Source organism: Clinocottus analis, unplaced genomic scaffold (genome assembly GCF_023055335.1).
Source record: "Clinocottus analis isolate CAN_PGR_092001 unplaced genomic scaffold, fCliAna1.0.p SCAF_12, whole genome shotgun sequence".
In the NCBI taxonomy this organism is placed as follows: domain Eukaryota; kingdom Metazoa; phylum Chordata; class Actinopteri; order Perciformes; family Cottidae; genus Clinocottus; species Clinocottus analis.
Window position 1 is genome coordinate 19,548,296 of NW_027175843.1, and position 69,884 is coordinate 19,618,179.

Here is a 69,884-nt window from a genome sequence, read left to right on the forward strand (position 1 = left end):
GAGGAAACCTACGAAGAAATCTGAGACAGCGAGAGAGAGGAGGAGGAGGTTGGTGGATGTGTGGAGCTGCCTGAAGAGAAAAGAGAACAACATGCTGATCATTATTAGTAGCATCAGTTTAAAAAAAAAAAAGATATTAGCAATGACTGAAGAACAAAAACACATTTCCCATGACAGTTTAAATCTGATATTTAGTTTTGTTGCATTACCCATTTCTTTTCTGTACAGATTTTTTACACTTTTAAACCATATGAATACCTGAAGTGGGAGATGGAGATGATGACCAGCAGGTTGAGAGTCACAGTGAGCAGACAGATGGAGGACAGTATGATGTAAGTGAGTATAGATACAGAGTGAGGACGCGTGATCTTCCTGCAGGAGGAGTTGAGGAGTTCTGGAAAGCAAAGTTCAGCTTCTTCAAGAGTTTTCATTCTCTAGATGAAGAGACAAGATGCTACTGAGCTCGTCATACAACTGATGAATCTCTTTTCTTCTTCCACGTCCCTCCTCTTTTTACTTTGGTGACAACTTTGTTTTTGTGGGAGTGACTGAACTTTCCCCCTGACTGTTTCATTAATCTTCAAAGGGAATTTCCCTGTTTTTCACCTCCTCATTTAAAAAAAAAAAAAAATCTCAACAACAGGGAACAGCAAGGCCCATCACAACACAGCCAAAGTTACCTTTTTAGGACAGTTATGACCAAGACAAGAAGGAGAGAGGATACAGCTTCTGGTTACTATTATGCCATGAACCTGGATAAGCCATAGATATACGCATAAAGAAGTTGCACTAAATATGAGTCGTTATGAGTTCTGTCATGTGTTGTTGAACTTTAGACCCTGCAGTTGTCACCATTTCCCTGCTGGCCCACCTCAATAGTTTTCTCTGATCACTAGTCAGAAAAACCCTTTCAATGTTTCTGATCTCCAGTTGGCCAGGTGCTGTGACCTCCACACTCAGCTACCTCTGCCAGGCGGCCCGTGCATGTGCTTTGTGGACTTGGAGAAGGCTGGTCATCATCTCTATCTCCCACTTCAGGCAGAGATTACTCCTCAGCATGCTGGACTCCAAAATACACGCATTGATGTTACTAACAAGTTAATATTATTATTAATTACATCATTTCTCTCCAGGCAGCTGCACAGCCCCACCAACCTCCTCATCCTCTCTCTGGCTGTCTCAGATTAGGTGCAAAATTCCTCCTATTTTTATTGCTAAGATATCCTGCTCATCTCAGAAAGCTTTAAGTGCTTTATAGGCGCATTCACACCAAAACAACGCTTTTTCACCTGACTTTACTCACTTTTGGTGAAAACACGGCACAACTGATTTGTCTGACAGAATTTGTTCTTGAGTTATGTGTTTCCTCTAGTTTATACACATTAAGTGTTCAATGTTTCATTATTTAAATAATGACATTTCACAGTGAGACAGAGCTGCTAATCCCTTAAAATACAAGACTGACAAGTTAAATTAACTCCATACAATGTTTTCAGTTGGTTTTGTAAACCTATGAAAAGGCATTGATATAATTTCAATTATAATTTGGTGTTACATATGTGGTTTTAAACATTTTTATACCTTACACTGTCACGTTGACTTCATTTTTGCACAAGTATAGCTTCAGCTTATATATGATGCCAACGGACATACTTTATAGTTGATTAGAGAACGTGATATACAAAAAGACAGTTGAAATAAGGTAATACATAACTCTATTCATCCCAAGGGAAGTTATGGAACAGCAGTTGCAGTTCAACCAAATACTTTAGAGTGAGGTATTTTCTATTTAAAATACTCAAAATACTTTTCCACAAATTAAAAAACAGTTCACTTATCAAGCTCCTTTTTGTTTGATTCAACACAACCCTCCCCTCTTCAGCTCTGATGTTAATGTCAATGCGCTGCTGGTTTCACTGTATGACTGCCATGCCTAATATTAATAATAATTACAACAATAAAAATTTCGGGGAAAAAATAATTAGAAAACTTATAATGCTTGATGCCGTACTTTGCCCACCTCTGGGTTAGTGGTTGGGTCTCAAGAACCAAAATGAAAGGATCACTGTGTCGTAAAGATGTCAGTGTGAACATGTCTGAGCCACTAAACACTGATATAGAACTGTGTGGCCGACCATGCCACTGGCCAATGTCAGAGAGCAAGAAGTAGGTCTGGGAAAAAACCTTCTAGGATGTAATTTCTCTTTTTTCATGATGCAAAGTATTGCTTTATTTCTATTATAACAATAGCAGTAATTCATTTAGTGCACATTTCGTGTACCGGAGGTTTAGGTCCCTAACTTTCTTCCTGGACCTTGGACGCCTCTGGTTCCACAACAGAAGGGCTCTGCTCAAGCAGACATTTTGCTCAATGCAATCATTTTGTTGATGTTTATGTTGTGTTTGAAACAGATTTTTATGAAATGTAAACAAAAAGATTATTTTTTATACCCGTTGACAATAAAGACAAGTGACAGAAAAAAGCGACAAACAATCATTTCAGATTGAAGTTTGAATCATTCATTGCAACATTTAACTAGATTCTCATCTATTACAGATTGGCAAGTAATTTATGCTAATTTATGCAGACTAACATGGTTTTAAAACCTCTTGTCATCAATTGTTTTGCTCTTGTCGAATCATTAAAGCATTTAGTTCACAGGGAAATGACCCCAAAGCCCTCTTCTAATGTCAGTTGTTGGACCTGTGTATATTTATGTGTGTAAAACCAGCATTAAAGAGCTTTGAGCTTATTGTTTATCCAAGAGAATAAAATGCAGAAACAGCTTTTCAGTGAGAAGCACAATAACTTATTTAACAATATCTGCATATTACATTTAGATCATATTATCAAGATGCTAGTAATTATTCTTATAATGCATAACTTATTAAGGCAATCAGTACGTTTTAGTTCTCTCCTGATTTCAGAAGTGAAAAGGATTTAAAAACTTGCATTTTAGGTAAACATTACGATTGTTTGCTGAAAAGAAAACACTGCAGGCCTCCAGTTAAATGCGTTTACCATCATCCGGTGGCCAAAGTATTTCAATCTAATATTCGTATAGTTTAACTGTTAACCTGTGAAGCAGGTTTTTTTTAACCTTATTAAACCTGCCTATTATTTCCTCACATTGAGACCTTTCATATAACAGATGAACCATTAGACTCGTACCTTTAAATAACATAAATCTAAGTCAGCCACTTCAATCTTTACACTGTTCCAGGTTTGACTGAGTCATATTGCAGAAGATCCAAAATGTTAAATATTTAGTTTGTTATTTTCAGTGTCAAGGTACATTAGAGTGATTTTGTCAACTTGTTTAAGAGAGAGAACATATTTTAATCCACCTCACACTGTGTGGACTAACCAAGCAGATGAGAACCAAGACTTTTACATCTGGTAATTAATTCTCACCAGCCTGACTCAGCACTTTTTTTGGTCTATTTTTAGCCTCCATGCAGCGTCTCTCTACAGCAAGGTGGTCTGACATGAGCCAGGCTGCAGTATCTTAAGAGTAACAATGATTTTAATAGATTTTCTAAACCAGGGGTAAAACAATGCATAGATCACAGGGTTAAGACAGGAGTTGAAATAAAACAGAAATGATATGAAGTAGGTAGATGTGAGACCAAGCAAGTTGTCCTGGCCTGCGAGCAAAACACAATAATATGGGCAGATGCACAAAATAAATACAACAATAACAACACCAAGAGCTCTGGCTGCTTTCATTTCAGATCTTTTAGCAGTTACAGTCACTGAACAGTTGAGAGAGAAAGCTGCAACATGAGACCGCATGGCACGAGCCTGAGACACAGCCACCACAAACACTCTCATGTACAGAACTATGATGACAGCGACAGGACCAATGAAGGTGAAAAAAAGATCTGCAACTCCAGCAATGTAGTAAATGACAATGACACACTCTCCAAAGCAGGAATTATACCTGCCTGGTTGTTCCAGATTGTTCTTCAGCAGCAGAATGTGAAGAAAAGCAGAACATATCCAACACAGACAAACACTGAGTTGAACTCTTTTTTGTGTAACTTTGTTGGGATAATGTAGAGGCTGACAAATAGCCACATATCTGTCAACTGATATGAGCACCATGGTTCCTATTGAGGTAGAGGTGATAATATAGTCCACAACAGTACGGAGAATACAAATGAGGTCACCAAACAACCAGCAGCCGTCTAAGAGCAAAATTAGAAACAACATGAGGAAACCTACGAAGAAATCTGAGATAGCAAGAGAGAGGAGGAGGAGGTTGGTGGATGTGTGGAGCTGCCTGAAGAGAAAAGAGAACAACATGCTGATCAGTATTAGTAGCATCAGTTTAAAAAAAAAAGATATTAGCAATGACTAAAGAACAAAAACACATTTTCCCATCACAGTACAATTCTGATATTTAGTTTTGTTCCATTATCTATTTCTTTTCTGTACAGATTTTATACAATTTTGAATACCTGAAGTGGGAGATGGAGATGATGACCAGCAGGTTGAGAGTCACAGTGAGCAGACAGATGGTGGACAGTATAATGTAAGTGAGTATAGATACAGAGTGAGGACGCGTGATCTTCCTGCAGGAGGAGTTGAGGAGTTGTGGAAAGCAAAGTTCAGTTTCTTCAAGAGTTTTCATTCTCTAGATGAAGAGACAAGAAGCTGCTGAGCTCGTCATACAACTGATGAATCTCTTTTCTTCTTCCACGTCCCTCATTCTTTTACTTTGGTGACAACTTTGTTTTTGTGGGAGTGACTGAACTTCCCCCTGACTGTTTCATCTATCTTCATTGGGCTTTCCCCTGTATTTCACCTCCTCCTGCTCTATTAAAAAAAAAGGGAACAGCAAGGCCCATCACAACACAGCCAAAGTTACCTTTTTAGGACAGTTATGACTAAGACAAGAAGGAGAGAGGATACAGCTTCTGGTTACTATTATGCCATGAACCTGGATAAGCCATAGATATACGCATAAAGAAGTTGCACTAGATATACGAGTCGTTATGAGTTCTGTCATGTGTTGTTGAACTTTAGACCCTGCAGTTGTCACCATTTCCCTGCTGGCCCACCTCAATAGTTTTCTCTGATCACTAGTCAGAAAAACCCTTTCAATGTTTCTGATCTCCAGTTGGCCAGGTGCTGTGACCTCCACACTCAGCTACCTCTGCCAGGCGGCCCGTGCAGCTCCAGACCCCCAATTGGTCTGAGAGCCAGGTGGATCTTCAGCAGGTCGCTTGTCATAGTCTCCAGCTGGATGTCCGGTGTTTCCTCTTGTTAATCTGCCAATTAGCTTTTCTATTAGACTCCAAAGTGTCCCACTCTCCCTCCAACACATTATCAATCCCAACTCTTCAGGTACAGATGATCGGTCAATGGTGCTACAAACGAGGACCCTTTACAACAAAAACTACCCAGAAGGTCTGGCCGTTAAAATGACGCTCTTTGACAAGGTACCTTTCCAGGGTCATTTTTTGGAGAGTCAAGGACAGTGATAGTTTCCTGCATAGGGTTTTTTTCAAACTCGCTTGTCACATGCATAGAGTCTATTTTCAAAATAAATTGTAAATGTTGGGTTACTTAGGTTAGCAAAAGTGCTTTATTCCGCAATAGGTCATAAGTTACTCAAGAAAAGTATTGCAAAATAAGTCTATGTGGACTTGGTTTCACGCAAAACATAGTCAGCAGTGTTCTAGGTGAAAGGCCAGTGTTTGTTTGACCATTCCAACTTCAGCAACTTTAAATCATCGCGGTTATTCGACTTAACGCCTGACCAGAATGACCTGACATGGCTGAAGCCATGCCCGAACTTGTATGTTCACATATTAGCCTGTTTTGAACGCCTTTTTACTTTGTGGATTAGTCACGTGTTATGTGTTATGTTTATTCAAGTGGACATCCACCATTCAAGGTTCAACAACTACTTTGGTTTGTGTAGCAAAAGCAACAATTACAAAGTTCCTTTTGTTACAGGTGACCACTTTGTCAGGTTTCTAATGACCCGTTACTCAGACTCATTGGTTTAAATCAGAACTTTTTATTGCCACGTATGTTCGACATACAAGTAATTTACATTTAAATGTACGATAGAATACAGGATAATATAACATACAAATAAAGTGCACAGATAATAGTAGTTTACACAAGTGTACTGTAAGTGTATGTGAAAGTGTAATGAAGAAGTTGAGTGTATGATGTATGAAGGGATGTGCAGGGGAGTGACCGGTGGGAAAATGTTGAGAGGATGACTGAATCAGTAACTAACAACCAGTTCAGATATTCAGCTCGCTGGACATACAGTGCACCCAGAAAGTATTCACAGCGCTTCACTTTTTCCACATTTTGTTATGTCACAGCCTTATTCCAAAATGGATTGAATTCCTCAACATTCGACACATGTCCATAATGACAAAGTGAAAAAAGTTTTCACTGAGGAAATCTTTGCAAATCTATTGAAAATAAAGAACGAAAATATAACATGTACAAACAGTAAGTATTCACAGCCTTTGCCATGACACTCTTAATTCCACTGTTCATCCTTGAGATGTTTCTTTAACTTTATTGGAGTCCACTTGTGTTAAATCCAGTTGATAGGACATGATTTCAAAAGGCACACACCTGTCTATATGAGGCCCCCCAGTTGACTGAAGCCACTATTATGTAAAAAAAAAAAACACATGACAGCCCGCCTGGAATTTGCCAGGACTCTCAGATCATGAGAAATAAAATGTTCTGGTCTGATTAAACAATGAACTAATGAATCAACTATCATCCCTACAGTGAAGCATGCTGTGCGGATGTTTTTCAGCAGGAGGAAATCGGAGACTAGTCATTACATATTTTGACTTGTGTATCCAGCTATGAAACATTAAATACATTTCCATCTTCATAGAAGGTTTTAGGAATGTTGCTGACCAGTTTGTCTCTAAAATATTGTCATATCACAAGAGTCAGGCTGAAGTATCTTAAACGTTACTATGAGTTTCATCGATTTTCTAAACCAGGGGTAAAAAAAGGCATAAATGAGTGGGTTCAGACAGGAGTTACTGTAGTAAAGCCAGGTTTCAAAGATACTAGATGTGCTTTGGACCGTAAAAGCTGAAACATATAATGGACAAAGGCAGATCAGAAACACAACCACAACAACACCAAGAGTCCCGGCTGCTTTCATCTCAGATTTCTTAGCAGTTATACCCACTGGACGTTGTTGTGTGACCGATGCAATGTGGGTCCGCGTGGCTCGAGCCTGAGACACAGCCACCACAAATATTCTCATATACAGAATTATGATGATAAGAATGGGGGCTATAATGGTGATGACAAGGTCAACAGATCCTGTAATCCAGTGAAAAACGATTACACACTCTCCGTAGCAGGAATTCTGTAAATGAGGGTTTATCAGAGAATCCATCAAGATGAAAATACTGTAGAGAACAGAGAAAATCCAAAACAGACACACACAGATTTTCGTTTTGTCCAGAGTAACTATGTTGTTATAATGTAGAGGGTCGCAAATAGCCAAATAACGATCAATTGATATGAGCACCATATTTCCACTTGAAGAAGTCGTAATGATATAATCTAAAACACGGTACAGAGAACACATGAGGTCACCCAGGAACCAGCAAGTCTCTGTTAAAAGGATTTCAACCGGCATCAGCAGGAGGCCGACGAGGAAATCTGAGACAGCCAGAGAGAGGATGAGGAGGTTTGTGGGGCTGTGCAGCTGCCTGGAGAGAAAGAAAACATCACTTTTGAATGTTTACAATAGTAAATGGTTAAATCACATAAATGAGTGCAACATTGTATTTGACGACATCAAGTCAGGATTTTTAAAATACAGATATATTATGTATATTCACATTAAATGGAAGACATGCAAATCATTTTCATTTTCATTGTGTATATATGCATCAGTTCATTCATTAGTTTTAGAGTGAATCTCTGCCTGAAGTGGGAGATAGAGATGATGATCAGCAGGTTGAGAGCTGCAGTGAGCAGAGAGATGAAATTCAGCAGAATGATAACAAGCATGCCATCGGACTGAGGTTTCCTGCAGGAACTGTTGAGGAGCTGTGGAAAGCAGAGTTCAACGCCTTCAGTCATCTCCATATTGAGAGGAAGGAGGTGCGAGGAGGCCGAGCTCTGGCAGCTTTTGACCTCAAGCTCTCTGTTACACAACAGATTTATCTCTTTTCCTGTCTCGTCATTTCTCTCGTGCTCAGTTTTTTTGTCCAATAGAGACTGACGTCCCTCCCTTTCCCTTTTCTTTCTCTGTTCAAATTTACACTTATGTTGGTCACATCACCTATTTTGAAATACATACATGAAATTTGGTCTCTGCATTTAACCCATTTTCAAGAAGGGGGACCGAAAAAAGGCTTCAAGCTATCGTGGTGTCACACTGCTCAGCCTCCGGGGAAAAGCTTATGCCATGTGCTGGATAGGAGGCTCCGACCACTTGTCGAACCTCAGATTCAAGAAGAGCAGTGCCGAGTCCATCCTGGCCGTAAAAAAAATGGACCAAACCACCCTTGAAAGGCTACTTGAGGGTTCCTGGGAGTTTGCCCAACCAGTCTATAGATGCTTTGTGGACTTGGAGAAGGCTTTTGACCAGGTCCCTCTGAGGATTTTGTGGGGGGTGCTGCGGGAGTATGGGGTGCCAGACCCGTTGACACGGGCTAGCCGGTCTTTGTATGTCAGACACGTTCCCGGTGGGTGTTGGCCTCCACCAGGGCTGCCCTGTATCACCGGTCCTGTTCGTGACTTTCATGGACAGGATATCAAGCGCAGCCGAGAGGGGGTGGGGGAGGAGGAAAACCGGTTCGGGGGCCTCGGGATCGCCTCTGTGCTATTTGCGGATGATGTGGTCCTGTTTGCCTTCTCGGACCGTAACCTCCAGCATTCTCTGGGGCGTCTATTGCCTATAGGCCTCTATTGTGGACGTGGCCACTAGGAGCTGTGGTCGGAAAGTCATTGGTGCCTGTCGTGGTGGCAACCCGAGAACCCGTTGGTGGACACTGGGGGCGAGGGAAGCCGTCAAGCTGAAGAAAGGAGGCCTTTCAGGCCTGGTTGACCCAGAGGTCTCCTGAAGCAGCTGACGGGTACCGGCAGGCCAGAAGGGCTGCAGCTGCGGTGGTCGCAAATGCTAAAACTGGGGCATGGGAGGAGTTTGGGTAGGCCATGTAGAAGGACTTTCAGTTGGCCTCAAGGAGGTTCTGGCAAACTATCCGACGACTCAGGAAGGGAAAGCCAACATGTCCCCTTTAGAGTGGGCAGCACCAGAAGACTTTGGGGTGGGTGCACCCATATCCCTGGCAGAGGGCACTAATGTAGTTAAAATGCCTGTTGGTGGTAAGGCACTGGGTGTGGATGAGATCCGCCCTGAGATGCTGACAGCGCTGGACATTGTTGGGCTGCCTTGTTGACATGCTTTTTCAGTGTCGCATGGGGGTCGGGAACAGTGCCAATGAATTTGGAGACCGAGGTGGTGGTTCCCTTCTTCAAGAAGGGGGACCGGAGAGTGTCCTCAAACTATCGTGGTATCACACTGCTCAGCCTCACGGGGGAAAGCTTATGCCAAGGGACTCGAGAGGAGGCTCAGACCGCTTGTCGAACCTCAGATTCAAGAAGCGCTGTGCAGATATCCTCCCAGTCGTGAAACAGTGGACCAGATCTTTACCCTCGCAAAACTACTGGTGGTCCTGGGAGTTTGCCCAACCAGTCTACATGTGCTGTTTGGACTTGGGGAAGGCTTTGGACCGGGTCATTTTCTGTGGGGGGTGCTGCAGGAGTATGAGGTGCAGGACCCGTTGACACGTGCTATCAGGTCCCTGTATGCCTGCAGTAGGAGCTGTGTTCATATCCTCGGTAATCTGTCATACACGTTCCTGTTGGGTGTTGGCCTCCGCCGCCTTTTATCGCCGGTCCTGTTCGTGACTTTTGTGGCCGGGCTCAGCCTTAGAGATAGGATAAGGAGTTCGGACATCAGGAGGGAGCTTGGAGTTGCGCCGCTACTCCTTTGTGTCAAAAAGAGTCAGCTGAGGTGGTCCGGGCGTCTAATTCGGATGCCTCCTCGACGCCTCCCATTAGAGGTTTTCCAAGCACGTCCAACTGGTAGGAGACCCCGGGGAAGCCCCAGGACATGCCGGAGGGATTATATCTCCCGGCTGGCATGGGAACGCTTTAGGGTCCCCCAGATTGAGCTAGAAAATGTTGCGGGTGAGAGGGAAGCCTGGGTCGTCCTGCTGTGCCTGCTGCCGCCGAGACCCGACCTCAGATAAGCGGCTAAAAAATGGATTAATGGATGGATTTCCATGTTCACAGTACAATTTTCTGCTTGTCACGTGCACATTTTTTTTTCAAAATAAACTTTAAATGTTAGGTTACCTAGTTGTTAGGTTTATTACACAACAAAATCATTTGGTCAAATTTGAGCAACAAAAGTGCTTGTTTTGCCATGCAATCAGAACTTACTCAAGAAAAGTATTATAAAATAAGTCAATGTGGACTTGGTTTCACGCAAAATTCCACCTTGATTAATGTTTTCAGTTTGTTTTGTAAACCTATGAAAAGGCATTGATATCATGTACACTACAATTCGGTGTTTCATAAGTGGTGTTAACCATTCTGTTATTCCTACAATGCTCTGTAAAATGCATTAAAATAAATATATAAACTTTTCCTGTTCCAAATATAATAATCATATTAATGTGACATCATTTTTAAACCTTGTACTGTCAGTTTGGCTTTATTTGTCCGTAAGTATAGCTTAAAACTGATATGATGGCAACCGACACACTTCATTGAGGATTTTGAGAACATGATTCACGAAGACTACAGAAGAAATAAGATTATACAGAACTTTATTCATCCCAAGGAGAATTATCGAACATCAGTTGCAGTACAAAGTAGAAAATAGTGTGATTACATGGAGTAGATATGTATAGAAATATGAAAAGTAATAAAATTACCATATACGAACATCACTGTCTTCAGTCAATACATATTTTTACTGTACTTAAGTGTATCAAGCTATACAACAGCAAATACATTTCCATCTTCATAGAAGGTTTTAGGGATGTTGCTGACCAGTTTGTCTCTAAAGTATTGTCATATCACAAGAGTCAGGCTGAAGTATCTTAAACGTTACTATGAGTTTCATCGATTTTCTAAACCAGGGGTAAAAAAAGGCATAAATGAGTGGGTTCAGACAGGAGTTACTGTAGTAAAGCCAGGTTTCTAAGATCCTGGATGTGCTTTGGACCGTAAAAGCTGAAACATATAATGGACAAAGGCAGATCAGAAACACAACCACAACAACACCAAGAGTCCCGGCTGCTTTCATCTCAGATTTCTTAGCAGTTATACCCACTGGATGCTGTTGTGTGACCGATGCAATGTGGGTCCGCGTGGCTCGAGCCTGAGACACAGCCACCACAAATATTCTCATATACAGAATTATGATGATAAGAATGGGGGCTATAATGGTGATGACAAGGTCAACAGATCCTGCAATCCAGTGAAAAACGATTACACACTCTCCGTAGCAGGAATTCTGTAAATGAGGGTTTATCAGAGAATCCATTAAGATGAAAATACTGTAGAGAACAGAGAAAATCCAAAACAGACACACACAGATTTTTGTGTTGTCCAGAGTAACTATGTTGTTATAGTGAAGAGGGTCACAAATAACCAAATAACGATCAATTGATATGAGCACCATATTTCCACTTGAAGAAGTCGTAATGATACAATCTAAAACACGGTACAGAGAACACATGAGGTCACCCAGGAACCAGCAAGTCTCTGTTAAGAGGCTTTCAACCGGCATCAGCAGGAGGCCCACGAGGAAATCTGAGACAGCCAGAGAGAGGATGAGGAGGTTTGTGGGGCTGTGCAGCTGCCTGGAGAGAAAGAAAACATCACTTTTTACAAAATTAGACGGTGAAATCACATAAATGAGAGCAACAGTATATTTGAATACATCATATTTCATAGTCAAGATTTTTAAAATACAGATATGTTTTGTATATTCACATTAAATGAAAGACATGTAAATCATTTTCATTGCGTATATATGCATCAGTCCATTAGTTTTAAAGTGAATCTCTGCCTGAAGTGGGAGATAGAGATGATGATCAGCAGGTTGAGAGCTGCAGTGAGCAGAGAGATGAAATTCAGCAGAATCATAACAAGCATGCCATCGGACTGAGGTTTCCTGCAGGAACTGTTGAGCAGCTGTGGAAAGCAGAGTTCAACGCCTTCAGTCATCTCCATATTGAGAGGAAGGAGGTGCGAGGAGGCTGAGTTTTGACAGCTTCTGAACTAAAACGCTCTGTTACACAACAGATTTATCTCTTTTCCTGTCTCGTCATTTCTCTCGTGCTCAGTTTTTTTGTCCAACAGAGACTGAAGTCCCTCCCCTTTGCTTTCTCCATTCAAATTTACACTTCATTATGTTCGTCATATCACATATTTGAAATACATACATGAAATGTGACCTCTGCATTTAACCCATCCTTAGCAATTTAGGAGTAGAGGGCTGCTGTTGCCCCTCGCCTATGGCCATGACCTGTGGGTAAAGTCCTAAAAATTAGATTGCAGATTACAAGCGGCTGAAATGGGCTTTCTTTCGGAGGGTGAAGAAGCTCAGACATCCAGAGGGAGCTCGCAGTAGAACTGGATCGAATGTAATCTTTTGTGACGTGTTGTAGTTCTCTTAAAAAATGTCAGCTATTGTTTTGTCCTCCGTTTGAGGCTGGCTGGAGACACATGTCCTTTGCATCTGTCTATTTTCTAACTGGGGTAAAACTCAGCCGTGACAGCACTCACAATACAGCTGTCAAACTCCTTCATACACTGTTGCATTCCGAACACATCTCTCTTGATTTGATCGTCACAGTTGAGCTTTTGAATGCTTTTCTTTTGTCTTGTGAACCTTTTTAAACCAACTACACGTCAAACCAGTTAGACACCTCAAACATGCAATGTGTCCTTCAAAACTAAATATAGACATGGGACATACTTGTTATTTTAAACCAAGGAAACACATTTGACCGTAAACCCAAAAATGAATATGTTGGCATGAAATCACTCTCGCTTAGAGCATTATCTCTGCTCCATTATGTATGTTTTGCCATTTTCATTCAGTGCATAGCTCTTCAAGTCGGCCACGTCACTCCAAAAGTAAAAGTACATACTTTCCTCTCACCTGGAGTACTATTTATCATTCAAGATTGTTTTAGTGGAAGATGCCTCGCGTTGGAAATATTGGCTGTAGAGATGTCTGTCTTCAATCGAATGTCGAGGGGCATATGTCACTCCGCTTGGGGAGCTCAAAACACCAAAAACACAATGTCAAGCACATCTTTTTTCAAGAAATCAAGGCTCAAGGTAACCCACAGAACTGGTTTAGAGGTGCATGAACATAAATCTGAACCACCACAGGTAAGAGGAAAAATGTATATTTTGTATTTTTTCGGGTAAACCGTCCATTTAATTTGCACTTACTCCTGATGAGTTACAATAAAACAGCATCATATTCTAACAGACGCTGACTTTGCCGATGATGTTGATGCTCCTTCAGTCTCGCAGTGACAGTATCGAGGCATTGCTGCGTCCGGTGTCTAACATTGCCGGGTTGTTTTCACACAACGCATCTTTATCTCTCAGCTAATCACAGAGGATTTGAAAACTGGAATGTTTCGTGACAGAAACCAGTTTGAGCGGGACATCGGGTCACAACAATGGGAATGTCTGGCGGTGGAGTCGATTGTAGTCGATGTTTATAAATAGACGGAGAGGTTGCCGCGTCCTTTTCACAAAGAGGCAGGCCGTCTGAGCGCTGAAGCATCTGAGAGAAACTTCACCTTAAAAACACAGGGTAAGGAAACATGGAAACTACACCATTTTTTGTATAATTCATCTCAGGGTAGCGAAGTTTAATTTAAAAAAAACTAAACATTTTGGGGTAATTCCTTTTAACAAAAATACAAGGATGACCATTCATAGAACATCTACTAAAAATACAAATTGTACACTCAGAAAGGACAATAAGCTTGCGAGAGTGTCTTTGTCACATTATGATTCATACATTTTATTATGTTTTATATTCTGTCATCATTTCTGTGGACCCGGGGGAAGATTAGCGACCGCTAAACTAAACTCTTCCACATCTCCAGTCACTAGTAAGGAAGGGGAGGGTCTTTACAGGTCAGGGGAAAAGTACATTTTGTATGTCCTGCCGTGGCTCTATGGGTATGGAAATGTCTGTTATTTTTTATTTTTGAAATTTAGCTTCAAGAGCACGTCTTGGTGTATTTAGTCACATTATTATGTTAAGTACAAAGAGTAGGTGAATTCAAAAGATTCTTGTTTGAATATCGCTTACATTTGCATGAGAATACTTTGACCATTCTTTGAACGTCTCGGTTTACATTTTGTCCACTGCAGCCGTGTTTCAGGTCCGCGTGAGAGGACCGGCAACATGTTCAGCTTCCTCCTTTACCTGGCTGCCCTCAGCCTGCTTAAAGGTAAGACGTCTTCACAACTCAAACGCAGCCTCGCTGACTGAATTCACTTTGTAGGATTGCAAGGTAACAAGTATGGACTGTTAATAGTCTATCTTACATTCTTCATAAAGTGAGCTGCTAGTTTCCCCCTTCTTTACAGTCTTTATGCTATGCTAACTAACTGCTGCCACCAGGTCAGTTGCTTTTTATGTCCAAGAAGCATGACTGCCTGCTTGGCTTACGTTCGTGCATAGTTTGACAGTCTTGACAATGTGTCTCCATATCTTCAGGCACCGCTGCAACAAACCAGACATTTACCAGTTCTGGGGAGATGAACATTACCTCCTGCCCCATCACCTATTACGGGCAGAAGTATGACAGAGTCTACGTAAGTGATGTATAAAGGCTGTGTGTCATCGTGATGCCTCTTCTCTGTGTTCATTTTTTGTGTGTTTCTGGCTATTGTCTATCACTTTGTCGTTGTTTTTCATGTCACTTTGTAATCGTTTGGGACTTTTTGTATTTTTTTTTTGGCTGGAGGTTGTTTTGCTCCTTTTTGTAGATGTTTTGAGTCTCTTTGTGGTAATTTCATGTCTTTTTGTAGTTTTGGGGTCTTTTTGTGGTCATTTTGTTGGTGAAAAGCCAGGGGCGGGACCCTCATACTTTAGTGCCCATGGGCTTTCGCCCCTAGGACCAATTTGGTAACGTACCCATGGTTACCTGTGGTATTTCTTTACAGGTGGCCTTTGATGCAAACAAATTTGCAGTTTGCTTTAACGGCTTATACAAGCCTGGAATAAAAAATGACTGTATTTTGATGTCTGGAGGGACGGCTGACAGAGGTAACCTGGCAGTACTGACTCGAGACATACCCACTGGATCTGGGGTTCACAAACTTCTGCCAAACCTCAGGAATGCTGGGAAATGTGTCAACGTAATACCTTTAAAAGACGGTCAACAATCGGAAGTGAGCGTTTTTCCGTTTCATTATTGACCAAACTGTTGTGATAAACAAATAAAGCATAAAAGAAGAAGCAATATTTCCAACCACAGCATTTTCTTAGAAGTCTGTTTCTTTGTGTCCACTTTCTGGTGTCAGATTGAACAAATTGAACTTGGCAACTTTGGGACACAAGCAATTTTGGCAATCAAGACTCATTCTGGGTACCAGCAACTTAATGTTGTAAGTATAAGAATAACATTTAGAGAAATTTTAATGATTTGACGGATGTATTTTTGAAGTGAGTCAGTGGCTCAATCAGTATCTCACACTGACAAAAACTCACTATAGTTTTAAATGTTTTTTCTGGCTCTTTCCAGGAGGCAGATGCGCAAGTCAATGGCCTTACAGTTTCTAAACAGAAATTCCCGACAGCTGATACAAACAAGGGCGTAATCACAGATGTCAGTGGATGCAGACTCTCGGGTAAGTAAATGTACTTGTTCCTAAAGTGCCATTTTAGACTTCAAAAACCTATTATTATTATTAAATACAATAGCAACAGCTAGTAAAGTTCTACATTTTAAACTCCCTACATGTATTTTTCTCCACTCCTAGGTTTTGGTTATAAGACAAATACGACAGTGAGGAACTTAAACATATGCTCTACTGTAACCTGTGATGCGAGTGGTGTCGCCACTGCCGTCAGCGATTGTGGACCCCTGGAGCATTGCCAAGGCAATGGAAGGTAATTATTTTGAAAAACAAAAAGTCAGTCCTCTTTCTAAGCTCGTGGTGTAGTGTAGTGTTTTTACATGGGACTTAATCTTAATCACTCAAAGAGTAAAAGTATAGAAAAGCTATCAGCTAACAGGAGGCGAGCCAGTTTGACCTCTGAATTATTTGTGTTTAATTGAGTTACTCATATGCCTTAACGAAGGCAATTCTTACCTCCATGTAGATGCTCTACCGGCACTGTTACCTCAACCATGGCCGAAAAATCCCCTATTGCTTCTTTTCATTTCTCAACACATGGGAAAACCCTAGCCAATTCAGGAAGGTTATCTAATGGTCATTATGGAGGCACCAGATTTCTCAAGCACATCATGGTTTTCGCCCGAAGACACACTTCCACAAATGGACGGTGCAATCCTCTGCCTCTCTGATATGGGCCAGCTACCTGCTCAATGGGAGCGATTGGAAGAGATAGGGCTCCTTTGTACAGTGTTGTGCACTATTTAAGGCGCTAAAGCCCCTTCTACTCCAGCGTATTACAAGGGTAGATGCTCCTTTTTTCAGTGCTAGTGTGTGGATAGGGCTCAGATTCCACGTTGTTGTCCTTGCATATCGTGTTAACCTACCTTCAAACTTGTGATACTATCAACAGTGAAAGCTTATTCTGACGCCATCTTATCCGGTTCTAAAGGCTATTGAGGGAGATAGTTTTTACAATATGTAACTAACGCTCTAACGCCGAAACCTCTCACCATTTTATCTCTTCAATGCTCCAAACATCAATTTGTACTGTGCCATCTTAACGGACATAATTCATATACATTTCCATGCCACCCAATGATTTGTCTTGTATTTTATGTGTGCTTCCAGTGTTTTCGTCTTTACTAAACGCTGACATTGTTATTCTATCTCTCCCCTTCTCCTGCAGATGCGTGTTGAAGGCCATGTGCTCTGTGACCGGCTCTACTGTCATTGATTTCGTTGGCAGAGTTCACTCCGTCCCGGACCGATGTGGTTACAATCTGTTGGGGTCCTCATCGGTCCCGGGATTGCGTGTGCTGGGGGTTTTCCAGGAAAGACGCCGTAAAGATGTTAGTTTTTTGGATCGTGTGATACTACAGCTGAAGGGAGCCGGTGTTCAGGTTTCCCTGGAACAAGGTGGCAGGGTTCAGGTATGTTACCCACTACCACAACTGCTAGATTAATACGTTTTAGATCTGGTGAAATCTAAAAGATTTCTTCCATTCAACCATTAGATGGGAGACGAAAGCACTTTATGACGTGAAGCCCCTTTTGTGGCAAACAATATGAAGACGGCTTTGTGTCTTTGTGATGTCTGAGCAAGTGTCTCTTTTTTCACTTTGCTCACCCAACACAATAAAGCTGGATGACAAAGTGCTGACGCTCAACGCCACAGCTCAGGTGGTCCATGGTGTGGAGCTCTCCAGGGACCAGACAGGAGTCACCGCTAAGATATCAACCTCAAACTACACTGTTTCCGTCCACTTTGATGGCTACACCACACACATCCACATGACAGGTACACATCAATGAAAACCTAACGGCTTTGATAAAATGGTGGGTCTTTTCATATGCCCTTTTTTGTATATATAACTAGTTTGTGATGAAGTGATTATTAGAAAGCATCAACGAAAGTTGATAAGCTGTGGAGCCACACACATTTAAGATGGTATCATCTGCATAAAAATGGATTAAAAAGAATAATAATATCTATGTGTAGTAATGGACCAAATGTATTATACTATTATTACATGTGATTAATAAACTATCATATAAAAGGACAGTGACATATCTTTAAGTATGAAGGTACATTATGATAGCTCCTTCTCAGTACATTTTCATTACAACTATATTTCCAAACAATAAGTCTTCTATCTATATTTCTTTTATTTACTTAATTACAATCATGTCAAAATACAAAACTGTGCTTTTAATGTTAGTGATAATTATCTAAACTCATGAGGTAATGTGAGAGAAATCCATTATTATTTAATCCTTTTGGTATTACTTACAGTGTATGGATGCCAATATCAATAACCCAAACAGGATCTGTCGCTACTACTTTAGGTATTGATCACCCTGTAGGCCTAATCTCGAGTTAAAACCAGTGGATACCAGCTGTCTTTAGTGTGCGGCAGTCCTCGTCAACTGTAAAAGTTAATTGTTCACTTGTTTCACATGTTCTCCTCTGAAACCGACCAGGACCAAGTGGGGCAGTCGTGAATGGTTTATGTGGCGATTCCACGACCTCTTTGAATAAAGAGAGGGTTACTGGACCCTGGTCTACTGGGTAAGACCTCCAAACACATTATGTAACTGTCTCCTTCTCTCTTGAATGAAAGGTAAAGATATACTGGAGTTTAGGTACAAGTCTTATTCTGTTTCTTGTCCCACAGCTGTGAGATGCAGCATGCTGACGCTGCTGACAGTACAATCAACTGCAACACCACAACTAAATGGTAAACACAGATTAAACTCTCATTTGTTTTTGTTGCACGAAAGGGTCTTTGACACTTTTCTTATTGTATTCTCGTATGTGCCTCGTTGGCGTCCTTTATGACTGAACTTCCATGCCCCATTTTCACTGGAACAGGTGTAATAAGCTGAAGCAGGCTCCCTTCACTGCTTGCAATAAGCACATCGATCCAGAGCCCTTCATAACTGCCTGCACAAACACTTTGTGCAAATATCCTGCAGTGGATGGTCTCAAGTGCCAGTTCCTGGAGGCCTACGCCAGGGCCTGCCGCCACCACAGCAATGTCACGATGGAGAGCTGGAGGACAACGACCAGCTGCCGTAAGGCTGTCTTTCATTATCTTTGATTGTGTTTCAAGATGACCTGAATGAACAAATCAACAAATGAATACATCGTTTTAAGCACCTTGTGCACCATATTACATTGTGTGGCTCTTCAGGGTGGTATTGAGTTTTCACGCAAATTGCAGGGAATAATGTGTGCATAAAAAAGTGCCAGATTTCAGTCAGTTTCATGAATTAATCACAATAAAACTGGAAGACATTGTTTTCTTGATGTGTATTTGCAGCTGCTGTTCCTCGGGCCTTCTGTAAGGACAGGTTCTGCAGTGCTCATGAGTTCTGTGGGGAGCTCAACGTTGGGGAACCCAGATGCCTCTGTCGGGCCATTTTCGCCTCCAAGTACAGATCAACGGGCACTTTTGGTGAGTCAGCTATACGACGCAAAAAAGTCACAGTCGTCTGAAGTGCCACTTCATTAGAGGCTTGAGGGATTTCTCAAAGAGAGAGCCGTTTCAGATGTAAAGAGTTTTATGAAAGATTTAGGATAATTTGTGTTTATTGCTGCCTTATGCTTAGCAATACAACGATTTGTAAAGCTTTATTAGTATAATAATTTGCATTATTCTTTGCTGTGTATAATAACATTCAAATTTAGTGATAGAGACAACTTAACTAATCGCCAAAGACCTAAAATATGTTTTTCAAAGTAGCATTCATGATTGCCTCTTCCTGAATTGTGCTGATGTATGCTGTTTGTAAAACGCTAAATTAATGTAATGTTTTGAACGGGTGTTCAGGTGAGCCAACCGACTGCCAGAAGAGTTCTTCTTCGGTAGTTCTGGCCAATTGTCTCTTGGAGGAGAAGAGCGTCGATTACTCGGTCTTACACCTCAACGACGAGTCCTGCAAAGCGGAAATGGACAACCTGACCCACATGGTGACGTTCAACTTCAATAGCAACAACACTTGTGGTACAGTCATCATGGTGGGTACCTTCTATTTTATTTTTATTTAAAGTAGCATTGACCTGTGATCCTATTCATTTAATAAAGTTGGTGATCTAAGAAAATGTGTCTATTGTTGCATTTAATACCTGCTGCAGCCTAAAACGTTCATATTCATAAAGTATAATCTAAAAGTGCTGTGACTGCAGGTGCCCCAGAAGGTGCATTGACAGTGTCTGTCTCCATGTGACCTTCAGGCAAACGACAGTCAAATTATCTACAAGAACACCATCATGAGACGGAATATCTCCACATTTGGCCTGATCAACCGCCACAGCCAAGTGCACATTGACTTCTCCTGTTATTACAGTCAACCCGCTGTCAAGACCTTTTCCATCAAAGTCAAAGACAGGTGTGTGATGGGAGTACAGTATGTAGCTCCAGAGTTGGGATCTACCAAGTAAAGGCTGAATGAGCTTCTTTTTAACTGCACCTGGTAATCGAGATTCTGGGTAAAGTTAAAGAATTAAGGAAAATGTGGTTGCTATCAATGTGAGCCTACTATTTAAAATTGTCCAGTTGGTGTAGGATGTCGCTAAGGGACAAATCGAGTAATGATTCTCTCTGACCAATCAGTGGTCTGCAAATCCACCATCGAGTTTTAGCTCAGCTCACCTGGAACCTCGACCGAGGTGGTACTAAAAATAGTACCAGGTACCGTCCACAACTTTTGCTCATGACAAATATGAACATAACCATCCTATTGTTTAACAAACTGAACTGGAACGCTTGGAGGAAACAAGGCTTTAATGTGTAAATCGAAGCCGAGTACATTTACAAAGTATCTTTGCTTTTCCAGCTCTGTGGCCCAGCAGATTACTTCTGGAGCATGGGATTACAATCTGACCTTGATTTCCTACACCGACGCTGACCGCATGAACGCCATCCAGGGGAACACCGACATTGAACTGAACCAGAAAATCTGGATGGAGATTAAGACGAATGGGCTGAATGAAAAAATGGTCCTCCTCGTGACCGATTCCTGCTGGGCAACCGATAAGCCGTCACCGAATGGAAGCCTGAGATATGACCTCATCGTCAAAGGGTCAGATACAGACATGCTCTTTCTGATTAAACCTCTTATGTTTGTTGTTAGCCAGTCCCTGACATGCTTTCTTTGTTTTTGATCAGCTGCCCTAACCCTGCTGACCAGACAGTGAAGGTGGTGGGCAATGGACTCGGAACGTCCAACTACTTCTCTTTCGACACGTTCCACTTTTTTGGCGAGACTGGAGAAGTCTACTTGCATTGCCGAATAGAGCTGTGTGTCAAGAAGGATGGTGGCTGTGCCCCGGTATGCCCAGTCCGTGAATATGTTCACGTTAATGCACAAATGGGCGTACTTTCGGCAGCATACTAAACTCTCTGTCTTTTAACTGCTTCATAGCTGTGCGGCGGGGTCAATAGAAGGCGTAGATCTGTCATGTCAAACGATGAAGAAGAACAAAACCCCGCCTTCATCAGCATGGCCTGGACTTATTAAGTAAGTCCCGACTCACCACACCTTTTAAGAAAATGCAGGACCTCTTATGACGGTCTGTTAGATCGAAAACTAAAATACAGCGTACCAGGCAGTGAGCATTAGTGCAGTTCAGAGTCGTCCACATACAGTGGACCATTGTTTGCATTTGGATGTACGGTTGTGAACAGTGTTTCTAATTCATTGATTTTTTTTTAACACAACTGGGGGAACAAATAATTAGACTGAATTCCTCACAAACATCTGTTCTTTCAATTAGGACAAACCAGAAAGGTTTTCACCTCTCAGTCCCCAGTGCACCAATTAGAGCATGACACTGAGAAAGATGCACATCCAGGTTACTCCCCAAAACCTGTGATTTAAAGGGGAAAGAAAAAAGTTGAGACGTTACATAAACTTGCACACTATGTATCTGCCTAGTTTTTGCAGTGCTGACGACTTGACATCCTCATTCTCTCTTTTTTCTTTCTTAAAAGTAGAAGTTGACCAAATCAAGGCCATATGCACAAAGGGCAAACTCCAAAAACCAACCTTATGGACCCCAAGACAACATATCTAGAGCCTTCAAAGTGCTTAAGCCAGCCCCATTTCCGCCATTGCTAAAAGAACAAATGTGCTCAGCAAATGTATACGACGACACACACCACTATGTTCAATTGATTATAAGAGTAGTGTACAACAATAATCAGAGAGGAGTCAAAGTCTGGCTCGAGTCGTGAGAGATGATGGAAATGAACCGACAACCCAAAGAACTTAGCAAACATACAAACCAACACACTTTTTTTGTTTCTACCCCGCATTAAAAAGAATGTATTTGCCTGCCATTTTGGAGAAGAAAAACCAGCATCATAACGGAATTAACAACTAACCACGACTTGGATTTGGTTATCTTCCTCTAGGTTCAAATGGAGAATCGGGCTGACCAACGAGCTCAAGGCTCAAAGTGATTCCTGCTTTGTGCTGATGAAGAGTCTGGGATCGTTGCTGTGACTCTATAGCAGCACATGTCATCGTAAAATTAAAAAAAAAATCTTGTTTATCTATCCTTAAGTTAGTTTAGTCTTGCCTTGGCTTGTGGGGTTGCTTCTGGTGAAAACGATGGATTCAGCATTGGAGAGGTACGCATTGATTGGCATAACCTTTACCTGAACCCATTGGGAGAGGGAGGGTGACACTATGTGTTGTAGAGTTTTGTTGTGATTGCTCGAACACAAAAAAGGACCCAACTGGACTCGCACGTTCTCCTGACCGGGTTTCACCAGGTTTGGACCAAATTGCAAAGTCTTGCAAACAACATGGGAGTTAACTGATTTGAAAATGTACAACCTTCAGTCTGGAGCCTCAACAAAACAAAAACATGCTGTATGTTTTATCTACTTTCATTATGATGGTGTATTAGCAATAAAAACAATAATGATGGGACTATTACATGAGTTGTGTTTTTATATATTGCCTTTACATATTGCCTTTACTGTCCTCACAGTTCTGTATGTGAGTGTATTTCAGCGATCCCACACTGGATCTGAATGTAAGCGTGATCAATGCTCACATAGCAATTTTAATCTCTTAATCAAAGAATAATGAATGCAACCATGTCATCTGCATGCTTACATGTGTTTGTTTAAAGTTGTGTACAGCGATAGTTTCCAAACTTAGAGTTTGTTGTCGTCGTTATGGACACAACAAGCCACACGCACACACACATTGTGTCATTAAAACCCTCTGGACCGAACAGCTCATTAACTGCTGCTGTGTACCTCTCTGGCTCGGACAAGTTTCACACCTGCTTTCATTAGTGTCACATGATGACGTCATTGCAATCAAAGGTGTGACTTTGAGATCTAAAACAATCACTCACTGCAACACTTGATGCAATTGTTGCTAAAGAGACCGACGATTCAAAGTACACACAGGTTGTTATTGTTCTTTAACAAGAAAGTTTCTTTTTAATAACTAAACTTTTGTGACTCGACCTCTCAAGACATGAACACATATGATCTTCATTAAAAAGATCTGACCACTTACGTAGCTATAGAGGCCTTTCATCAAGGAGAGCATCCTTGTTGTTTAATTCTGTATGTTTAAGCATCACTTGTTATCCCGTAACAATGACAATTGTCCAATTACTTCTGACACTATTAAATTGGGTATGACTGTGTGAAAATGTCTGTAATTGAATAAATGTGTTTTTGTTGTATCCATTGAATTAAAGTTAAAAGTCTACACTTCAACCAAATATCGACTGCTTTATTTCAAACATTTTGAAGTTGCGTAAACATGCTGGTGGGCCAGTTCCAATTCGTTTGGCCCTGAGTGTTTGTCCAGTGGTTGTGAATGCCTTGTGTCCTGCTGCATCCCAGCTGCTCGTGTCAATGCAAGCCAACTCATGCATGAGTAAGTGTGAACCGTGTGTTGGCATTTTTAGATACCTCTGTTTCTAATTCATTGATTTTTTTTTTTAACACAACTGGGGGAACAAATAATTAGACTGAATTCCTCACAAACATCTGTTCTTTCAATTAGGACAAACCAGAAAGGTTTTCACCTCTCAGAGTCTCCAGTGCACCAATTATAGCATGGCACCTAGAAAAATGCACATCCAGGTTACTCCACAAAACCTGTGATTTGAAGGGGAAAGAAAAAAGTTCATGATTGTGCAACCACAACAATGAGACGTTACATAAACTTGCACACTATGTATCTGCCTATTGTTTGCAGTCATAACGACTTGACATCCTCATTCTCTTTTTTTTTCCTTTCTTAAAATAGATGTTGACCAAATCATGGCCATATGCACAAAGGTCAAACTCCCAAAACCAACCTTATGGACACCAAGACAACATATCTAGAGCCTTGAAAGTGCTTAAGCCAGCCCCATTTCCGCCATTGCTAAAACAACAAATGAAGAGAGAGCAAAGGAAGAAAGAAAATAGCGCACACCACTATGTTTATAAGAGTAGTGAACAACAATAATCAGAGGAGTGAAAGTCCGACTCGAGACGTGAGAGATGATAGAAATGAACCGACAACCCAAAGAACTTAGCAAACATACAAACCAACACACTTTTGCAGTACTGTGTGCAGTATAGGGAGTATCAGTAGTACAGTAAGTACTCCTGCAATACAGTGAGCATAATCTCTTCTTTGGCGAGGTCAACCGTACAGGACCTGTTGATCAACTCTCATATTGCCTTTACTGTCCTCACAGTTCTGTATGTGAGTGTATTTCAGCGATCCCACACTGGAGCTGAATGTAAGCGTCATCAATGCTCACATGATAACAATTGTAATCTCTTAATCAAAGAATAATGAATGCAACCATGTCATCTGCATGCTTACATGTGTTTGTTTAAAGTTGTGTACAGCGATAGTTTCCAAACTTAGAGTTTGTTGTCGTCGTTATGGACACAACAACCCACACATTGTGTCATTAAAACCCTCTGGACTGAACAGCTCATTAACTGCTGCTGTGTACCTCTCTGGCTCGGACAAGTTTCACACCTGCTTTCATTAGTGTCACATGATGACGTCATTGCAATCAAAGGTGTGACTTTGAGATCTAAAACAATCACTCACTGCAACACTTGATGCAATTGTTGCAAAAGAGACCGACGATTCAAAGTACACACAGGTTGTTATTGTTCTTTAACAAGAAAGTTTCTTTTTAATAACTAAACTTTTGTGACTCGACCTCTCGAGCAGGAACACATCATATGATCTTCATTAAAAAGATCTGACCACTTACGTAGCTGTAGAGGCCTTTCATCAAAGAAGGCATACTTGTTGTTTAAGATATTCTTTATGTTTAAGCATCACTTGTTTTCCCATAACAATGAGAATGTGGTTTGGACATATTACTTTTCATAATATTCTCATTTGCTCACAGCACGACTTTAGGAAATGCGTTCATGGGATGTTGTAGTTGTTAGGTCAGTTTGGGTCCAAGTGGACTTGCCATAATTGGACCCTTTAATCGAACCCGGTGCAAACCTACTTCTGCTTTCACATCTTACCGCTCAGACCTTTATTATGACAAATGTTTATCCTCCAAGGTGGAGTTACCAGGAATTTACGTCTACATTTTCTCCCACTTCAGAAGTTTCTGAAACCTGGCAACACGGCAGCAAAGGCACCATTTGTGGCGATTACATGTCCATAAACTTTACCAATTAGTTAATAAAGTTGCTGAAAGAGCTTCATGCTGTTTCTTATACTTTCCCTTGTTTTTAAGCTGTCACAAATGAGATAAGATAATTCGTTATTAGTCCTGCAGTGAGGAAATTGCAGGAGTAGCAGCAGACAGGTAAAGTGCACACAACTAGGGGAACCAATATTTAGATGGAATTATTCACAAACACCTGTTCTTTCAATTAGGACAAGCAATGAAGGGTTTCACCCATACAAGTCCCCAGTGCACCAATTAGAGCATGGCACGTCGAAAAATGCACATCCAGGATACTCCACAAAACCTGTGATTTAAAAGGGGGAAAAAAAGTTAATGATTGTGCAACCACAACAATGAGACGTTACATACACTGGGACACACAGTGACATATACATGCCTAGTGTTTGCAGTCATGACTTGACATTCTTATTCTCTTTTTTTTTTCTTACAGTAGAAGTTGACTTATCTCCAAATAAATACCATGAGTAAGTGTGAACCGTGGGTTGCCACTTTTAGATCAAACACAGTTTGTTGGAGTCAGTTCAAGTTTGTCAGTGCTTGCTTACATTAGCACTGAAATATAATATGTATAGATTGACAAAGCACAACTAAGTTAGAACGATCAAAGTTTTTGGGAAGTTTACCCAAGAAATCTTTCCCTCCCGCTTCTCAATATCTCAATCCCATAGACCAACGGTGTCGAACGTACGACCCGTGGCCCGCCAAGTGGTCCAGCTTGACTTGCCGGATAACTGTCCCAGAAAGTCCATAGTTGTTAATCCAAACTGGCACCTAGCCGGGTTGATGATCAACCTATGCAGGTTGAGACGGTCGAACAATATCCGTAGGTGAGACATGCTCGGCCCTTGATGAACTAGCAACCAGGATGTCGTTCAGGTACACAAACAGGAACGGCAGGTCCTGTGTCCATCAGGCGCTGAAAAGTCTGCGCTGCATTCTTGAGGCCAAACGGCATCCTCAAGAACTCTAACAGTGCGATTGGCGTGATCACCGCCGTCTTGGGAACGTCCGGCGGCTGCACGGGCACCTGGTGGTAACCTCGCACCAGGTCCACTTTCGAAAACACCACGCTGTCGGCCAAGAGGGCAGAAAAGTCTTGAATATGTGGAACCGGATAGCGGGACTGTCGCTTCGTTGAGCCGGCGGTAATCTCCACATGGGCGCCACCCGCCCCCAGGCTTCGGTGCAATATGCAGGGGTGAAGCCCATGGACTGTTGGAGCGGCGAACAATGCCCAGGCGCTCCATGTTTTCAAACTCGGCCTTGGCGATGGCGAGCTTTGCCGGGTCCAGGCGCCGGGCCTGGTGGGCCGGAGGTATAGATGTGATGCTCCACCTCATGCCTGACCGTGGCGGACGAGGAGGTGGGCTGTGTGAGGTCTGGGAACTTGGCCAGCAGATGTAGAAACTCCTCAGCCTCGGTCAGCATGCTAGTCAACCCAGTAGAGTCAGCTCCACTTAACGTACATGGGTAAGAACCAAAAGTCTCAGCGTTTATTAGGCGGCGGCCCTTTACGTCCACCAATAATCTATAAGCCCAAAGGAAATCCGCGCCCAGCAGGGGAACGGCAATTTTGGCAGTGACAAAGTCCCAGCTGAAACGCTGCCCCATAAACCGCAGCTCCAGGCACTGGGTCCCTAAAGTGCGTATGGGGGTACCATTCGCGGCTTCTAGAGGGGGGTGGAGGGAGGCCTGCCTGTCTGTCAGCATGTCCACCCGCGATGCAGGCACCACGCTCCTCTGCGACACGGGGCGCCGCCCGGAGCTGTCGTCTTGGATGAACAGCAGTCTGCCTTCCTGACCGACGCTCATGGCTGTTACTGAGCGCCGGCCCTGGCATTTCCCGTCCCGCCGAAACTGCATGGGGAACATTACCTTGTAGCCTTCGACCCAAACCTTGCATGGTAGTAGCACATGCCGGTAGATCTCTGCCGCTGGCTCCCTGCTGCTGCTGCGGCGGTGACCGTCGTCTCCACCGGCGGCCATGCCGCGGCTTGAGCCAGCCTCAGCGCCGCCGTATAGCTTTGTTGGCCAGCCAAAAAGACTTAGCGGCCTCCTCGGCCAACTCCCGAGTTTCCATGGTCGCGCGGTGTTCGCCAAAGCGGCCCGCACCTGCAGCGGCAGCTGCTGCAGAAAGAGTTCCCAAAAACAGAAAGTCTGGTCCATGTCTACCCAGCAAAGCCAACATTTTGTCCATCAGCTCCGACGGCTTGCTGTCGCCGAGACCGTTCATCGAAAGCAACCGGCGAGCCCGCTCAGTGTCCGAAAGTCCAAAAATCCTCAACAGCATCCTTTTCAATACTCCATACTTGTCCCACTCTGGTGGATCTCCCAGAATGCTCACCAGTCTGCCTGCTGTTGGACCGCTGAGGGCCGCCATGACTTAGTAGTGTTTCGTAGCGTCCGCTGTAATGTCTCTGAGGGCGAACTGCGCTTCCGCTTGAGCCAACCACACCGATGCTTGCGACTCCCAAAACTCCGGCAGCTTGAGTGAAACCGTGTGCGTCGTCATCTTCTCTTTGGAACGGTCCATGAGATGTCAGGGTCATCAATGTAGGAGTGTGTAAACAAACAACGAGGTGAGTATTCTCGTTGGCCGTGTCTTTCGGCTGTTTATTTCCCTCCCAACACATATCAAACATTCACTTCCCGGTGCCCTTTATCCCCCGTGCCACCAGGGCATGGGGGGTTCTCTTAAAGAGGCCTCGTGAATTCGGTACTCTTAGTCCCCTACAGTTTGACCCCCCTGCCATAGACCATACATTTGGTATTTATGCAAGACATACCCTTCAGAGTCAGTCTCTCACAATATAATCTTTTCAAACTCGATGCTATTTTACCCAAGGCCAACTGTTTTTTTTGTTGTTGTTGAGGGAAATAACACCTTGGAACATTAATTGGAACAATATATTCTATGTTTAAACTAAACTAAAATATGTCATATTTAAATTATCAATTCAGTCATGTTCATGATTACCCTGACTTTGGACTTTACACATGTTAAAGAGATGGAGGGATTCAAGGAAAAGAGAGACAGAGGGTGGGGTCAAGAGTGGGGGCGACATTAGGTATAGTGAATAGATAAGATGTGTGACTAAGACATTTGGGCAGGAAGCTGCTAGTACTAAGCAGCTTCCCCCTTCTCATGTCTCTGGCAATGCAGTTGGACAGAGCTGAACTCTGCTTTCCACAACTCCTTAACTCTTCCTGCGAGAAGCCGGAGCCTCCATCCTCTGGCACTTTGCTGATTTACTTCATTCTGTCCGTCATCTCTCTCCTCACTGTGGCTCTCAACTTGCTTGTCATCGTCGCCATCTCACACTTCAGGTACATAACCTTTTAAAGCATATGATAAACTTGTTCCTGCACGGTCTTAAGATTTGCAGGGAGAAGTGGTTTTTCGGAGATCATTCCATCCTTTTTGATCATCACTGCTTTTTGCTTGACTGTTATCTGTCACATTTACTAATTGTGTTAACAATGGTGATATTCTCTCAATGCAGGCAGCTCCACACCCCCACCAACCTCCTCCTTCTGTCTCTGGCTGTCTCAGATGTTCTTGTCGGCATCTTGCTGCAGCCAGTTGAAATCCTCCTGAAAGAGACCTGCTGGATGCTAAGTGACCTCGTGTGTTCGCTGTATTATGTTATACCTGTCACCATAATCTCTGCCTCCGTGGGAAACATGGTGCTCATTTCTGTCGACCGTTATGTGGCGATATGTGATCCCCTGCATTACTCCACCAAAGTCACTCGTGAAGCTGCAACATTATGTGTTTTCCTCTGTTGGATTTGTTCTCTTTTCTATGGCCTTCTTCTTTCATTTGACAACCTGAAGCAGCCGGGCAGATATAAATCCTGCTATGGTGAATGTGTGGTCAAGCTTGAAGGACTTGTTGGTCTTACGGTTGGCTTCATTATTCCCATTACTGTCATAATTATTCTGAATATGAGAGTATTTCTGGTGTCTGTGTCTCAGACTCGAAGCATGAGGTCTCACGTTGTCTCACTCAAGCTTTCAAAGAATGTGACGGTGAAGAAATCTCAGAGAAAAGCAGCCAGGACTCTCGGCGTTCTTATACTTGTGTTTCTGCTGTGTTATTGTTCATTTTTCTGCGGCACTCTCACACAATTCACTGACTCCAACATTCCTTCAAGTAACGTCTCCCTGATTTATTTGATGTATTTCAATTCCTGTTTGAACCCCATCATCTATGCCCTTTTCTACCCCTGGTTTAGAAAAACTGTTCGAATAATTCTTTCATCTCAGATGCTGCAGCCTGGCTCTCGAGAGGCCAACATACGGTAGAGAGACACTGTGGAACGAGTGCGAAGGCTGCAGTCCTCATGTTCTGTGTCTCCATGTACACATAATCCATATAATAATCTATAATGTAGATTATGTGAAATCCAGAATGACCCCTGTAGTACAGTATCAGACGCTGCCCTTAAAGAACAAAATCTATTTATTTTTTTAAATATGTATATCATTTGAACGAATTTGGAAATCTTGCCTCATGAGTCATGTTGATCTGTACATATTTGGTGTTTATGAATGATATAAATATTTCTTATTTCTTTTTCCGACTAATGGATCACCCTCCAAATGATTCTAATATTAACAGTAAAATAAAGACAAGTACTTTAAGCATTTTACTCTAAAGACCTTTAAAATATGTCATGGTACTAGTGTTCATCAATGTTGACATATTTTAACTATGTTTTAAAACACATATGTTTGCATTTAAAGTTATACGATACTGTTCAGACATGTCATTGTTTTAGGAGAAGGGTCAGCAACCTTTTTTATTCAAAGATCAAATTTTTCCTATTTTACACCAAATGAATATATATATATATATATATATATATATATATATATATATATGTATATATATATATGTATATATATATATGTATATATATATATATGTGTGTGTGTGTGTATTTATATATTTATGAAATTATAGAACAATAATAAAGACATTTCTTGACATTGTGTTGCTATTTTGTATAACAATATCAAATTCTTATGAAGAAGAGAGAGAAAATATACTGGCATGTGTCAGCCTATATTGAGGTCAAATAAACACTCAACTATGCGGTCCTTGAGCCCCAAGTGAAGGAGTTCAAGTATTTGGGGGTCTTGTTCATGACTCAGGGTAAAGGGCGAAATATACTCTTGCAACTACAACTGCGGCTGGCCACACAGTCGGACTGACGGACTCGTTTTGGTTCATAGTTCCCGTGCCTTTTCCATACGCCAGAACAGTAACCCACCATAGTGAGTGATGGTGGGTCCACGGGACCCGCCATCACCCTTAATGGCAAGCCGCGACCCAACTCGAGGAACATTCTCAACGTCTCCAATGTATTTAATGGAAAGATGGTGCAGTTTGAACCTGAGACAGTAGTGTTACATGCTGGGTGTGTGATTGTGTGTGTGTGTGTGTGTGTGTGTGTGTGTAGGGGTGTTGAAGGTCCATAACAAAACAATAAGATAAGTAACAGAACCTAAACTAACTCTGCGGCCCAGGTGCAATATAATCACATGGGAATAAAAACTATATCAGTATACTGTTGAATCACACTAAAAAACAAATTTGTCTGTGAGCGAGTGACGCAACGTCCCCTTGGTATCGGGCCGCACAGAAAGAATGGAAAAAAAAACATGGCCGGTTTTATTTTGAAAAATGACCGGATACATCTGTCAGAGGTAAAAAACATGGAGGAACGAGCCTGTGAAATACACGACACTGTGCTGCTTAAAAGTCCCTTCAAAATAAAATCATAGTATTTTAAAAAAATCAAAAATTATTATTTATTTTTTTCATACCGTTTTTTTATACCATGGAACCGCCAGAGTCTTACAAAACACAGGGTTATGAATTTTAGGCCATACCGCACAGCCCTAAGATGACCTCACGAGAGCGAGGTGGCAGCAGCTTTTAGAAAAAGGCCCTGCAGGAGCTCTCCACCGACTGTATGACCCAATGCATGATGGGAAACACCTGACCAAAGAGCTGATTAGCTCTTAGGTTTGACAACAAACACCACGTTTTGTCGAAAATCCTATTTTTCTGTGTAGTTGCAATATTTTTTGCTTGATTGTTGGCTGTTAGTCTCGTGTTGTGCAATGAAAGTTTAATCTAAAAACATATTTTGTGTGATACATAATAAAGCTTATTTATGAAACGCTTATTAAAATGAGCAGTGTCTTCGTTTTAGTGGAAACTATGAGTTTGTTGTACAGAACTTCAGAGTTTGTTGCCGTCCTCATGGACACACCAATACACGCACATACATTGTGTGATTAAGACCCACTAGCTGGCCAAGGGCAGTGGCTGTTTGTGTCTTTGTTTGTGTGCATGCTGGGAATTAGTAATCTGTTCATGCCTTGTCAAGAAATCGAGAATTTGTTTGGAAAAAGTTCAAATAATTTGCTCAAAATAGGAAGTATAATTATTTTTACATGGGAGCAAGAGGGTAGCTGACTATCAGTTACTATTCTTTGTCCAACCAGTTCCTGTTCTCACAACTATAGACATCATATATCATGACATATCATTTTGGGAACCAATTCTAACCTCATTATTACATATGTTTTTAATATGAACATATAATCAAATTACTATGTGTAATGTGTAGCTTGGTCTCTTTTTACCTCGGCTCTACAGACCATTTCAGTGCATTTCACCTCGTTGGTTTGGTTGGTAATAATACGTCAAATGTGTGTAACGGTCATTAATTTCTATCTCCAGAGCCACAAAACCGCTAAATATTGCTTGAGGAACTCAAAAAACTGTAGCAATAAAGATATGAGGAGAAAATAAAACTCCTATGACGTCAAAATTGAGGGACGAGGGACATCAGTCCCCAGCTATATGAAAACATGAGGTGGAGCATGGAGATGGAAAGTAATAAAAGAGCAACGTGACGGAGAGTTCTGGACAGAAAGCTGCCGCGCTTCAGCAGCTGCTCTTATTCTGACGATGGAAACCCCGCGAGAAGCTGATCTCTGCTTCCCGCGGCTGAACTCCTCCTGCGAGAAGCCGACACAGCCGTACTCTGAGGCCATGCTGATCTATGTTGTGCTTTCATCCATCTCTCTGATCACTGTCACGCTCAACCTGCTGGTCATCGTCTCCATCTCCCACTTCAGGTTCATACGATAATCTAAAAGGCTTCTGGAAGTTGACACTAGAGCTATTGTGATGGATTGACAATGATTTACACTGTGGGATGAAAAACAATGTATTTTTTTTTGCCTTTTCCCTCTTGCGTTACAGAACCATATGCATTTTTAATGGCTATATGATTACAGTGTAGTGATGTTATTCTCCCTCTGCAGGCAGCTCCACAACCCCACCAACCTCCTCATCCTCTCCCTGGCTGTGTCAGACCTCCTTGTGGGCCTCCTGCTGATGCCGGTTGAAATAATCTACATCGAGGCCTGCTGGTTTCTCGGTGACGTTCTATGCACGCTGTATTATCTCGCAGACTACATTATTACAACTGCATCAGTAGCCAATATGGTGCTCATATCAGTTGATCGCTATATAGCTATTTGTGACCCACTGCGTTACCCCACGAAAGTCACCAAGAGACGAGCACAACACTGTGTCTGTTTGTGTTGGATTTGGTCTGTTATCTTTAGGATCGTCCTGTTGCACGATCACCTGAAAGAACCAGGCCGATCCAACTCCTGTTTTGGGGAGTGTGTGGTTGTCATTAATTACGTTGCAGGAGTTGTTGACCTTGTTTTCACTTTTATTGTACCCATTCTTGTCATCATAGTGCTGTACATGAGAGTTTTCGTGGTGGCTGTGTCTCAGGCTCGAGCCATGAGGTCTCACGTTGCAGCTTCAACAACCCAACGATCAGGTGCCGTAACTGTGAAGAAAAAGGAGATGAAAGCAGCGAGAACGCTCGGTCTTGTTATCCTTGTCTTTTTGTTTTGTTTTTGCCCCTACTATTACCCCGCACTGGCAGGCGAAGACACTTCAATTGATGCTTCTTCTGCTTCATTTGAGATCTGGCTGGCACATTTTAACTCCTGTTTGAACCCTGTCATCTACGCCTTTTTCTACCCCTGGTTCAGAAAATCCATTAAACTAATCCTGACGCTTCAGATTCTGAAGCCTGGCTCCTGTGATGCGAATGTACTATAGTGACACGCATGTGTGTTTGAACTCGGTCTTTAAACTGAGATGTTCTTTATACAAGGGGAAATGTAATATACTAACTCGCTCTTGAGTAAATACTTCTAGTATCGAGTTGAAGTGTCTTTTAATTGTCTTGTAATCTTGATCACTCTTGATGTGTGAAACATTCTGCTATTAATTGTCATCCCTGACGTATTTATATGCTAACTGACATATATGTGAAACCTCAACAGGTCATGTAGACTGTGATTAAAATACTTTGGCAATAATCATTTATCCTTTATAAAAGCGAGCTATTTGTAGGCCTTTGCTCAAAAATGTCCTCCCCAAACTAAAAAAGGTATATCTTTGCGACCACTAGAACTATTTGAATAAGTTTGGTGTTAGAATAAAATGCTACACATGTGATATGTTTTTCATAACTGTTAATATCAGTTCATATATTACTGTTTAAACGTAAATAAGATAATCCTGATTTGTAAGATGACACACAACAAACATGAAATAGTTATAGGTTCGCCTATAAAAAAATCACTTTCAGGATGATTATTTCTTTGAAAAGATGCAGCTGTAAGGTCTAAACCTTTCCCACATCATAGCACAATATGTGAACATTTAATATGTGAACATTCTCTCAGCAAAGTTTGACTTTAATGAAGTGAAGCAGAACAAAGTTAGAGAGGGTTTATTCAGGTGAGGTCTCCGAAATGGCCAAATCAGGAAAAATTGGGGCACATTTGGGGCAAATGTACCAAACCATATATTTCACTTGTATATTACTTATGGTGTTCAATGCATACAAATACAGCAGTTATGGCTCTGTTGATATATATATATATATATATATATATATATGATCATTTACAGTTTTAAATGACACTCTTTCAGACTTCTCTCATTGGTTTACATGGACACGACACATTTATTTTAACAGATGTGAAATGTAAAATAAAAATAATTATAATACGACTGATTGATATAATTGTGATTGATTATAGTTTCTTCACAGCTGGGGCTGACACCTTGAAATTATTTGGCCTCTTTGTCGTCATGTCGCAGGCTTATGTCATGCGATCGCATGTTCTAGCTGTCACACTCCGCAATCAGTTAACAGCGGAAATAAACTGAATTATCGGAGAGAATGACAGTGATGGAGAGACCAAACTCTTTGTTGTTGTCAATATTAAATACACCAAAGGTCACAACACAAATATGGAGAGAATGATTAAGGTAATGGAATACAACATGATATACACATCTAGTTATCTCTTTCAGAGAATATGATTATTTATTTCTAATATTTCTTTTGATTCCACATGTATATGGTTTGGCTTCAGTCCCCCTATCAGAATAACTGAAAATGTCTTAAAACAAATATTGTTGTTGTTTTTTCCATGCAAAACACAAAGGCACGGATCCTTTAGGGATGCCTGCCAAAACCCAGTTCAGATTGACAATCTGGTTTAAGGGTACAGCAAGACAATTCTCAGTTTAATTATTTCAAAATCAAGTATTATCTCCATCGTTATGTGTTTGTAAAAACAGGAGATGCTACCCGTGATTAAGTCAATGGTATACACTTCCTTTCGCCAAAGAATACATGTAATTCAGTAATTCATTTATACCAATTTCTCGCACAGTATCGGATAGATAAGCATTATCAATAAAGTCTTCATTACCAAACCCTAATCTTAATACATTACAGTTTCAATTCAGTTTTCATTGTAAATTCCTACTGATTAGAATATAACTGTATTGTCCAAAAAGAACATCAAAGAAGCACACGTATAACTTACATGAAAAACTACACAAAAACACTGGCATGGAATTCCCTATACACATGTTAAGATTAAGACAAAGAATGGAACATTAAAACATAACACAAAACACTGTATTACATACCTTCACCTTCCTAAATCAATGGCCCGAGTAATTTTTTCAGGTTCTGTATGAACTATAAGGAAAGTTACGATGGTAACTACGGTTCTATGAATCCTGGAATCTATGAAACCGCCAAAGTTCTTGGTCACTTGAAATCTCTTGACCTCGCGAGAAGATTACGCAGGACTGATCTCGGGATGACGCCGGAAGTTATGTCCGGCTGGGGGTTATCCAAGGTCACAGGTGACTTTGTTGTTGCCTGTGGCGGTCATCCAGGATTCATAGAACCACAGTTACCTTCGTAACCTAAATTTTACACGCAGTAGTGCAGTGATATACACCAGTGGCCGGCCGCCAGGGTCTTCTAAGCCTTCTCCGGTGGCCTGAACAGAATCACAAAGTTATAGCTATTTTATAATGCAATTCACAAATACACTACTTGTATTACAATTGTTGTTGCCTATTAACTTATTTTCTCATTGCACAGGCCTCTGGTATGGCTTATTTGGACCTGAACAGCATTTTTATCTCATCACCTTTCACCTATCTTTCTCTATGCAAGAGCCGTCTGGTTATAATACATGAAAGAGTCTTCTAGAAGGTCTGGACGTGTCTGTGTACTGTGCAGGGTGTCAGTGTCGTGGTTTTGTTGGATTGATTTGGAAAACATGCATTGTTGTTAACCCGAAAAGGTTTGGTCTCTCCTCTTGCTGTGCTGGCCCTCGCCGGGCGCATTTCCTCCGCTGCGGTGTGCCGAGACTGGCTCTGGGCCTTCGTCATGCGCTGCGTAATTGTGCGTTGCTCTGCGGGGGAGTTCGCTCTGGTGGTTGAAGTGTCTTTGTGGGTCGTCCATGCGCCCCGCACATTGCTCAATGGCTGCGTTTCCTTTTTTTTCATTTCACACTGATGGAGTGGTTCTGGGCTCGGGTGTTCACACACATGGTGGACCGTATGAACTTGTATTGAGTGGGTCGGTTTCCCGACAGTAACACCCGGGACACTTTTTCCCCCAACGGCACTCACTGAAGGCCGAGGTCGAAAGCCCACAGCCGACGAAAGCATGTTGGCTCCCTACCTACAAATGTTTAACCTGCAGCCCAAAACCTGAATGTTATTTGAAACTGATCTTTACTTTTCAAAAATCTAATTGAACAAAACATGAATTAAACCTCTTTATAGCTCAACTTTTGAAAATATACTTTCATCTATAGCTTATTCAGGTTCATGGCAAAAATACTAATAAGCTGGACTCAACCTATTCTTGTCCTGGTAACTATTGTGATGTGCTTTGCTGTTACCCATGCATGATGGAAATCGTAATTAGGGGAGGTAAAATACAAGGAAACAACCAATGAAGATCAGTAAAATAATCTTTGAAAAGTTCAGTCACTCCCACTAAGAGAAAGTTATCACCAGAGTGAAAGAGGAAGGAGGACAACAATAGATTAATCAGTTGTATGACGAGCATCTTGTCTCCTCTTCTTCAGAATGAAAACCCTTGAAGAAGCTGAACTTTGCTTTCCACAACTCCTCAACTCCTCCTGCAAGAAGGCCACGCGTCCTCACTCTGTATCTATGTTCATTTACATTATACTGTCCTCCATCTTTCTGCTCACTGTGACTCTCAACCTGCTAGTCATCATCTCCATCTCCCACTTCAGGTATTCATAGGTTTTTATCAATTTATATAACTGGTAGCTGTACAGAAATAAATTATGAATGGAATAAAAAAGGAAAATCAGATTTTTAACTTTTCAGGGAATTATGTTTTTGTGTCATTTGTGTCATTCTCTTTTCTCTCCAGGCAGCTCCACACATCCACCAACCTCCTCCTCCTTTCTCTTGCTGTCTCAGATTTCTTCGTAGGTTTCCTCATGTTGTTTCTAATGATGCTCTCAGACGGCTGCTGGTTGTTTGGTGACTTCCTGTGTACTCTGTATAATGTTCTGGGCTATATTATTACTTCTGCCTCTGTAGGAACCATGGTGCTCATATCAGTTGACAGATATGTGGCTATTTGTGAGCCTCTACAATATCCCATCAAAGTCACACAAAAAAGAGTTCGAGTCTGTGTTTGTCTGTGTTGGATTTGTTCTGTTTTCATTAACAGTCTGCTGCTGAAGGATAACCTGGAACAACCAGGCAGGTATAATTCCTGTTTTGGAGAGTGTGTTGTTGTTATTAACTACATTGCTGGACTTGCTGATCTTTTTTTTTCCTTCATTGCTCCTGTCACTATCATCATAGTTCTGTACATGAGAGTGTTTGTGGTGGCTGTGTCTCAGGCTCGTGCCATGCGGTCTCATGTTGCAGCTTTACCTCTCAAGAGTTCAGTGACTGTAACTGCTAAAAAATCTGAAATGAAAGCAGCCAGAGCTCTTGGTGTTGTTATTGTTGTGTTTCTATTGTGCCTATGCCCATATTATTGTGTTGCACTCACAGGCCAGGACACCTTGCTTAATGACTCAACTGCTGCCTTTGTAACATGTCTGTTTTATTTCAACTCCTGTCTTAACCCTATGATTTATGCCTTTTTTTACCGCTGGTTTAGAAAAGCCATCAAACTCATTGTTAGTCTTAAGATACTGCAGCCTGGCTCATGTCGGACCAACATGCTGTAGAGACACTGCATGGTGGATGAAATTAGACTGAAAAATTGGCCACCAGAGAAGACTTAGAAGGCTCTGTGCACCAACTCAGGGAATTGACGGTATGTGTTTCAGGAGCAAATCAATTATCTGGTATTTTACATTCCTACCTGCACTGAAGGTGTTTGTTACATCTGCTGCTTGTGACATTTTTACATACAGCCCAGTTTCCTATGACATGGCTTATTGCTGTGAAGCAAATTATGAAAAATCACATTATAATTAAATCTATTACATGTGTGTGCATCCACGTCATTAAAGCTGCTTCCATTGCAAACAAACTAATTAAAACGTTTTTGCTTTATTGATTGTTTGCAAAGAATACAAATACTGTTCATACTGATAACTAAACTGGTTGCTGAAATTAGACAGAAAAATTGGTCATGCTGGAGAGAATTTAGTAACAGATGTCAAAGTCTCTGCACAGTGTCTTTTAAAAAAAACAACCTGTTACATTTAGATCATATGTGTCTTTACATTGTGTACTGTTTTATTGCCACACTGAAGCAAATTATGAAAATTATTTAAAAAATATATGAAACTGTGACCAGCTCCTTCGTTTGGTTGGCCTATACAGTGTGAAGTGCAGTAAAATCTGTTTTTTCAAACACAATCTCACAGGGAAATAAATGAAATGTACCTTGACTCTTACAATAGCACACTAAATATTAATATCATGTTTTATCTAGAGCTGTTGGAGGACAGCTAAAGTGTTGAAATGTAGTTACTCTATAATCTTTTGGGGATCCCACACACAGAAATGCACAGAGATAGTTTGCAGCAGACACATCACTAGTTCAATATGCATGGTATTTATCCTGATAATGTTTTAAATATTAAATGTTAAAGAAAGTTACACAACACTCTTCCTCACACACAGCCTACCTCTCTCTCCCTTCTTTTGTCACAGACACGCAAAAATAAATATATCCGTTACTCTTTTCCTGTCACAATCTTATCTGCACATCTCTTTATTGTAAGTACAGTTTTGGTCACATTTCCTTTGTCCTGCACACCAGAAGGTTACCGACGTCAGTGAAAACGTGCACATCACACAACTTAAGCTTATAACAGACAGAAATTAGGTCGATCGCATAAATCGATGTGTTAAGGGATGCACTGTGCACATATACAAAAATCTTTGAGCCATTTGCCCAAATAGTTTTAATGTAATGTCGCTGGTCCAACTTGTAGGGGGCGCTATCCGACTTCCTTTACGTTTTAGAGCATGGTCCCAAGAGACTTCATTTTCAGTTTACATGTGTTACAGATGCCTTTCAAGTTTCATACATGTAGGTCAATCGTAGCGCCGGGGCTGCTTGAATGAATATATGTAGGGGGCGCTATAGAGCCGAAGTGCCATTTTGAAGCATTCAAATCATATCAGTTAACTGCATCTTTGCCTTTAAATGTGTTTGCCAAGTTTAGTTACGTTCTGAGCATTCTTAGTGCCTCAAAAGCACCTTCGTTGTTGACGGCAAAGGATGGGTCATCAAAAGCTTTGGAGGGTGGCATCATGAAAGTCCTATGTTTGTGTAGAAGTAATTTGATGTTGATCGGATTGACCTACTAAGAGAAGCAAGCCTACTCGCACAAAATAATATTTTGGTATTGGGCTGCTCAGGCTTGGACTTGCTTTGACATTTACTCATTTTCTCTAGCTAGTTTCTTTGCGGTATCTTCAAACAGATTTAGTCCAATCAAGACTTGCATTTACAAATACTAGAAGTTTGCTTAGATACGTCAATCCGATACCCTTAGAAAGCTTGGTTCAGAGAACACCGGTTTACCCAGAGCGTTAGTTAGCCAGCTCGAAAGACCTGGCAAGCCCAAACGTGTTGTGAGGGTGAAATGGGAACGTCTGGCTGAGGATCCTGTCTGGGAGATCTTTAACTCCCACCTCCGGAAAAAGAGTTCACACATGCCGAGGGAGGTCGGGGACACGGAGTCCGAGTGGACCTCGTTCAAAGCCTCTATTGCGGACGCGGCCGCTAGGAACTGTGATCGAAAGGTCGTCGGTGCCTGTCGTGGCGGCAACCCAAGAACCCGGTGGTGAGGAGTTCGGGTGAGGGAAGGTGTCAAGCTGAAGAAGGAGGCCTTTCGGGCCTGGTTGGCCCAGGGGTCTCCTGAAGTAGCTGACAGGTACCGGCAGGCCAAAGGGCTGCAGCTGCGGTGCAGTCTGCGGATGCTAAAACTCGGGCATGGGAGGAGTTCGGGGAAGCCATGGAGAAGGACTTTCGGTTGGCCTCAAAGAGGTTCTTGCAAACCGTTGGACGGATCAGGAATGGTAAGCAGGGCCTACCCCCAGGCTGTCCTCAGCGGGGTGGGCGAACTGCTGACTCGGACTGGGGACATCGTCGGGCGGTAAAAAGAGCACTTTGAGGAACTCCTAAACCCGGCTAAAATGTCCCCTGGAGAGGGGGCAGCACCTGAAGACCTTGGGGTGGGTGCACCCATATCCCTAGCAGAGGTCATTCATGTAGTTAAGAATCTCCTTGGTGGAAAGGCACCAGGGGTGGATGAGATCCGCCATGAGATGCTGACAGCGCTGGATGTTGTTGGGCTGTCTTGGTTGACACGCCTTTTCAGTGTCGCATGGGGGTCGGGAACAACGCCCATGGACTGGCAGACCGGGGTGATGGTTCCCATCTTCAAGAAGAGAGACCGGAGAGTGTGCTCAAAACTATCGTGGTATCACACTGCTCAGCCTCCCGGGAAAAGCCCTCGGTGAGGGGGGCGGTTGTGAGGGTGCTGCAGGAGTATGGGGTGCCGGACCCGTTGGCACGAGCGATCTGGTCTCTGTACACCTGTTGTAGGAGCTGTGACACGTTCCTGTTGGGTGTTGGCCTCCGCCAGAGCTGCCCTTTATCACCGGTCCTGTTTGTGACTTTCATGAACAGGATATCTAGGCGTAGCCACGGGATTGCCTCTCTGCTGTTTGCAGATGATGTGGTCCTGTTTGCCTTCTCGGACCCTAAACTGTGTTCTGCAACCGAGTGTGAAGCGGCAGGGATGAGAATTAGTGCCCAGGACACGCTGGAGGAATTACATCTCCCAGCTGGCCTTGGAAAGCATCGGGGTCTCCCAAAATGAGCTGAAAAATTGCGGATGAGAGGGGAGCCTGGGTTGGCCTGCTGGGCTTGCTGCCACCGCGACCCAACCCCAGATAAGCATCTGAAAATGGATGGATTTATGGATGGTTTTACAAACTGAACACCGTTCTGTATCTGAGAGTATTTGTGGTGGCTGTGTCTCAGGTTCGAGCCATGGGGTCTCATGTTGCAGCTTCAACAACCCAACGATCAGGTTTATTATATGTAGGATCACCTATTACTATTGCAACCCCCATTCCGTCCCCCATTTCGTCTGTTTTGCTGGTGGCGTTGTCGGTTCCCCTTTTGTTCCCCCTTCCCTTCAGGCCCCATAACATATGCATCTGACAAGCAGAAACTGTACTGTGAACATGGAAATTGAGTTTGAAAAATCCCTGTGCAGGAAACCGGCACTGTAATTGACACATCAAAAACTGACCCCAGAAAGGTTCCTTGTCAAAGAGCATCATTGTAATTCTCAGAGCTTCTGGGAAGTTTTTGATGTCCACAGTCCTAGTTTGTAGCGCCATCATATTTGAAACTGATCTCTACTTTCCAAAATTGTAATTCAACAAGACATAAGTTGAACCACTTTATTGCTGAACTTTTGAAAATATATTTTCATCTATAGCTTATCCAGGTTCATGGCAGAATAGTAACCATGAACTGGACTCGCCCTTTTCCTGTCCTGGCATTGTTAGCTGCAATGTGATGTGCCTTGCTATTCCCCGTTGCAGAAAATGATGGACATTGTAATTGTTTAGAATACAAGGGGGGAAAAGGGGAGGTGCAGTACAAGGAAAAGACCAATGAAGATAGTTGAAACATTGAGAGAGAAGTTCAGTCACTCCCACTAAGAGAAAGTTACCACCAGAGAAAAAGAGCAAGCAGGACAACAATAGATCAGTCTGTTGTAAGACGAGCTGAGCAGCATCTTGTCTCCACATCCTCAGAATGAAAACCTTTGAAGAAGCTGAACTTTGCTTTCCAGAACTGCTCAACTCCTCCTGCAGGAAGATCATGCGTCATCACTCTGTATCTATGCTCATTTACATTGTACTGTCCTCCGTCTCTCTGCTCACTGTGACTCTCAACCTGCTGGTCATCATCTCCATCTCCCACTTCAGGTATTCATATGGTTTAAAAATGTATACAACTGGTAGCTGTAGAGAGAGAAATTATAAATGGAATAGAAAAAATATATATTTTAGATCTTACACTTTTCATGGAATTATGTTTGTTTGTTTCAGTCATTGATTTTTATGTCTTAATATAATAATTTAAGCTACTATTTATAATCAGCATGTTGTTCTCTTTTCTTTCCAGGCAGCTCCACTCACCCACCAACCTCCTCCTCCTCTCTCTTTCTATCTCAGATTTCTTGGTGGGTTTCCTCATGTTGTTTCAACTTACGCTCATAGACGGCTGCTGGTTGCTCGGTGACTTCATGTGTATTCTGTCTAATATTCTGGGCTTTATTATTCCCGCCGCCTCAGTAGGAACCATGGTGCTCATATCAGTTGACAGATATGTGGCTATTTGTGAGCCTCTACAATATCCCATCAAAGTCACACAAAAAAGAGTTCAAGTCTGTGTTTGTCTGTGTTGGATATGTTCTGCTTTCTTTAACAGTCTGCTGCTAAAGAATAACCTGGAACAACCAGGAAGGTATGAATCCTGCTTTGGAGAATGTGTTGTTGTTATTATTTACATTGCTGGACTTGCAGATCTTTTTTTCTCATTCATTGGTCCTGTCACTGTCATCATAGTTCTGTACATGAGAGTGTTTGTGGTGGCTGTGTCTCAGGCTCGTGCCATGCGGTCTCATGTTGCAGCTTTACCTCTCAAGAGTTCAGTGACTGTAACTGCTAAAAAATCTGAAATGAAAGCAGCCAGAGCTCTTGGTGTTATTATTGTTGTGTTTCTAGTGTGCCTCTGTCCATATTATTGTGTTGCATTCACAGGCCAGGACAGCTTGCTCAAAGCCTCACCTGCTGCCTTTGTAACATGTCTGTTTTATTTCAACTCCTGTCTTAACCCTATGATTTATGCCTTTTTTTACCGCTGGTTTAGAAAAGCTGTCAAACTCATTGTTAGTCTTAAGATACTGCAGCCTGGCTCATGTCGGACCAACATGCTGTAGAGACACTGCATGGTGGATGAAATTAGACTGAAAAATTGGCCACCAGAGAAGACTTAGAAGGCTCTGTGCACCAACTCAGGGAATTGACGGTATGTTTTTCAGGCACAAATCAATTATCTGGTATTTTCCATTCCTACCTGCACTGAAGGTGTTTGTTACATCTGCTGCTTGTGACATTTTTACATACAGCCCTGTTTCCTATGACATGGCTTATTGCTGTGAAGCAAATTATGAAAAATCACATTATAATTAAATCTATTACATGTGTGTGCATCCACGTCATTAAAGCTGCTTCCATGGCAAACAAACTAATTAAAACTCTTTTGCTTTATTGATTGTTTGCAAAGAATACAAATACTGTTCATACTGATAACTAAACTGGTTGCTGAAATTAGACAGAAAAATTGGTCATGCTGGAGAGAATTTAGTAACAGATGTCAAAGTGCATGTTCTCCCCGTGGCAGCGTGGGTTCTCTCCGGGTTCTCCGGCTTCCTCCCACAGTCCAAAGACATGCTGCATAGGTTAATTGGACTCTAAATTGCCCGTAGGTGTGAATGTGAGTGTGAATGGTTGTTTGTCTATATGTCTGCCCTGTGATGAACTGGCGACCTGTCCAGGGTGTACCCTGCCTTCGCCCCTTGACAGCTGGGATCGGCTCCAGCGCCCCGCGACCCTAATGAGGATAAGCGGTTAAGATAATGGATGGATGGATGTCAAAGTCTCTGCACAGTGTCTTTTAAAAAAAAACCCTGTTACATTTAGATCATATGTGTCTTTACATTGTGTACTGTTTTATTGCCACACTGAAGCAAATTATTAAAATTATTAAAAAAAATATGTTATTTTGTCTGACTCCCGTGATGCCAACGTATAACAAATGAAATGAAAGATAATGGATAAATATATAAATTACATTGACTAATTGCAGGCTGCACGGTGGTGTGGTGGCTTACATATCTCCTCGCAGCAAGAAGGGCTCAGGTTTCAGTTTTGGGCTGGCCGAAATATTTGTATGAAGAATGAATGTTTTTTTGTCCCCGTTTTTTTGTGGAGTTGTCCGGATAATAGATGGATGTTGGTATTTTTTAATGTCAAAAGGTCTTCAGTTACACTTTGTGATTCTGTAGCTAAAGACATGAAGGGGTGATGCAATTCTCCTTGTCCTGTTTGCACGGGCCTAAAGTGGATATGACATCATCTCTCGTTCTGCCACCAGCAGAGACTATTTGTCAGCCCTGTGCAGAAGAAGGACATTACCACCCTGTCTTACACCCTTTTAACTTTTTGGAAAGGTCATCCATGTACAAATTAAAAAGAGCAGGTGACAGTATTCCACCTTGTCAAACGCCATTGGTCACTGGGAAGGGTGCAGAGACACTCTTACCCCATCCAGCTCGCATGGTTTGACGTGAATACCAAAAGTGCAAAATCCTGATCAAGTATGGAGGGACCCCTCACTTTTGCAGTTTGACAAATAATTTAAAATGATTAATTCGATCAAAAGCTTTAGATGCATCTAGGAAACACATAAATATTGTGGTGTTAAGTCTCCTGTACTTACTAACAACTTCCTTCAGTGCATATATACATCAGTCTGTGCTATGTTGACTCTTAAAACCAAACTGATTGCCAGTGGTTATCATGTACTCTTCAAGTCTATCTATGAGAATCCGTTCTAGTACTTTAGAAAGTACACCTGCCAGAGCAATTGGTCGGTAATTTTCAATGCTGGATATTTTACCGGTTTTGTTTTTAATTACTGGCCCCAACAAAACAGTCAGCATAGAGTCAGGAAGTACGCCGTGCATCAACAGTCCAGAAAAACACATCCCAAGTACCACTGAAGCTCTGTTCTAGCATGCCTCAGATGTTCTGATGTTATTCGGTCAAGGCCACATGCTTTGTTCAACGGTAGTTTTTTAATGGCATACAACACTTCGTCAGATCTGATACACACAACAGCATCGTTAGGAACGTCACCAATAATTAATGGGTCACTCTTAACACTGTTGAACATATCCTTATAATGTTTACGCCACAGATCTGCAATACTGTCTGATCAAACAGCCCCATCAATATTAGATGGCAGGGGCATCTTACTGTTATTAGCAACCTTAACTTCTTTCCAAAAATCATAGGCATTATTCTGTTGAAATTTTTTGGCCATGGAATTTGCCCTCATGGCTTGTTCATTCCTTTTAATAAAGCGCACAGCATATTTAAATCTAGTATTTGCCTGTTTCTTCTTGTGTTCACACTCATACATTTCACCTGCGTCATTGCACTCGGCGGTAATTTTGAAGGAGCTAAACCGACTTGAAGCAGTGTCTATCTTTTGACAGGTCACATCGCGGCAGAGCTTTTCTTTTAGATAACTTGCCAGTGCCTCAGAGTCCAAATCGGGCGAGAATTTTGTAGCGAATACACTCAACAGTTTTGCCTTTATAGCTTGTATGTTTCCCCCAGCACTCGTTCCAACAATACCGAAGTCTTCTTCTTTCCTGGAGGATCTCGACGTGGACCTCTCGTCCGCGATCCGGACTGAGCAGCAGTGTTCTCTGGAACAGGCGCTTGTCGTCGGCCCTTTCTCACGACATTACTCCACTTTGGGGAGCTTGACAAAGATGTTGAACCCCCGTGACTTTTCGCCGTCACAGCCCTCTCCGCTTCCACATCGCGGGGCCCCGCCACAGGCCCCTCTCCGGAGCCCGAGGCTCCCTCAAGTGCAGACCCAAACCCCGGATCGTCAGAGCCTGCAGTCCCAGTCTTGGCACACACAGCGCCTCCGTCCAGCGCCGCCGACGCACCTGCTCCATCGCCCGGAGTCAGGTCAGCGGCACGCTCCAGTGCACACAGTCGGCGATCGATCTCCACAGTGATGGCATGAAAATCCTCTCCCACATCAGCCTGAGGCTGCATGGAGTGCTTCAAGGAGCAGACCTCAGTGCACAACTGCTCCATTCTCCCAAGTAGACTTGAAACGTCCATGTTGGAGAACGTCACCGGTGGCAATTCATCCAGGAAATGCGAAACAAATCTTGGTATGTCCTCCCCGCACTCATTTCGGACTCTGAGGCAGCTCTTTATGTTGTTGATGTCTTTCTGTGCTCCTTTATGGGAAACACACCGCTGTGTAGTCGGACAAAGTTCAAACAACACTCTTTTTGAGGACTCTATCCATTCGGAGTTAGACGTGTTCACCGCCAACAAGACGATCTCGTCCTGGTTTAACGTTTTAACTTTCACGGCAAGAAAGTTGAGCAACTCATCTACCACAATCATTTTACCGTAAAAAGAGTCTTATAAATCTCAGGTTTTGTTCGAGACCGTTTAAAATCTGGAGCTTTCAATGTAAGTTTGTAGATCCTGAAATCTGGACTTGGAGAAGGCTTTCAACCAGGTCCCTCGGGGGTTTTTGTGAGGGTGCTGCGGGAGTATGGGGTGCCGGACCTGTTGAAACGAGCTATCTGGTCTCTGTCGTAGGAGTTGTGTTCGTATCCTCGATAATATGTCAGACACCTTCCCGGTGGGTGTTGGCCTCCGCCAGGGTTGCCCTTTATGACCGGTCCTGTTCGTGACTTTCATGGACAGGATATCTAGGCGCAGCCACGGGGAAGAGGAAGACCGGTTAGGGGGCCTCAGGATCGCCTCTCTTCTGTTTGCAGATGATGTGGTCCTGTTTGCCTCCTCGGACCACGACCTTGAGTGTTCGCTGGGGCGTTTTGCTAACATTTTGAATATATATTTTCATCTTTACCTTATCCAGGTTCATGGCATATTAGTAACCGTAACCTACACTCACCCTTTTCTTGTCCTGGTCAACTGTCCTAAAAACGCAACGTTAGCTGCAATGTGATGTGCCTTGCTATTCCCCGTTGCAGAACATGATGGACATTGTAATTGTTTAGAATACGAGGGGGAAAAAAAGAGTAGGAGGTGCAGTACAAGGAAAAGACCAATGAAGATAGGTGAAACATTTAGAGAGAAGTTCAGTCACTCCCACTAAGAGAAAGTTATCACCAGAGTAAAAGAGCAGGCAGGACAACAATAGATCAGTCTGTTGTATGACGAGCTGAGCAGCATCTTGTCTCCACATCCTCAGAATGAAAACCCTTGAAGAAACTGAACTTTGCTTTCCAGAACTCCTTAACTCCTCCTGCAGGAAGATCATGCGTCATCACTCTGTATCTATGCTCATTTACATTGGACTGTCCTCCATCTCTCTGCTCACTGTGACTCTCAACCTGCTGGTCATCATCTCCATCTCCCACTTCAAGTATTCATATGTGTTATCAATTTATACATCTAGTAGCTGTACAGAGAGAAATTATGAATGGAATAGAAAAAAAGAAAATATTAGATCTTAGCTTTTTCAGGGAAATATGTGTTTGTGTTTCAGTCATTGATTTTCATGCCTTGACTTAACAAATTAAGCTACTAATATTGATCAGCATGTTGTTCTCTTTTCGCTCCAGGCAGCTCCACAACCCCACCAACCTCCTCCTTCTCTCTCTCGCTGTCTCAGATTTCCTCGTGGGTTTCCTCATGTTGTTTCACATTATGCTCATAGACGGCTGCTGGTTGCTCGGTGACTTCATGTGTATTCTGTATAATGTTCTGAGCTATATTATTACTTCTGCCTCAATAGGAACCATAGTCCTCATATCAGTTGACAGATATGTGGCTATTTGTGAGCCTCTACAATATCCCATCAAAGTCACACAAAAAAGAGTTCAAGTCTGTGTTTGTCTGTGTTGGATAGGTTCTGTTATCATTTACAGTCTGCTGCTAAAGGATAACCTGGAACAACCAGGAAGGTATAATTCCTGCTTTGGAGAGTGTGTCATTGTTGTTAACTACATTGCTGGACTTGCAGATCTTTTTTTGTCCTTCATTGGTCCTGTCACTGCCATCATAATACTGTACATGAGAGTGTTTGTGGTGGCTGTGTCTCAGGCTCGTGCCATGCGGTCTCATGTTGCAGCTTTACCTCTCAAGAGTTCAGTGACTGTAACTGCTAAAAGATCTGAAATGAAAGCAGCCAGAACTCTTGGTGTTGTTATTATTGTGTTTCTATTGTGCCTCTGCCCATATTATTGTGTTTCACTCACAGGCCAGGACACCTTGTTTAATGCCTCATCTTCTTTCTTTGTAACATGTCTGTTTTATTTCAACTCCTGTCTTAACCCTGTGATTTATGCCTTTTTTTACCCCTGGTTTAGAAAAGCCATCAAGATCATTGTTAGTCTTAAGATACTGCAGCCTGGCTCATGTCAGACCAACATGCTGTAGAGACACTGCATGGTGGATGATATTAGACAGAAAAATTGGCCACCAGAGAAGACTTAGAAGGCCCTGTGCACCAACTCATTATGAAATGAAAAATCACTTTATAATCAAATCTATTACATTTGGGTGGACGCATGTCCTTCAAGCTACTTCAAGAGCAACCTCTACAAATTCTACATTTCTATCCATTTTCGTAACACTGATTATCTATGAAACCTTTTCATTTTGATTAAGACTATGGGAGGTATCCTGAAAAGACATTGTTTTACTTCAAACCTCTCCTGTTATATTTGCAAATAAAAAGGTTGATAGAAAAAGCCAAGCTGTCCTCATAAATGGCCCGGACATGAGCAACAGATGCAGTAAATGTACCAGTTATGTATTATACTCTATAGAGCTAGATCTGAGGAACACGCAGCAATATACGGTCCAAGCAATGTAACAGGCATTTTTTCTGGAGAACAAACTATGTCTGTTCCCCGTCAATCGATAAAATACTACCTAATAGTTAGTGATACAGTTTAAATAAAGAAAACCTAAAAAGAAAATCTTATTTAGTGCTAATTTTACGGATTGTTGGTTTCTGTTCAGATCATGGTAACTGCTTCTGGCCCACTCCAGCGCTTCATTGGGAGCTACAGCTAGGGGCTGATAACCTGTCAATAATCATTAGGTAATAATAATTTCAAACAATAAAAACATCCATCCATCCATTTTTAGCCACTTATCCGTGGTCGCGGTGGCAGCAGGCTCAGCAGGCCGGCCAAGGCTTCCCTCTCACCCACAACATTTTACAGCTCATTCTGGGGGACCCAGAGGTGTTTTGAGGCCAGCCGAGAGATATAATTCCTCCAGTGTGTCCTGGGTCTTCCTCATGGGTCTCCTACCAGTTGGAAGTGCATGGAAAACCTCTGTTGGGAGGCGTCCAGGAGGCATCCGAATTAGATGCCCGGACCACAGTCCTAGTTTGTAGCACCATCATATTTGAAACTGATCTTTACTTTCCAAAAATATAATTCAACAAGACATGAGTTCAACCTCGTTATTGCTAACATTTTGAATATATATTTTCATCTACAGCTTATCCAGGTTCATGGCATACTAGTAACCATGAACTGGACTCGCCCTTTTCTTGTCCTGGTCAACTGTCCTAAAAAAGCAACGTTAGCTGCAATGTGATGTGCCTTGCTATTCCCCGTTGCAGAACATGATGGACATTGTAATTGTTTAGAATACAAGGGGGGAAAAGGGGAGGTGCAGTACAAGGAAAAGCCAATGAAGATAGTTGAAAATTTTAGAGAGAAGTTCAGTCACTCAGTAAAAGAGCAAGCAGGACAACAATAGATTAATCAGTTGTATGACGAGCTGAGCAGCATCTTGTCTCCACATCCTCAGTATGAAAACTCTTGAAGAAACTGAACTTTGCTTTCCACAACTCCTCAACTCCTCCTGCAGGAAGATCACGCGTCCTTACTCTGTATCTATGTTCATTTACATTGTACTGTCCTCCATCTCTCTGCTCACTGTGACTCTCAACCTGCTGGTCATCATCTCCATCTCCCACTTCAGGTATTCATATGTGTTATCAAATTATACAGCTGGCAGCTGTACAGAGAGAAATTATGAATGGAATAGAAAAAAACAAATATTAGATCTTAAACTTTTCAGAGAATTATGTTTTTGTGTTTCAGTCATTGACTTGTATGTCTTAGTATAACAAATTAAGTTATTAATAATGATCAGCATGTTGTGCTCTTTTCTTTTCAGGAAGCTCCACACACCCACCAACCTCCTCCTCCTCTCTCTTTCTATCTCAGATTTCTTCGTGGGTTTCCTCATGTTCTTTGAAATTATGCTCTTCGACGGCTGCTGGTTGTTTGGTGACTTCATGTGTACTCTGTATAATATTCTGAGCTTTATTATTCCCGCCGCCTCGATAGGAACTATAGTGCTCATATCAGTTGACAGACATGTGGCTATTTGTCAGCCTCTACAATATCCCAACAAAGTCACACAAAAAAGAGTTCAAGTCTGTGTTTGTCTGTGTTGGATTGGTTCTGCTTTTATTTACAGTCTGCTGCTGAAGAATAACCTGGAACAACCAGAAAGGTATAATTCATGCCTTGGAGAGTGTCTCATTTCTGTTAACGCCAGTGCTGGAATTGCAGATGTTTTTTTCGCCTTCCTTGGTCCCGTCACTGTCATCATAGTTCTGTACATGAGAGTGTTTGTGGTGGCTGTGTCTCAGGCTCGTGCCATGCGGTCTCATGTTGCAGCTTTACCTCTCAAGAGTTCAGTGACTGTAACTGCTAGAAGATCTGAAATGAAAGCAGCCAGGAATCTTGGTGTTGTTATTGTTGTGTTTCTATTGTGCCTCTGCCCATATTATTGTGTTTCACTTTCAGGGCAGTACGCCTCGCTTAGTTCCTTAAGTATTTTCTTTGTAACATTTCTGGTCTATTTCAACTCCTGTCTTAACCCTGTGATTTATGCCTTTTTTTACCCCTGGTTTAGAAAAGCCATCAAACTCATTGTTACTCTTAAGATACTGCAGCCTGGCTCATGTCAGACCAACATGCTGTAGAGACACTGCATGGTGGATGAAATTAGAGAGAAAAACTAGGCCACCAGAGAAGACTTAGAAGGCTCTGTGCACCAACTAAGATTTTCATTAATTCTGCACAGGTGGGTGGGTGGAGCTATTCTGGAGTTATGAGGTCATCACACTTCATGAGGGAATTGACCGTATGTACTTCAGGCCCAAATTAATTATCTGGAATTTTACATTCCTACCTGCACTGGAGGTGTTTGTTACATCTGCTGCTTGTGACATTTTTACATAGAGCCCAGTTTCCTATGACATGGGCTTATTGTTGTGAAGCAAATTATGAAAAATCACATTATAATCAAATCTATTACATTTGGGTGGATGCATGTCATTAAAGCTGCTTCCAGGGCAAACAAACTAAGTAAAACGTCTCTGGATTATTGATTGTTTGTAAAGAATACGAATACTGTTCATTCTGATAACTAAACTTGTCTGCCAATTTGCATTTTGAAATTTTAATACCTTTCACCACTGAAACATATCTGATAACCTGTCAACAATCATTTCAATCAATAACCACATGACAAATTCAATTTAAAGTGTTATGCTTCATTGTCAATGCAGTGTGTAACATTTTTACATCATCTTTTGGTTTATTGTTTGTAAAGAATACAAATAGTGTTCATACTGATCCTGGAAGTTTGCCCAAACAGTCTACATGTGTTTTGTGGACGTGGAGAAGGCTTTCAACCGGGTCCCTCGGGGGTTTTGTGGGGGGTGCTGCAGGTGCTGGACTTGTTGGCATGGGCTATCCAGTCTCAATAAAAACATGACAAACTCAAATCAAAGTTGTAGGCTTTATGACTTATGGCTACTTATGGCTCTGTATATTTTATGTTGTAAATATGAAGTTCTCTGTAAATTCTACATTTCTATCCATTTTCGTAACACTGATTATCTATGAAACCTTTTCCTTTTTAATAAGGCAATGGGAGGTATCCTGAAGACTCATTGTTTTACCTTTAAACTTTCAAGTTATATTTGCAAATAAAAAGGTTGATACAAAACACCAAGATGTCCTCATGAATGGCCTGGACATGAGCAACAGATGCAGTAAATGTACCAGTTCTGTATTCTGTATTCTGTATTCAGTTCTGTAGTCTGTAGAGGAGGAGGTCAAAGCTCATGCAGCAGATTCCAACATTAATACCGTTCATGCAATAACTGGTCATCACAGAGTTAACAATTATAGTAGTAAAAGGACTATTATGAACTTTTTTTTGTTGCTAATTGCAATACATTCACATTTACAAAAATAAAGTGCTTTATATGGAGATGAACGCTATCCTATTATATTCCTGTAAGTTCATCTTAATGCCTGAAATGGGAGATAGAGATGATGACCAGCAGGTTGAGAGCCGCAGTAATTACAGAAATGAAACACAGAAAGACATAAAGGACTAGAAAGAGCATTTCCCGCAGAAAATGCGTTGGAATGCAAAAAGCTGACGCTTAAAGCTGAAATGTTGGAGAAAATAAAATAGTTGAATATAGCTGAACATAGTGGAATATAGCTTAAAATAGCTTAGGGTTCAATATAGCTAAATATATTTAAAAATGAAAGAATAGCTAAATATATATGAAAATAGCTATAAAAAAATATGAAAATAGCTAAATATGCATATAAGGATCTGGCCCGCCAGGGTGGACAGTCCGACAGAAGAAGAAAAAAAATCCTTTTTTTTTTTAGATCAAAATTAGCAGAGCTGGGATTCAAACCTGTGATCCTCTGCTTGTAAGACAGACATGCAAATCATTGATCCACAGTCACAGTTGATGTGACCACTGATATTATTGTGTTGCAAAGTGTCTACAAAATCATGTGGTGATCCTCAGAATGTAAACATGAGCGTCATTGGAGCTGTTATTCCTGACGTCTGTAAAGAAAGTGACACACACGCACAGGCACACTCACACGAACGTGCATACAACTATAATAACACGTTAGCGCGGCCGTTAGTCCAGACGTGCTAACTGCCACATCGAATCATTCAATGGTGAGTTTAATATTTGTCGCGCTGGAGAAGTGACTGCCGCTTCCAGCGCTACTAGAGGTGGATTATTAGCCAGTTTTATTCTACAAAGGCAGGCCAACAGTTATGACGGGCAGCGCATCGCATGGCTGCCCCTGTTTAGCTGCCCCATGTATGTTTTGCTGTCTCTGTTTGGCCTACTTTTGCTTCTGTTTTGCATCGTTTGGCCGTGACAACTTTGTTGGCTTTTAGTTGTTTGTATTTTTGGGGGATTTCTTGAATAATCTTCTGGTTCTATTCATAAAACGCCGCTCTCAAATTTCGGTAATAAGTCTGTGTCCTTAATGTCTGAAACTACATCGTAGGGTTGTTAAAATGTATATTCTTGGGGTGCAAGTCCCCAAGTGGCGTTGTTGGTTCCCCTTTTGTTCCCCCTTCTCCTGTACGCCCTGTCACATATGCATCAGACAAGCACTAACTGTACTATGAACATGGAATTTGAGTTTGAAAAACCCTGTGCAGGAAACTGGCACTATAATTAAATCTTTAAAAACTGACCCCAGAAAGGTACCTTGTCAAAGAGCGTCATTGTAATGCTCAGAGCTACTGGGTAGTTTTTGTTGTCCACAGTCCTAGTTTGTAGCACCAACATATTTGAAACTGATCTTTACTTTCCAAAAATGTAATTCAACAAGACATGAGCTAAACCTTGTTATTGCTAACATTTTGAAAATATATTTTCATCTATAGCTTATCCAGGTTCATGGCATAATAGTAACCATGAACTGGACTCGCCCTTTTCTTGTCGTGGTCAACTGTCCTAAAAATGCAACGTTAGCTGCAATATGATGTGCCTTGCTATTCCCCGTTGCAGAAAATGATGGACATTGTAATTGTTTAGAATACAAGGGGGAAAAAAGAGGGGGAGGTGCAGTACAAGGAAAAGACCAATGAAGATAGTTGAGACATTGAGAGAGAAGTTCAGTCACTCCCACTAAGAGAAAGTTATCACCAGAGTAAAAGAGCAAGCAGGACAACAATAGATCAGTCTGTTGTATGACGAGCTGAGCAGCATCTTGTCTCCACATCCTCAGAATGAAAACCTTTGAAGAAGCTGAACTTTGCTTTCCAGAACTGCTCAACTCCTCCTGCAGGAAGACCACGCGTCCTGACTCTCTATCTTTGCTCACTTACATTGTACTGTCCTCCATCTCTCTGCTCACTGTGACTCTCAACCTGCTGGTCATCATCTCCATCTCCCACTTCAAGTATGTGTTATCAAATTTATACAACTGGTAGATGTACAGAGATAAATTATGAATGGAATAATAAAAAAACAAATATTAGTTCTTAGACTTTTCAGAGAATTATGTTTTTGTGTTTCAGTCATTGATTTTCATGTCTTAATATAACAAATCAAGTTACTAATAATGATCAGCATGTTGTTCTCTTTTTTCTCCAGGCAGCTCCACACAACCACCAACTTCCTCCTTCTCTCTCTCGCTGTCTCAGATTTCCTCGTGGGTTTCCTCATGATCTTACACATTATGCTCATAGACGGCTGCTGGTTGCTCGGTGACCAAATATGTGTTATGTATTGTGTTATGAGCTATATTATTCCCGCCGCCTCAGTAGGAACCATAGTGCTCATATCAGTTGACAGATATGTGGCTATTTGTGAGCCTCTACATTATCCCAACAAAGTCACACAAAAAAGAGTTCAAGTCTGTGTTTGTCTGTGTTGGATTTGGCCTGTTTTCCTTTACAGTCTGCTGCTGAAGAATATCCTGGAACAACCAGGCAGGTATAATTCCTGTATTGGAGATTGTGTTGCTGTTGTTACCTACAATTCTGGAATAGCGGATGTTTTTTTCTCTTTTGTTGCTCCTGTCACTATCATCATAATACTGTACATGAGAGTGTTTGTGGTGGCTGTGTCTCAGGCTCGTGCCATGCGGTCTCATGTTGCAGCTTTACCTCTCAAGAGTTCAGTGACTGTAACTGCTAAAAAATCTGAAATGAAAGCAGCCAGAACTCTTGGTGTTGTTATTATTGTGTTTCTATTGTGCCTCTGCCCATATTATTGTGTTGCACTCTCAGCCCAGGAAACCTTGCTTGATGCCTCAAATGCTTTCTATGTGATATGTCTGTTTTATTTCAACTCCTGTCTTAACCCTGTGATTTATGCCTTTTTTTACCCCTGGTTTAGAAAATCCATCAAGCTCATTGTTACTCTTAAGATACTGCAGCCTGGCTCATGTCAGACCAACATGCTGTAGAGACACTGCATGGTGGATGAAATTAGACAGAAAAATTGGCCACCAGAGAAGACTTAGAAGGCTCTGTGCACCAACTCAGGGAATTGACTGTATGTGTTTCAGGAGCAAATCAATTATCTGGTATTTTACATTCCTACCTGCACTGGAGGTGTTTGTTACATCTGCTGCTTGTGACATTTTTACATAGAGCCCAGTTTCCTTTGACATGGACTTATTGTTGTGAAGCGAATTATGGAAAATCACATTATAATCAAATCAATTACATTTGGGTGGATGCATGTCATGAAAGCTGCTTCCATGCAGGGCAAACAAACTAAGTAAAACTCATTTAGTTTATTGAGTGTTTGTAAAGAATACAAGTACTGTTCATTCCGATAACTAAACTTGTCTGCAAATTTGCATTAGAAATTTTAATACCTTTTACCACTGAAACGTATCTGATAACCTGTCAACAATAATTTCAATCAATAACCACATGACAAATTCAATTAAAAGTGTTATTGTCATTGCAGTGTAAAACATTTTTACATCTGTGTTTACTCGTATCACATTAATGGTCCTTGATGATTTTTGAATAATTGAAGAAAAACAACATTCAACAGTGAACGAGCTGGAGAGTCTTCTCTGTTTGCATCAGGATTCAAACATATTGTTTAAAACCAAATGAGTCACTTAAATAATCAATACAATATACAGTATTATTCATGTTTCGGCATCTTCAACAACATAAAGAGGAAAAAAACACAGTAATGATCATCTAAGTTAGTTTACATACTCAGAATAAATGAATAAGGCCTGTTAACGTTCACATGAAAGTCAAAGGTGGTTTAGAAAAATATAAATTATTTTCTACATATAAAGTTGTTGAATTCAGTCACTCAAAAGACATAAACAATATTTCTGTTTCTGTTAAAAGTATGATAAGTCTGGTGAAAAACAACTTGCTGAAAGATTTTGCTCCTCACCAGGTAAAACGGCCTCACAAAGCTTCTATGCTGAAGCATGACTTAATAAAGAGCCGACTCTTGACTCTTTTTTTCATATTTTGTTCTTTGTTCCATCAGCACTTAGTTTGGCGGGTGAAGTAGCAACAACAAACCTTTAACCATTGTAATCACTCCACATTCATCTCTACATTATGTTGGCATCACAGGAGCCAGGCTGCAGTATCTGAAGTGTGACAATGAGTTTAATAGATTTCCTTAACCAGGGGTAGAAGAAAGCATAAACCACTGGGTTTACACTGGAGTTACAATGAAGTAGCCAGCCACTAAAATTGAAAATGCCAGACTTGTTGACATCTCCTGGCTCGCAAAAGAGAGATAAAAATAAGGACATAAACACAAGCAGACAATGCCAAGAGTCCTGGCGGCCTTCCTCTCAGATTTCTTTGCTGGTATTGTAACCGAACCCTGGAGTGTAACGGCTGCAATATGAGACCTCATGGCTCGAGCCTGAGACACAGCCGCCACAAACACTCTCATGCACAGAACTATGATGACGGCAATGGGGCCAACAAAGGTCATCAAGGTATCAACAGCTCCTTTTATGAAGTTGATTAAAACCACACAATCTACATCGCGAGAATTATATTGACCTGGATGTCTCAGGAAGTCTATCAGCATCACAGTATTATAGAAAACAGAACAAATCCAACACAGACAAATGCAGATTTTGACTCTTTTGTTGGTCACTTATGTATTGTAGGACAAATTGTCACAAATGGCCACATATCGGTCAACTGATTTGAGCACCATGTTTCCTACTGAGGCAGATGTAAGGATGAAAGAAGTGTAATAATACAGTCCACATATCATGCTCCCCAAAAACCAGAAGGCCCCCCAAAAAAGGATTGGAAGCAGCGTCAGCAGGAGGCCAACAAGTAAGTCTGAGACAGCCAGGGAGAGGAGGAGGAGGTTGGTGGGGTTGTGGAGCTGCCTGGAGAGGAAGAATAGTTGTATTATAAGTAGCACATGTAAAAGTCATGAGAACATGATAATCTGTAAAAGTATGAATAGTGAAATAAACAAAATATGAAAAATACAATGCAATATAGAACCTGCAGTTATAGTTTCCAATACGCAAATATTTGAAATACTTATGACTCTGGATATTTTAACTTGTAAATATGAAGTTCTCTGTAAATTCTACATTTCTATCCATTTTTGTAACACTGATTATCTATGAAACCTTTTCCTTTTTAATAAGGCTATGGGAGATATCCTGAAAACTCATTGTTTTACCTTTAACCACTCCTGTTATATTTGCAAATAAAAATTGTTGATACAAAAAGCCAAGATGTCCTCATGAATGGCCCGGATATGAGCAACACATGCAGTAAATGTACCAGTTCTGTAAACCGTGTGTCTGTAGAGGAGGAGGTCAAAGCTCATGCAGCAGATTCCAACATTAATACCGTTCATGCATTAACTCGTCGTCACAGAATTAACAATTATAGTGGTAAAAGGACTATTATGAACTTTATTTCTTGCTGATTGCAATATATTCACATTTAAAAAATAAAGTGCTTTATATGGAGATGAACGCTATCTTATGATATGCTTGTATGTTTATCTTAATGTCTGAAATGGGAGAGCCGCAGTATATACAGAAATGAAACACAGAAAGACGTAGTGGACTGGAAAGAGCATTTCCCGCAGAAAATGCGTTGGAATGCAAAAAGCTGAAGATTAAAGCTAAAAAAATAGAAAAAAATAGCTGAATACAGCTGAACATAGTAGAATATAGCTTAAAATAGCTAAATATAGCTAAATATAGCTAAATATATTTTAAAATAAAAAATAGCTAAATATATATGAAAATGGGTGAAAATATATATGAAAATAGCTGAATATGGATCCGTCCCGACAGGGTGGACAGTCCAACAGAAGAAGAAAAAAAATCCTTTTTTTTTTAGATCAAAATTAGCAGAGCTGGGATTCGGACATGCAAATCATTGATCCACAGTCACAGTTGATGTGACCACTGATATTATTGTGTTGCAAAGTGTCTACAAAATCATATGGTGAACCTCAGAATGTAAACATGAGCGTCATTGGAGCTGTTAATCCTGACATTTGTAAAGAAAGTGACACACACATGCACGTGCACACTCACGCGAACGTGCACACGACCGTAATAACACGTTAGCGCGGCCGTTAGTCCAGACGTGCTAACTGCCACATCGAATCATTCAATGGTGAGTTTAATATTTATTGTCGCGCTGGAGAAGTGCGTCTGAACGACTGCCGCTTCAAGCGCTACCACAGATGGACTATTAGCCAGTTTTATTCTACAAAGGCAGGCCAACAGTTATGACGGGCAGCGCATCTCAACGCTGATTAGCTTATGCAAAACATTGTCACGCAAATGAGGCAATTTTTTCGCCACACACCATTCACGTCATTACACTGCAAAAAAGGAATTTTAAGAAAGTAAAAAAGCCCTATATCAAGGAAATAAGTCTTATTTTTGGCCCAAAAAGAATATAAATCTTGTCAAGCATTTTTTGGTTGGAAAAATTATCTCATTTGAAGAAAGTATACCTTACTTTTTCTTGATAAGATATATCAGATAATTTTGAGCAAGAATGAATCAGAAACAGAGTATAAAAAGGTTTTACAATAAAACCCAAAGCAGTGACAAGATTATTTGTCTTATTTTAAGAGTAAGACCGTTTGCAGATCTTCTCAATTTAAGAATGCCATGAAAAAAGAACAATTTTTTTTTTTCATTGAATTCCAGAACCTGCTGCTTCATATCTAACATAAAGGTCACACACAAATATATTTGTTTGGACCGCCTTCAGCTTTGGTTGCGGCACACAACGTATTTCCATCCAGTGTTGCATTATTTCTCACCAAAATCTTCTTGTATTCACCTGTTACTATTGCCACCACCATTTTGTCTGTTTTGCTGCCCCTGTTTAGCTGCCCCATGTATGTTTTGCTGTCTCTATTTGGCCTACTTTTGCTTCTGTTTTGCATCGTTTGGCCGTGACAACTTTCTTGGCATGTTTTGGCTTTTAGTTGTTTGTTATTTTTTTTATTCCTTTAATAATCTTCTGGTTCATTTTATAAAACGCGGCTTTCACTAAATATCGGTAATGAATCTGTGTCCTTAAAGTCTGAAACTACATCGTAGGGTTGTTAAAATGTATATTTTTTGGGGTGCAAGTCTCAAGGTGGCGTTGTTGGTTCCCCTTTTGTTCCTCCTACCCGTCAGGCGCCATAACATATCCATATGACAAGCAGAAACTGTACTGTGAACATGGAAAAAAAAACCCTATGCACGAAACTGGCACTGTCATTAAATCTTTAAAAACTGACCCCAGAAAGGTACCTTGTCAAAGAGCGTCATTGTAATGCTCAGAGCTACTGGGTAGTTTTTGTTGTCCACAGTCCTAGTTTGTAGCACCAACATATTTGAAACTGATCTTTACTTTCCAAAAATGTAATTCAACAAGACATGAGTTCAACCTTGTTATTGCTAACATTTTGAAAATATATTTTCATCTATAGCTTATCCAGGTTCATGGCATAATAGTAACCATGAACTGGACTCGCCCTTTTCTTGTCGTGGTCAACTGTCCTAAAAATGCAACGTTAGCTGCAATGTGATGTGCTTTGCTATTCCCCGTTACAGAAAATGATGGACATTGTAATTGTTTAGAATACAAGGGGGAAAAAAGAGGGGGAGGTGCAGTACAAGGAAAAGACCAATGAAGATAGTTGAGACATTGAGAGAGAAGTTCAGTCACTCCCACTAAGAGAAAGTTATCACCAGAGTAAAAGAGCAAGCAGGACAACAATAGATCAGTCTGTTGTAAGACGAGCTGAGCAGCATCTTGTCTCCACATCCTCAGAATGAAAACCCTTGAAGAAACTGAACTTTGCTTTCCACAACTGCTCAACTCCTCCTGCAGGAAGATCATGCGTCCTCACTCTGTATCTATGCTCATTTACATTGTACTGTCCTCCGTCTCTCTGCTCACTGTGACTCTCAACCTGCTGGTCATCATCTCCATCTCCCACTTCAGGTATTCATATGTGTTATCAAATTTATACAACTAGTAGCTGTACAGAGAGAAATTATGAATGGAATAGAAAAAAAAAAAATATTAGATCTCAGACTTTTCAGGGAAATATGTGTTTGTGTTTCAGTCATAAATTTTATGTCTTAATATAACAAATTAAGCTGCTAATAGTTATCAGCATGTTCTCTTTAAAAAACAGAGTTCAAGTCTGTGTTTGTCTGTGTTGGATTTGTTCTGCTTTCCTTCACAGTCTGCTGCTGAAGGATAACCTGGAACAACCAGGCAGGTATAATTCATGCATTGTAGATTGTGTTGTTATTAACTACATTGCTGGACTTGCAGATGTTTTTTTCACCTTCCTTGGTCCTGTCACTGCCATCATAGTTCTGTACATGAGAGTGTTTGTGGTGGCTGTGTCTCAGGCTCGTGCCATGCGGTCTCATGTTACAGCTTTACCTCTCAAGAGATCAGTGACTGTAACTGCTAAAAGATCTGAAATGAAAGCAGCCAGAGCTCTTGGTGTTGTTATTGTTGTGTTTCTATTGTGCCTCTGTCCTTATTATTGTGTTGTACTTACAGGTCAGTACGCCTTGCTTAATGCCTTAACTACTTTGTTTGTAACATGTCTGTTTGATTTCAACTCCTGTCTTAACCCTGTGATTTATGCCTTTTTTTACCCCTGGTTTAGAAAAGCCATTAAGCTCATTGTTACTCTTAAGATACTGCAGCCTGGCTCATGTCAGACCAACCTGCTGTAGAGAGACACTGCATGGTGGATGAAATTAGACAGAAAAACTAGGCCTCCAGAGAAGACTTAGAAGGCTCTGTGAACCAACTCAGATTTTCATTAATTTTGCACAGGTGGGTGGGTGGAGCTATTCTGGAGTTATGAGGTTATCACACTTCATGAGGGAATTGACCGTATGTTCTTCAGGCCCAAATCAATTATCTGGTATTTTACATTCCTACCTGCACTGGAGGTGTTTGTTACATCTGCTGCTTGTGAGATTTTTACATACAGCCCAGTTTCCTATGACATGGATTTATTGTTGTGAAGCAAATTATGAAAAATCACATTATAATCAAATCTATTACATTTGGGTGGATGCATGTCATTAAAGCTGCTTCCAGGGCAAACAAACTAAGTAAAACTTCTCTGGGTTATTGATTGTTTGTAAAGAATACAAATACTGTTCATTCCGATAACTAAACTTGTCTGCCAATTTGCATTTTGAAATTTCAATACCTTTTACCACTGAAACATATCTGATAACCTGTCAAGAATCATTTCAATCAATAACCACATGACAAATTCAATTTAAAGTGTTATGCTTCATTGTCAATGCAGTGTGTAACATTTTTACATCAGTGTTTACTCGTATCACATTAATGGTACTTGATGATTTTTTAACAATTGAAAAAAAAGGATATTTAACAGTGAACGAGCTGGAGATTCTTTTCTGTTGGAATCAGGATTCAAACATATTGTTTAAAAGCAAATGAGTCACTTGAATAATGAATACAATATACAGTATTATTCATGTTTAAGCAAATTCAATAACATAAAGAGGAAAGAAAACACAGTAATGATTATCTCGGTTAGTTTACATACTCAAAATAAATGAATAAGGCCTGTTAACGTTCACATGAAAGTCAAAGGTGTTTTAGAAAAATATACATTGTGTTCCACATCTAAAGTTTTTGAATTCAGTCACTCAAACAAATAAACAGTATTTGTATGTTTGTTAAAAAAAATAGTATAATAAGTCTAGTGAAAAACAACTTTTTTTTACCAGGTTTTACTAGGTAAAACGGCCTCACAAAGCTTCTATGCTGAAGCATGGCTTAATAAAGAGCCGACTCTTGACTCTTTTTAAAAATAAAAAAAAAATTCATATTTTGTTCTTTGTTCCATCAGCACTTAGTTTGGCGGGTGAAGTAGCAACAACAAACCTTTAACCATTGTAATCACTCCACATTCATCTCTACATTATGTTTGCATCACAGGAGCCAGGCTGCAGTATCTGAAGTGTGACAATGAGTTTAATAGATTTTCCTTAACCAGGGGTAGAAGAAAGCATAAACCACTGGGTTTACACTGGAGTTACAATGAAGTAGCCAGCCACTAAAATTGAAAATGCCAGACTTGTTGACATCTCCTAGCTCGCAAAAGAGGGATAAAAATAAGGACAGAAACAGCACGACAATGTCAAGAGTCCTGCCGGCTTTTCTCTCAGATTTCTTTGCTGGTATTGTAACCGAACCCTGGAGTGTAACGGCTGCAATATGAGACCTCATGGCTCGAGACTGAGACACAGCCGCCACAAACACTCTCATGCACAGAACTATGATGACGGCAATGGGGCCAACAAAGGTCATCAAGGTATCAACAGCTCCTTTTATGAAGTTGATTAAAACCACACAATCTACATCGCGAGAATTATATTGATCTGGATGTCTCAGGAAGTCTATCAGTATCACACCATTATAGAAAAAAGAACAAATCCAACACAGACAAATGCAGATTTTGACTCTTTTGTTGGTCACTTTGGTATGGTAGCTCAAAGGGTCACAAATGGCCACATATCGGTCAACTGATATGAGCACCATTTTTCCTACTGAGGCAGATGTAAGGATGAAAGAGGTGTAGTACTACAGTCCACATATCATGCTCCCCAAAAAACCAGCAGCCCCTAAAAAAAGGAAGAATAATTGTATCATAAGTAGCAAATGTAAAAGTCATGAGAACATTATAATCTGTATAAGTATCAATAGTGAAATAAACAAAATATGAAAAATGCAATGCATTATAGAACATGCAGTTATAGTTTCCAATATGAAAATATTTGCAACTGAATATATATATATATATATATATATATATATATATATATATATATATATATATATATATATATATATATAATAGCTGAACTGAATATATATATATGTATATATATATATATATATATATATATATATATATATTCAGCTATTTTCAACTATTCTTTCATCCGGATCCGGCCCGCCAGAATGTCCAGTCTGACAGAAGAAGAAAAAAAAATCTCTGATACTCCGCTATAAAATGGACACACAAACCATTGATGCACTGCCGCAGTTGATATGTTCTGCCATAAACACCAATGATAAAGGCAGAAAAGGTGTGGAAAAACTATAAAACAAAAACGCCGACAGTTAAAAAGCTATAAAATATATCAAAAAGCTGATTGATACAGTAATAGCTGAGCGTTTAGTCAACATTTTAAACTGGAAATGGTGTCTCTAACTAAAGGCATGGCAAACTTGTAAGCTTTTGAAGTTGAAGAAGTTTAAACGGGATTTGAAGATATTCTTTGATGGAAACCATTCTTTTTCATTTTGATAAAAAGCTGAATAATTTTAATATTTGATAAAATATTTAAAACATAAAAGTGTAAAATTAATAGCTGAAGGTTTTGTCAACATTTGAAAATTTAAATATTGTCTCGAGCTAAACTGTTTAAGAACCTGTAAACGTTTGAAGTTGAAGATGATTGGAAGCTTTTCCAATTGGATCCCATTGTAAAAAAAATCATAAAAAGCTTGATAATTCAAAAATTTGAAAGTCAGAAATATGAATAGTCATAGCAATCATGTCCTTAAGTAGCTGAACATTTGAATAATTGAACTTTTGTGCGTATCTGAAAATATAAAGGAGCTAAACAGGTCCAAAATACGGATGGAAGAAATAGAAGAAGTCTAACTAGAAAGAGCATTTCCTGCAAAAAATGTGTTGGAATGCAAAAAGCTGAAACTTATAGCTGAAATATTTGAAAGACATAGCTGAATATAGCTGAACATAGTGGAATATAGCTTAACTTCTCTAAATATAGCTAAATATATTGAAAATGAAAGAATAGCTGAATATATGTGAAAATAGCTGAATATATATATATATATATATATATTAATATTATATATATTAATATAGCAGAATAGATGAATATATAAATAAAGAGCAAATTATTATAGAAAATATAGAAAAGGCAAAATTCCTGTTGAAAAATGTTACAGTTCAAAATCATTTAATTGAACTGTTGAAAATCCTTGTTGTTTAAATGTATAATTGGAAAAGTTGAAAGGAAAACTGCATCATCTAAATCAGGGGTGTCAAACATGCGGCCTAGCCCGCAAGGACGTCCAGTCTGACAAAAGAAAAAAAAGTTTTTGTTTAGATAAAAGTTAGCCACAGCTGGGATTTGAACCACTGATCCTCTTCATCTAAGACAGAGTAGCAACCCAATGATCCACAGGTGCAGATGTTGTCACTCCTGATATTATTGGGTTGCAGAGTGTCTACAAAAACATCTGTTAAACCTCAGAATATGAACATGAGCGTCAGTGGACCTGTTAATCCTGATGTCTATAACCAAAGTGACCTGCACACACGCGAACGTGCACGCGACCATAATAACACGTTAGCGCGGCCGTTAGCGCGGCCGTTAGCGCGGCCATGAGCCCAGCCGTTGGCCCAGCTGTTAGCCCGGCTTCTAACACGGCCGCTCACGTGCGCGGCCGTTGAGGCGTGTTCGCACCAGTTCGCGTGCGTTTCCACGCGCGCCTGTTTCCCATTAGTGGGCGTTCACGTGTGCTGCCGTTCACGCATGTGTACATGCGCACCTGTTTGCGTGTGCGGCCGCTCAAGTGCCTGCAGCCAGCAGATGCACAGACCAAAAGGCTGCTGCTGGGGACGGATTTGCGCTCACATTCAGTCGGATTTCAACACATCTGAATCTGTTGGATTCCTATCGACCGCAGTTTACTACAGAAGACAAGATTTCCCACGTTTTGAGCTATAAATTATGCCCAAAGAGTATACGGTTTGGAGTAGAGAGCAAGTTTAAAATATTTTCATCACAAAATCCTTACGTCTTTCTCCGCTCTAAGTATGACGTCACCCGCTCTGAGCTGCGCAATTCACACCAATGATAACGGCAGAAAAGTTGCGGAAAAACATAAAACGAAAACGCAGACAGTTAAAACACTATAAAAGATATTTTAAAAAAGCTGAGTAATACAGTAATAGCTGAACGTTTTGTCAACATTTTAAAGGTGAAATGGTGTCTCTAGCTGAAAGCATGGCAGAGCCTTTACCTTTTGAAGTTGAAGAGTTGAAAGCGGATTTGAAGATGTTCTTTGTTGGAAACCATTCATTTTTGTTTTGATAAAAAGCTGAATAATTTTAATATTTGAAAAAATATGAAAAATTCAAAAGTGTAGCTGAAGGTTTTGTCAACATTTGAAATTTGAACTTGTAAACGTTTAAAGTTGAACATGAGTTGAAGATTTCCCCATTGAGTCCCATTATAAAAAGATCATAAAAAATCATAAAAAGCTTAATAATGTGAAGATTTGAAAAGTGAGAAATATGGAAAGTCTTACCATGTGTGTCTTTAAGTAGCTGAATATTTGAATAATTGAACTTTTTTCTGTATCTGAAAATATGAAGGAGTAGATATGGTCCAAAATACGTACGGAAGAAATAGTTGAATAAAGATTTGAAGAACAATAGTTGGAATGCTTCCAGCATTCCAACTAATAATAAAAAGTTTAATAAATATTTGAAGAACAATAGTTAATAATAATAGGTTTAAAGAAATATCAAAATAAAATTAACATTGTATTGCATCCCCAGTCCTTAGACCGGAATCTACTTTTCCAGGTTGGATCTGGAACCGCAATATATAGTCGTAGCAATGTAGCAGGCGTTTCTTCTGGAGATCAAACTATGCCTGTTCCCCGTCATTTGATGAAATACTACCTAATAGTTAATGATACAGTTTTAATGAAAAGAAAACCTTACTTGAAATCTCATGTAGTGCTAATTTCACGGATTGTTGGTTTCTGTTTAGATCATGGTAACTAATTCTGACCCACTCCAGCGAGTCATAGGGAAATCCAACTCTGGGGCTGATAACCTGTCAATAACAATTAGGTAATAATAATTTCAAACAATAAAAACATCCATCCATTTTTAGCCAATTATCCGGAGTCGGGTCGCGGTGGCAAAGGGCTCGGCAGGCCGGCCAAGGCTTCCCCCTCACCCACAACATTTTGCAGCTCATTCTGGGGGACCCCGAGGCGTTTTCAGGCCAGCCAAGAGATATAATTCCTCCAGTGTGTCCTAGGTCTTCCCCATGGGTCTCCTACCAGTTGGATGTGCATGGAAAACCTCTGTTGGGAGGCGTCCAGGAGGCATCGAAATTAGATGCCCGGATCACCTCAGCTGACTCCCTTCGATACGAAGGAGTAGCAGCTCAACTCAAAGCTCCCTCCTGAAGTCCAATCTCCTTACCCTATCTCTAATTCTGAACCCGGCCACACTACAAAGGAAACTCACTTCGGCCGCTTATTTACATTATACTGTCCTCCATCTCTCTGCTCACTGTGACCTGCTGGTCATCATCTCCATCTCCCACTTCAGGTATTCATATGTGTTGTCAATTTACACAACTGGCAGCTGTACAGAGAGAAATTATGAATGGAATAGAAAAAAACAAATATTAGATCTTAGACTTTTCAGGAATTTATGTTTTTGTGTTTCAGTCATTGACTTTTCATGTCTTAGTATAACAAATTAAGTTACTAATAATTATCAGTATGTTGTTCTCTTTTCTCTCTAGGCAGCTCCACACAACCACCAACCTCCTCCTTCTCTCTCTTTCTACCTCAGATTTCCTCGTGGGTTTCCTCATGATCTTTCACATTATGTTCATGGACGGATGCTGGTTGCTCGGTGACATCATGTGTGTTCTGTTTATTCTTATGAGCTTTATTATTACCTCTGCCTCAATAGGAACCATGGTGCTCATATCAGTTGACAGATATGTGGCTATTTGTGAGCCTCTACATTATCCCAACAAAGTCACACAAAAAAGAGTTCAAGTCTGTGTTTGTCTGTCTTGGATATTTTATGTTTTCCTTTACATTCTGCTAATGATGAATAACCTGGAACAACCAGGAAGGTATAATTCCTGCTTTGGAGAGTGTGTCATTGTTGTTAACTACATTGCTGGACTTGCAGATATTTTTTTCTCTTTTATTGCTCCTGTCGCTGTCATCATAGTTCTGTACATGAGAGTGTTTGTGGTGGCTGTGTCTCAGGCTCGTGCCATGCGGTCTCATGTTGCAGCTTTACCTCTCAAGAGTTCAGCGACTGTAACTGCTAAAAGATCTGAAATGAAAGCAGCCAGGAATCTTGGTGTTGTTGTTATTGTGTTTCTATTGTGCCTCTGCCCATATTATTGTGTTGTACTCACAGGCCATGACACTTTGCTTGATGCCTCAGCTACTTTCTTTGTAATAACTATGTTCTATTTGAACTCCTGTCTTAACCCTGTGATTTATGCCTTTTTGTACCCCTGGTTTAGAAAAGCCATTAAGCTCATTGTTACTCTTAAGATACTGCAGCCTGGCTCATGTCAGACCAACATGCTGTAGAGACACTGCATGGTGGATGAAATTAGACAGAAAAATTGGCCACCAGAGAAGACTTAGAAGGCTCTGTGAACCAACTCAGATTTTCATTAATTCTGCACAGGTGGGTGGGTGGAGCTATTCTGGAGTTATGAGGTTATCACACTTCATGAGGGAATTGACCGTATGTACTTCAGGCCCAAATTAATTATCTGGTATTTTACATTCCTACCTGCACTGGAGGTGTTTGTTACATTTGCTGCTTGTGACATTTTTACATACAGCCCAGTTTCCTATGACATGGGCTTATTGTTGTGAAGAAAATTATGAAAAATCACATTATAATCAAATCTATTACATTTGGGTGGATGCATGTCATTAAAGCTGCTTCCAGGGCAAACAAACTAAGTAAAACTCCTTTGGTTTATTGTTTGTGAAGAATACAAATAGTGTTCATACTGATCCTGGGAGTTTGCCCAAACAGTCTACATGTGTTTTGTGGACGTGGAGAAGGCTTTCAACCGGGTCCCTCGGGGGTTTTGTTGGGGGTGCTGCAGGTGCTGGACCTGTTGGCATGGGCTATCCAGTCCCAATAAAAACATGACAAACTCAATTCAAAGTTGTAGGCTTTATTGTCATTGGAGTGTATCACATTTTCATATCTGTGTTTAGTGTTTACCAATATAACTTTTATTAAAAATTAAATTTGTTTTTACTGTCATTTTCATACGCACAAATAACAGTTATTCTATACCAGGATTAGGTAAACTACTGCCCGCACATACGTATACAGCCTGTTGGGCATTTTAATCCAGAAGAAGAATATAATCATTGTAAAATTAAGAATAAAAATAAACTTTAAAATTCAATACATTTAATAAATGTTTATAAGTTTTGATAATGACCACTAGGACCATCAATAAGGGCAGGTATAAAATCAAACTTGTGGTGCAGCACCATACCTATCAGCAGGCAATGACTTTTAAATTTTAAGGCAGGAAAGAAAGGTGTGGCGAGCTCAGCGACTTGACTGTCAGAGATAAGAACTTCCGTCAAGGTTTCACATTTATGAAATAACTGAACTGCATGCTGGGTCCTCCTGTCAAACTGTCACGAAAAGTCTCCTGTGCTACGGAGAAGTATGATAAATGGGCAATCCTGACTCAGCATGCACTTTGGCGGTGTAATTTCTTAATGTGCAACCATGACTGAAGTTGTTACCCTGTCACATAAGTAGCACCCGCTGCGCCCTCAGCTTAACATTGAGACATTGTTGGACCCTGAGCAAAAAATTTGCCCACCCCTCTTCTATACAATAAAAAGTGTATTTTGCTTGGTCCTCCTAACACAGAATTACAATAAACTTAAGGTAAAATAAATAAAAATAACCCACAAAATATGAAATATGTAACAGTGTTGCGCAAGAATATGATAGCCCAATTGTATTGCTATGATAAATTTGATGAAATAATGATTTAATGGCTTTAATGTTGCTTGATGTTTTTTAAACAATATTCAACAGTGACTTTGCTGGAGATTCTCTCTGTTTGCATCAGGATTTAAACCTGATGTTGTTTTGTTGCAAATTAAACAAGAAAAAGAGAAAAAAAAAAACACAAATGATCATCTCGGTTAGTATACAAACTCAGAATAAATGCTGCTCTTTATTTACCAGATAATACAGC

At 40.9% G+C, this 69,884-nt stretch overlaps 8 protein-coding genes and 5 pseudogenes across 8 annotated transcripts; 9 read left to right on the forward strand and 4 right to left on the reverse strand.

Annotated features, from left to right (window-relative positions):
- Positions 1-470, reverse strand: part of LOC137783114 (trace amine-associated receptor 13c-like) — a 1,217-nt pseudogene extending 747 nt beyond the window's left edge.
- A 2,999-nt stretch (positions 471-3,469) lies between these two features.
- On the reverse strand, positions 3,470-4,676 carry LOC137783130 (trace amine-associated receptor 13c-like; annotated as a pseudogene).
- A 2,244-nt stretch (positions 4,677-6,920) lies between these two features.
- Positions 6,921-8,107, reverse strand: LOC137783264 (trace amine-associated receptor 8a-like). The gene is made up of 2 exons (XM_068573066.1): positions 7,944-8,107; positions 6,921-7,725 (listed from the first exon to the last, which is right to left on the reverse strand). The coding sequence occupies exons 1-2, from the start codon at positions 8,105-8,107 to the stop codon at positions 6,921-6,923; spliced, it is 969 nt and encodes a 322-aa protein (XP_068429167.1).
- Positions 8,108-11,096: 2,989 nt separating this feature from the next.
- Positions 11,097-12,274, reverse strand: LOC137783170 (trace amine-associated receptor 8a-like). The gene is made up of 2 exons (XM_068572964.1): positions 12,111-12,274; positions 11,097-11,901 (listed from the first exon to the last, which is right to left on the reverse strand). The coding sequence occupies exons 1-2, from the start codon at positions 12,272-12,274 to the stop codon at positions 11,097-11,099; spliced, it is 969 nt and encodes a 322-aa protein (XP_068429065.1).
- Positions 12,275-14,483: 2,209 nt separating this feature from the next.
- LOC137783265 (alpha-tectorin-like) lies at positions 14,484-21,448 on the forward strand. Its single transcript, XM_068573067.1, has 15 exons — positions 14,484-14,529; positions 14,799-14,896; positions 15,829-15,934; positions 16,067-16,196; positions 17,112-17,355; positions 17,567-17,723; positions 18,407-18,494; positions 18,601-18,663; positions 18,798-19,000; positions 19,249-19,383; positions 19,759-19,946; positions 20,163-20,317; positions 20,765-21,010; positions 21,097-21,259; positions 21,353-21,448. The coding sequence occupies exons 1-15, from the start codon at positions 14,484-14,486 to the stop codon at positions 21,446-21,448; spliced, it is 2,118 nt and encodes a 705-aa protein (XP_068429168.1).
- Positions 21,449-28,788: 7,340 nt separating this feature from the next.
- On the forward strand, positions 28,789-29,939 carry LOC137783266 (trace amine-associated receptor 1-like). The gene is made up of 2 exons (XM_068573068.1): positions 28,789-28,958; positions 29,135-29,939. The coding sequence occupies exons 1-2, from the start codon at positions 28,789-28,791 to the stop codon at positions 29,937-29,939; spliced, it is 975 nt and encodes a 324-aa protein (XP_068429169.1).
- A 2,662-nt stretch (positions 29,940-32,601) lies between these two features.
- On the forward strand, positions 32,602-33,801 carry LOC137783093 (trace amine-associated receptor 13c-like). The gene is made up of 2 exons (XM_068572872.1): positions 32,602-32,792; positions 32,982-33,801. The coding sequence occupies exons 1-2, from the start codon at positions 32,623-32,625 to the stop codon at positions 33,799-33,801; spliced, it is 990 nt and encodes a 329-aa protein (XP_068428973.1). The 5' UTR covers positions 32,602-32,622.
- Positions 33,802-37,164: 3,363 nt separating this feature from the next.
- LOC137783094 (trace amine-associated receptor 13c-like) lies at positions 37,165-38,297 on the forward strand. Its single transcript, XM_068572873.1, has 2 exons — positions 37,165-37,337; positions 37,481-38,297. Exons 1-2 carry the CDS (start codon positions 37,165-37,167, stop codon positions 38,295-38,297), a joined length of 990 nt encoding a protein of 329 aa, XP_068428974.1.
- Positions 38,298-42,340: 4,043 nt separating this feature from the next.
- LOC137783160 (trace amine-associated receptor 13c-like) lies at positions 42,341-43,559 on the forward strand. Its single transcript, XM_068572953.1, has 2 exons — positions 42,341-42,543; positions 42,743-43,559. Exons 1-2 carry the CDS (start codon positions 42,371-42,373, stop codon positions 43,557-43,559), a joined length of 990 nt encoding a protein of 329 aa, XP_068429054.1. The 5' UTR covers positions 42,341-42,370.
- Positions 43,560-47,624: 4,065 nt separating this feature from the next.
- Positions 47,625-48,852, forward strand: LOC137783102 (trace amine-associated receptor 13c-like; annotated as a pseudogene).
- A 1,354-nt stretch (positions 48,853-50,206) lies between these two features.
- Positions 50,207-51,433, forward strand: LOC137783162 (trace amine-associated receptor 13c-like; annotated as a pseudogene).
- Positions 51,434-54,486: 3,053 nt separating this feature from the next.
- On the forward strand, positions 54,487-55,709 carry LOC137783119 (trace amine-associated receptor 8b-like; annotated as a pseudogene).
- Positions 55,710-60,640: 4,931 nt separating this feature from the next.
- On the forward strand, positions 60,641-68,223 carry LOC137783268 (trace amine-associated receptor 13c-like). The gene is made up of 4 exons (XM_068573071.1): positions 60,641-60,747; positions 60,995-61,030; positions 67,115-67,207; positions 67,407-68,223. Exons 1-4 carry the CDS (start codon positions 60,641-60,643, stop codon positions 68,221-68,223), a joined length of 1,053 nt encoding a protein of 350 aa, XP_068429172.1.
- Positions 68,224-69,884: the final 1,661 nt, after the last annotated feature.

Coding starts and splice junctions, on each gene's coding strand:
- LOC137783268 (XM_068573071.1), top strand. CDS start 60,641: ATGCGTCCTCACTCTGTATCTATGCTCATTTACATTGTACTGTCCTCC. Junction 60,748..60,994: donor ATCTCCATCTCCCACTTCAG/GTATTCATATGT, acceptor TTTCCTTCACAG/TCTGCTGCTGAAGGATAACC. Junction 61,031..67,114: donor AACCTGGAACAACCAGGCAG/GTATAATTCATG, acceptor CACACTACAAAG/GAAACTCACTTCGGCCGCTT.
- LOC137783093 (XM_068572872.1), top strand. CDS start 32,623: ATGGAAACCCCGCGAGAAGCTGATCTCTGCTTCCCGCGGCTGAACTCC. Junction 32,793..32,981: donor GTCTCCATCTCCCACTTCAG/GTTCATACGATA, acceptor CTCCCTCTGCAG/GCAGCTCCACAACCCCACCA.
- LOC137783094 (XM_068572873.1), top strand. CDS start 37,165: ATGAAAACCCTTGAAGAAGCTGAACTTTGCTTTCCACAACTCCTCAAC. Junction 37,338..37,480: donor ATCTCCATCTCCCACTTCAG/GTATTCATAGGT, acceptor TTTTCTCTCCAG/GCAGCTCCACACATCCACCA.
- LOC137783160 (XM_068572953.1), top strand. CDS start 42,371: ATGAAAACCTTTGAAGAAGCTGAACTTTGCTTTCCAGAACTGCTCAAC. Junction 42,544..42,742: donor ATCTCCATCTCCCACTTCAG/GTATTCATATGG, acceptor TTTTCTTTCCAG/GCAGCTCCACTCACCCACCA.
- LOC137783170 (XM_068572964.1), bottom strand. CDS start 12,274: ATGGAGATGACTGAAGGCGTTGAACTCTGCTTTCCACAGCTGCTCAAC. Junction 11,902..12,110: donor ATCTCTATCTCCCACTTCAG/GCAGAGATTCAC, acceptor CTTTCTCTCCAG/GCAGCTGCACAGCCCCACAA.
- LOC137783264 (XM_068573066.1), bottom strand. CDS start 8,107: ATGGAGATGACTGAAGGCGTTGAACTCTGCTTTCCACAGCTCCTCAAC. Junction 7,726..7,943: donor ATCTCTATCTCCCACTTCAG/GCAGAGATTCAC, acceptor CTTTCTCTCCAG/GCAGCTGCACAGCCCCACAA.
- LOC137783266 (XM_068573068.1), top strand. CDS start 28,789: ATGCAGTTGGACAGAGCTGAACTCTGCTTTCCACAACTCCTTAACTCT. Junction 28,959..29,134: donor GTCGCCATCTCACACTTCAG/GTACATAACCTT, acceptor CTCTCAATGCAG/GCAGCTCCACACCCCCACCA.
- LOC137783265 (XM_068573067.1), top strand. CDS start 14,484: ATGTTCAGCTTCCTCCTTTACCTGGCTGCCCTCAGCCTGCTTAAAG. Junction 16,197..17,111: donor CATTGCCAAGGCAATGGAAG/GTAATTATTTTG, acceptor CTTCTCCTGCAG/ATGCGTGTTGAAGGCCATGT. Junction 18,495..18,600: donor ACTGGACCCTGGTCTACTGG/GTAAGACCTCCA, acceptor CTTGTCCCACAG/CTGTGAGATGCAGCATGCTG.